The sequence below is a fragment of the Brachypodium distachyon genome, chromosome 1 (assembly GCF_000005505.3).
Source record: "Brachypodium distachyon strain Bd21 chromosome 1, Brachypodium_distachyon_v3.0, whole genome shotgun sequence".
Lineage (NCBI taxonomy): Eukaryota > Viridiplantae > Streptophyta > Magnoliopsida > Poales > Poaceae > Brachypodium > Brachypodium distachyon.
This window is the reverse complement of record NC_016131.3, coordinates 49,946,193-49,998,365: the sequence shown is the minus strand read 5'-3', so window position 1 is coordinate 49,998,365 and position 52,173 is coordinate 49,946,193. Positions and strand designations below refer to the sequence as shown.

The 52,173-nt window shown below is 51.0% G+C and overlaps 5 protein-coding genes across 5 annotated transcripts; 4 read left to right on the top strand and 1 right to left on the bottom strand.

Moving 5' to 3' along the window:
* Positions 1-25,304: 25,304 nt before the first annotated feature.
* LOC100831881 (pentatricopeptide repeat-containing protein At1g63330) lies at positions 25,305-28,816 on the top strand. The gene has a single exon (XM_003557175.4). It carries the CDS (start codon positions 25,448-25,450, stop codon positions 28,139-28,141), a length of 2,694 nt encoding a protein of 897 aa, XP_003557223.1. The 5' UTR covers positions 25,305-25,447; the 3' UTR covers positions 28,142-28,816.
* A 742-nt stretch (positions 28,817-29,558) lies between these two features.
* LOC100826097 (probable CCR4-associated factor 1 homolog 11) lies at positions 29,559-30,600 on the top strand. Its single transcript, XM_003561153.2, has one exon. The coding sequence runs from the start codon at positions 29,602-29,604 to the stop codon at positions 30,511-30,513; it is 912 nt and encodes a 303-aa protein (XP_003561201.1). The 5' UTR covers positions 29,559-29,601; the 3' UTR covers positions 30,514-30,600.
* A 1,285-nt stretch (positions 30,601-31,885) lies between these two features.
* LOC100832177 (40S ribosomal protein S8) lies at positions 31,886-34,669 on the top strand. Its single transcript, XM_003557176.4, has 5 exons — positions 31,886-32,016; positions 32,106-32,178; positions 32,788-33,124; positions 33,699-33,886; positions 34,370-34,669. Exons 1-5 carry the CDS (start codon positions 32,013-32,015, stop codon positions 34,446-34,448), a joined length of 681 nt encoding a protein of 226 aa, XP_003557224.1. The 5' UTR covers positions 31,886-32,012; the 3' UTR covers positions 34,449-34,669.
* A 967-nt stretch (positions 34,670-35,636) lies between these two features.
* LOC100825782 lies at positions 35,637-37,624 on the bottom strand. Its single transcript, XM_003561152.4, has one exon. The coding sequence runs from the start codon at positions 37,415-37,417 to the stop codon at positions 36,260-36,262; it is 1,158 nt and encodes a 385-aa protein (XP_003561200.1). The 5' UTR covers positions 37,418-37,624; the 3' UTR covers positions 35,637-36,259.
* Positions 37,625-48,860: 11,236 nt separating this feature from the next.
* Positions 48,861-51,361, top strand: LOC100831160 (coiled-coil domain-containing protein 97). Its single transcript, XM_003557173.4, has 2 exons — positions 48,861-49,630; positions 50,728-51,361. Exons 1-2 carry the CDS (start codon positions 48,929-48,931, stop codon positions 50,986-50,988), a joined length of 963 nt encoding a protein of 320 aa, XP_003557221.1. The 5' UTR covers positions 48,861-48,928; the 3' UTR covers positions 50,989-51,361.
* Positions 51,362-52,173: the final 812 nt, after the last annotated feature.

The following is a 52,173-nucleotide window of genomic DNA, read 5'->3' as shown; positions in this document are numbered from 1 at the left end:
CCAAATCCAAATCGCGTGGGCGGTGGACTGGTAGTAGCTGGGAATCCGGGATCACGATCCTTGGTTTCGTTGACCGGAACCGATCGTTTCGGCTCGTGAGATGGATTAATTAGTTGAACTAACGGTTAATCTATTTTGTCTAAACACAGCACACGTACGTACACTCACTACCATGAACACATGTGCACCATCCCACTATGACTAACTTCGAGATACTGGGCAGGTAGTCAGAGAGAAGGTAGGCAAGGACTGGGCGATGGTCATATCATAAGGGCGGGCTATGGACTGAAAAATGATTATTGGACATAAGAAAATATAGATGAAGTTAAACTTGTTAACGAGTTCAAATATCCAAGCTCGGCTCAATTTGTTATGCTTCCAATTCGAACTAAGTCGACTTTAGATTCAAATTTCAAAATAATTTATCTCTCTAATCATTAATCGATTAAAGATATGTTTTCACGATTGAGTTAAAGCAAGACCCAATATTCATTATTCATTATGTTTTCACTAGGTTACGCTATCATGGTTATCATTAATAATCGATCCATTAATAACATACGGCTACTAAGTAAAAGGTTTAGTCACCATAGGTTCAGTGTACCCGGTCTTACAGATTTTGGGTTTGTGTACTCGATGATCCGTTTATACGTATCTATTGAGTTTTTGTCAATGTGTCATAGTGTTTTTCTTGGTTTAATCTTTTGTATTTTTGGAATTCTTCTCTAGTGTTCTGGCGAAGATCTTGCGGTTCGACGACCTGTACTTTTACGGGATCATCCCCGGCCCAAGTATGTTCAACGTTCACGGCTTCTCATCTTTTTGGATGAGCGACTCAAAGGATTTTCTGAAACCTTTGAAGGCGGTCAAGTTCGTGCAGGGATACGAGTGGCTACGTTGCCGCTCCAGTCTGATTGCGGTCTCCATGTTGAAGCCTTAGCAGTATTTCATGTTGATAAGAATAATACCACGGAGGAGATGTTTTTAAGAGATTTCATTTGTAATTCTTAATTATATATAGAAATTACAATCCAGGATCAAATACGTCATACCTGTAATGATTCTCGAGTTTTAATAAAGTTACGGGTCATTATAGAAAAGAAGACTAAGTAAAAAGTGTGTAGCAGAATCCGTAGTTAGGAAAGGCATCCAAACGGTTGGAGCTCGCCCGTGCCCTCCGCTTGGGGTTTGGACCTTGGAGGCAGCGAGGCCCTTGACCTTTGTTTTTTAGGGAAGATGCCCTTGACCTTTAGGTGGGTAGAAAAGTAGAAATACACACCCGTAACCTTCATATATGGATGTAGAACATTCAAATACCCGGCCGGTGGGTCAACGTATTTCTCATGTACGCACCAGAGGACGTAAAACAGTTGCCATTGATCGTCGATCGAGAATCTCTCCGACGTGTTGGGATCGATCGAGAATTTTTCCACATTTGTGACATGGACAACGCATCATCAAAAGTCTTTTTCGTTCCATATCACCTTTCGCGACTCCAAAAAAAGACCGTCCATTCAATTATCCATCGAGCATTGATTCTTTCCTTGGCGTACATCTAAGAACGGTTTTTCGATCTACAACACAATACACAAGAAAACGAGCAAAGCAAAATAGTTAGCCTAATCATTGACAAAGAAATTAAGGTGTTAATTAACCGGAGCTAACTAAAAATTTGAAATTAGAGACATTCGGGGAGAAATTGGAGGCCGGCGAGAAAGATCAGGAGGGAGAGAGAGCTCGCAAGCGAGAGGGAAGCTCCGGGCGACGACGAGAAAACCGCATTTTGGCCGGCGGCCGCGGAGCTCAAAAATTTGAAATTGAGAAACGTCGGAGAGAAATTGGAGGCCGTCGAGAGAGATCGGGAGGGAGAGGGAAGATTCGGGATCGAGAATCGGAGCTCGCCGGCCGCCGGAGCTCCAAAAATGGAGCTCGGCGGCCATGGCCGCTCGCCGGCCGCCGGAGCTCCAAAAATGGAGCTCGGCGGCCATGGCCGCTTGCCGGCCATGGAGACGGCGCCGCCGGCGCGGGGGGAGAGAGGAGGAAGAGGGAGGGAGGAGGGGCTACTTGGGGGGCTTGCCGGTGGCCATGGCGCCGTCGGGCAGCGCCTCGCCGTCGCCGGAAGTGAAGGACCCGCAGCTGGTCCGTTAAGACGCACAACGCGATGAGCTGCGGCTCTGCCCAGCGAATTTAAACCGCGACGATCATCAGTGGCGGTCGGGGATTGGGCGACCGTTACTGATAATCGTGGGCACATCAGTAACGGTCGCCACTGATGATCGTCGCGGTTTAAATTCGCTGGGTGAGTCTCCACAAGTTTCCTCCTTTTCAAGGCAGAGCCACACGCTTTTAAAACTCATTTTGTGTTGCTTTCACACCTAACTAAGAGGAATGTTCCTAGTATAAGTATTCCACACCCTTCTCTTTGAAAGGGGGTTCAGATTTTCAGGGTTGTAGTCACCCATGTGTGGTTGTGTATGTGCTGAGAGCACTCGTGTTTGTTAAGCGTCAGCTTTCGTGTGTGGATTGAAGGTCATGTCCTTTGATCTAGATAGGATCCCGATGATTCTCCCTTGTGATTCTCAATAGGTTCACAAATACTATAGTTTGGGTTGCGTCGTTGTAAACCGAACTAGTTATCCACCATCGAATATTGAGTGTTGTTTCGGCTGTTCTTGAGTTGTTCTTGTTGTTTCCTTGATATCGTGAAAGATCGCCATAACTGCGTCCGCATCATCGCCATTCCTCTCCCTCACCTTCTCTCCTCCTCCCCTCCTCCTCTACCTCGACCTCCTCGACATGGTCGGCCACTGGGACGAGCGTCGCTGGCTCCGCCTCGACGAGGCCAAGGCGATTCGGCGGGCTGGCTACCTCTCGTCGCTGGACTGCCACCTCCCCCACGGCTGGTAGCTCAGCTAGGGCGGCAGGCCCGTCCCGTTGGTGCCGATGGGTGTGTGCCTGTGGGAGCGTATCTGGTACCATTTCGTCCATGCCTTGACGCTGGCGCAGCAGGCGTCGGCGGAGTGGCATCGCGAGTACCGCCTGGGTCGGTCTCTTCGCTGCCAAGCACCAGCACGCCGTCCGTGATGTGCCGCACCCGATGGTGTGAAACAACATCGACGGCCGGCATGCCTTCTGGCGGGGGCGCTCCATCGATGGCGTCCTCACGCACATCGCCGCCGCAACCAGCCACGGCTCGACCGAGGTGTGGCCCTCCCTCACCACCGCCAGACGCCGGTGGCTCGACTCCTCATCGTTCTCCTCGGCGGCATGCATGCCCTGGCTCATCAAAGATGAGCGGGGTTCCTCCTCGGCCCGAGCACGGCAGGCCGCGTCGCCGCCGGGCGGCCTCCTCCGTCTCGTCCAGTGAAGCTAGAGCCGGAGGAGTGGGCGAGTACGAGTCCGCCGCCATCGAGCACTGCGGCGACTCCGATCCGAAGGAGTACCCGGGTAGGTGTGCCGCCAAGCGCGCCAGCTAGGAGGAGGCAGATCGGCAAGCGGCGGAGCGTCGCCGCCTCTGAGGCTGAGGTCGAGGCCTGGCTCGCTGACGAGACGGCGAAGGAGGCGGCGAAGAAGGTGAGGAAGCCGGCACTGGCGCCGGTGAAGCAGGAGCCGGGAGTCATCGTCCTCGACTCTGGCTTCAACTTCGACAGCGATGGCGACGACGACTGGATTAACCACCTAGACGACTAGTATTTTTTAAAATTATGTAAATTATCGCAAATTTAATGAATTGTCGCCGAACTTTATAAAATGTCGCTTAGTTTATTTTCAAATTTACTATCGGGGCCCGGCTGGGACGCGGCAGTCCCCCAAATTTTCCTTTGCGCCGACGCACCCCATATGGCCCAAAAATATCGCAGACTGGATGCCATATGGGGGGGTCCGAGTGGAGATGTTCTTAGCGCTTCACATCTTCCTTCTTCTTTATCGTCTCTCTCCTATGTTCCTCTTCTTTGCTCTTCCGCTTCTTTCCCAACTAGCTAACTTGTGATAGTAAACAGGAGTAAATCATTCCACTATTGGATGACACCACGGATGACAAAAAAAAGTAAAAAAAACTTTTAAAAAGAAAATAGAAATAAAAACTATTGGATGACACCAGCAAATTAAATCATTCAACTCGCAGACTTGTGCAATGTGCTATGGAATAGAGAGTACTGTGTTTGAGCATATGCTTGTTCTATCAATTTGGCTAACCAAATAATTGATCATGGTTTTGCTTGTGCATGAGTTGCCCAACTTTTAACAAAATTTGAATTAGAGTTGGCTAAGAGAGAATGGTATGTCAAATACTCCCCCCTCCTAAATTCTTGTCGTTGTTACAATACAAACTTTGGTCACGACAAAATAATTGGCATGATCTATTTTAATACCAATCCAAACATACGCTACATTTCCATTGGTGCGCCTAACTGAAAAATCCTTCAGCAAAAGGCTGGCCCCATTAGCCGCTTATGGGCATGTTACATTTTCTTCACTTTCTTTTCCGCTGAAGGCTTTTGAGCAAGAAGGCCCTCACCTGGGTGCTCCCCCTCCTCCTGTGTTCCCCACTAATCCCATGCTCTCGCCGGGCCGCTTCCGCCGCAGTGCCTCCTCCTCCCAATCCCGCCGCCTCCCGCCCCCTACACCTGTCGTACCAGTGGCCCATGGGGTTCCACTGATACGGGACGCGTGGATCGCCAGTGTCGAAGCCCCGTCAGGAAGGCCTACCGAGAAGCGATGAGTCCGGGAAGACTGCCTCAAGTAGACGGTCCTTGGTGAAGGCAAAGCTACGGGCCAGAATAGAAGAAGCTCCCGGGAACCCCGGTCCCGAGAAGTGGAAGAAACGCCTCCCCGGCAGCTGGCCGGGCGCGCTAGCCGGACAAGGGCACCCAAGCAACCCACGCTCGGGCATGCAGGCGGGCCCGTAGAACAGTGAAGACAGGACAGGACGGCGGGCGCAGTGCATTTAATGCACCGACAAGAGTCTTATCAGCAGGCCTAGCTTGGTTAGCAAGGCTAGGGCGTCTACTCTACGAACCATTTTTTCTACCTTGTACAGTGGACCGGGCGCTGCATGTCGTCCAGCATGGATCAGCGGGAATGTCTTTCATGTGGGTGTGACACGCATCTAGGAGACATGTCACACTGCATGCATTGGCACCTGTGGTATCTCTTTGTCTATAAAAAGAGGACCGATGCCACCGGTCAAGGGGTTCCGATCAGTCTTAGTTTGAGCCCAAGTTAGAGTCATCGCCAAGTAGCTCTCCGGGAACTCCCGGGACACTTCCTAAGCCACATATGTAATCTCGAATATAACAAAAAGCAGGACGTAGGGTATTACGCCTCCGGGTGGCCCGAACCTGGGTAAATTCGCGTGTCAACACTTCGTGTCTATCGTCACGCCGGCGATCGCTGGAGCGATCGTCTCGCCCTCCACCGAACAAAAAAGGGGGTGCTCGGCATCCCCGATGCCGGAGATCCGTGCTCCGACTTCTAGCGCGCCAGGTAGGGGGGCGTGCAGAGAGCTTCGGGTGACCGCCGGAGTCATCGTCTTCAACACCATCTTCTTCATCTACGACATCCTCAACGACTAGCTCGCCATGCCACCCAAGAAGGCAGACGAGCCCCGGGTCGACCTGTGCGACACCCTCGCCATGCGCACTCGATCCCACGACGCCGCACGCGCGTCGCAAGTACAAGGGTACCAGGGGTCCCCTCCACGACAGCAGCAGCAGTCGCAGCTGCCACCTCCACCTCCTCGGCCGTCGGCAGACAACCGGCTGAGGGGGCCTGCAGCGCCTAGCGCCAGAGCCAGCCGCGCGAGCAACCACAACGTCGCGCAGCAACCACAACGTCCACTCGTGGGATGAGGACGCGCAGCGACAGCTGCACCACGACCACAACGCGTCACGTGCGACGCCAACAGAGTCTCGCCCCACACATCCGAGGGCACGGGTGACTGGGCGGAGGGCAGTCGGTCGGAGAACCGGCAACCTCCCGCCCAAACCCCGGCGGAAGCTATCATTGCCGTGCGTGTCATGGTGCACTACGAGCCACCACAAAGCATGCCGGCGCATGACGTGTGGAGGGCGGAGCGGGAAGCGCTCCTCGCGCTCGATGCCCAACAGCCACAAGGCGAGGGCGGCCCGGCCAGTTCGGGCCGGGGACAGAACCCGGGAAGCGGAGACGCGCCCTGCGTCTCGGGGCATGGAGAGCACCCTCCTCCATCGGGAGGGCAAGGAGGCGAGGATCCCGAGGGATACTCGGACTCGTCACCGACCGTCACGCAAGGTGACGCGTGAGGCGTCCTGAACGCCCGCCAGCAGGAAGACCTCCGCTAGCGCTTGCAGCGCCGGCGCCGGCGCGAGGCAGGGCGCCCGCGTCCAGAGGAACAGGAAGATGCTCCCATGGGTGCTGATGATGGCTACGCCGCGTTCACTCGCGAGCTGTGCCGGGTGACATGGCCCCGCAAGTTCCGAGTGCCGACACTCGGGACGTACGACGGGACTGTGAACTCCAAGGACTTTCTCGTGACCTACACGTTGGGCATGCACGCTATCGGTGCCGACGACAAAGTTAGGGCCAACTGGTTGATGGTCCTCAAAGGAGCAGCGAGGACTTGGTTGCTCAACCTGCCCGTCGGGTCCATAGCCTCTTGGGCTGACCTGCACGAGCAGTTTGTGAACGCGTTCCAGGGCGGCTACAAGCGCCCGGGAACCATGGCAGAACTGCACATAGTAGTGCTGAAACTGGGGGAGACGTTGCCGGACTTCACCAACAGGTTCTCCAACCTCTCCTACTCCATCCCTGAGGCGGAAGCGGCTGCCATCATCAACACGTACGCCATCAACATCCGCGACCCGAAGATGCGTGAGAAGCTGAACATGCACCGGATCCGGACTACAAGGGATCTCTATTCTCTCGTGCACAAGTGCGCGATGGCCGAGGAAGGGCGCTTGGTGCCCGAGCTTCCTGCCAAAGCAGCGGCAAACCCACCCGAGGGCTCCGGGAGGAAGGGCTCCCGGAAACGCGGCGGGAAGCAAGTGCTTGCCTCGGAGCCGGGGGCTCCCCAGAGGCCCACCAAGAAGGCGGCGGCAGCGGGAGCCTCAGGTAGCAAGCCGGCGGTGGCCGCACGCTGCCCCATCCACACCAACGCCACCCACGACGCACATGACTGCCGTACTCTCCAGACCATCAAGGAGAAGCGCGAGCAGCGCCACGAGGAGCGCTGCGCTGCCGGGGCTTGCTTCAACTGCGGGGACATCGGGCACCTCTCCCAGGACTGCCCGAACAACCCCCGCAGCGGAGCAGGCTGGGCGCAGCCGGCAGCGACAAAGGAGAACCCGCAGGGGGTCGCGGTCAAGCCCGCGGCGGCAAGGACCAGCCTCCCCAGGGACGCGACAAGCCTCGCGCCGAACAGCACGAGGATGACTGCATCGACGCCGCCGCCGAGCCTGGCTTCCAGGAGCCTCGCGACGTCGCCTACATCCACGGGGGAGCGTACGCTCTCACGCCTCACACTGCCGTGAAGCGGCTTATGTGTGAGGTCTGCGCCCTCCTCCCTAGCGTGGAGGCGCAACAGCCGTTGAGGTGGTCGCATGTGCGGATCACCTTCGACTCGGACGATCACCCGGCCCATCCCTTGGGGTCAGGGGTACTCCCCCTCATGGTGTCGCCGATCATAAACAATGTGACGGTGACCAAGGTACTGGTGGACAGCGGGGCAAGCCTCAACCTGCTGTCCGCCAAGCTGGTGGAGAAGCTTCAGCTGCCCATGGAGCAGATGAAGCCCACCGACCCGTTCCGGGGGATCAACCCCGGAGTGGTGCAGGCCATGGGGCGAATCACGCTCCCGGTGACCTTCGGTTCCCGGGAAGCGTTCCGGATTGAGCACATCGTTTTTGATGTAGCTCACACCCCGTTGCCGTACAACAGGATCATTGGTCAGCCAGCGCTGATCAAGTTCATGGAGGCAACCCATTGCGCCTATGGTGTGATGAAGATGCCGTCAACATACGGCGTACTCTCCATCAAGTGCGACCTGAAGGACGCTGCTTGGTGCGTGGGCGAGGTCGTGAAGACATCTGCAGTGGTGGATCCCGACGACTATGACGTTGCCGGGAACGAGAATCCACTTGCGGGTGAACAACCCGCACATAAGAAGGCACAAGCCGCTCCCGGACTGGACGCCGGGGGCAGATCCAGCTCCAGCCTGCGCGTCAGAAGGGCGCGAAGCTGAAGGAGGAGGGCACCAAGGTCAAGAAGGTGCCCCTGCATGCCGGCAACGAGGCACGCACCGTCTCCATCGGTGCGAGCCTCGGCGACAAATAAGAAAGCGCCCTCGTTGCCTTCCTCCAGGAGAACTCTGACGTGTTTGCTTGGGAGTCGTCAGATCTTCCCGGAGTCCCAGGGGAGGTGATCGAGCATCCGCTGGCGGTGCGGCTAGACGCGTGGCCCATCAAGCAGAAGGTTCGCCGGCAAGCACAGGAACGCAAAGACTTCATGCAGCAGGAAGTGGAGAAGCTCAAGAACGCCGGGGCGATCAGGGAAGTGTTGTACCCCACTTGGTTAGCAAACCCTGTTGTAGTCCCTAAGGCTGGAAATAAATTGCGCATGTGCGTAGATTTTACTGATCTTAATCGTGCATGTCCTAAGGACCCCTTCTCTGTACCCCGAATTGATCAAATAGTAGATTCTCAGATTAAGATGGCCGTCGAAGAGGAGTAGAAAACAACGTTTATCACCCTGGTTAGCTGCTACTGTTACACGTGCATGCCTTTCGGGCTGAAGAACGCGGGCTCGACATTTCAGCGCTCCCTGCGCGAGTGTCTGGGCCCCCACCTAGGCCGGAATATCGAGGCCTACATGGACGATATCGTCGTCAAGTCGCAGCGTAGGGACTCGCTTGTCGGCGACCTGCAAGAGACGTTCAACAACCTCCGCAGGATCAAGCTCAAGCTTAACCCCGAGAAGTGCATGTTTGGTGTGGACTCGGGGCACTTGCTGGGCTTCCTGGTCTCTCACAGGGGAATCGAAGCCAACCCACAGAAGATCGAGGCGATCGAGAAGATGGAGGCACCCCGCTAGGTTAGAGATGTCCAACACCTCAACGGGTGTGTTGCGACGCTTGGGCATTTCATCTCAAGGCTGGGCAAGTGAGCCCTGCCTTTCTTCAAGGTAATGAAGAAGAAGGGTCCAATCAATTAGACTCCCGAGGCGGAAGCAGCTTTCCAGGACTTGAAGCAGTACCTGAAGTCGCCGCCGGTCCTCGTCGCCCCCAAGCGGGGCGAGCCGTTGCTGCTATACCTGGCAGCGACGGACCAGGTAGTGAGCTCCGTGCTCGTTGCCGAGAGGGAAGAGCAAGTCCCGGGGGCTGAGACGGAAGGGTTGGGGGCTCCCGACGAGCTGAAGGAACCTCCTGCTACCACCTCTGCCCCTGAACCCGAGGGACATCCCATGCAGGCTGCCCCCCGCAAGCGGCTAGTGCAACATCCCGTGTACTGTGTTAGCACGGTGCTGCGCGATGCCCGGGTACGGTACCCGCAGGTCCAGAAGCTTCTGCTTGGGATCCTGCTCGCTTCAAGGAAATTGCGCCATTACTTTCAGGCGCACAGCATCACAGTGGTGTCGAGGTTCTGCCTAGAGCAGGCCCTCACCAACCGTGAAGCCATCGGGAGGGTGGTCGAGTGGAGGATGGAGCTGGCAGAGTTCGGGCTGCGTTTCGCAAACACCAAGAGCATCAAGAGCACCGCTCTCGCTGACTTTGTCGTGGAGTGGACATCGACGGGCATAGAGGAAGAAGAGCCGGAAGCGAGCCTTCCCGGAATATTGGATGAAGGGTACTGGGTCATGTACTTCGACGACGCCTTCTGCTTGCAGGGCACTGGTGCCGGAATGGTGATCGAGTCGCCCACTGGAGATCAGCTCAAGTTCGTAATACAGCTCAACTTCGCCAACTCCACCAACAACACAGTAGAGTACGAGGGGCTGCTTGCCAGGCTGCGCGCGGCGATCGCCCTCAACATCAAGCGCTTGGTTGTTCATAGGGACTCCCAACTCGTGATCAACTAGGTAAATAAGGACTACGACTACCCCCAGATGGCAGCTTACGTAGAGGAAGTGCAAAAATTGGAGTCCAGGTTCAGGGGACTTCGGTTTGAGCACGTGAAGCACAAAGACAACTTTGTTGTGGATGAACGGTCCAAATGGGCAGCGGAACACAGCAAGGTGCCTCCTGGGGTGTTCGTGCAGAGGCAGTCAAAGCCCTCTGTCGACCCCAAGGCGGTTGCTGGGGAAGCCCCTCCGGCGACTCAAGGAGACCCCGCAGCTGCGGGGGACCATGCCACCAAGCTTGTGGCATGCACTAGCCGGGAACGACCGCCCTGGGGGACGGATATTATTCGTTACCTCAGGGACGGGACCCTCCCGGAGAAAGACGTTGCCGTGGAGTGAGTAGCCCAGCAAGCCAAAATGGTGGATGGGGAACTCTACCGGAGGCATCTTAACGGAGTCATGCTCCTCTGCGTGCCCTAGGAAGAAGGACGCACGTTGCTGGAGGATATACATCGAGGCACATGCTCGCACCATCGTTGCTGGGAAAGCATTCCGGCATGGCTTTTACTGGCCGACAGCACTAGCCAACGCCGAGCAATTAGGACAAGACCTGTGAGTCTGGTCCTGCAGCTCCTTCTCCCGGCGCGCCAAGGCTTCGGCTGCTATTGCAGCCGCCGTCTCCAGCTCTCCGACCTCGCGGCAAAGGCGCTGGATCTCTAGAGAGTAGTTGGACAGTAAGTCCGTCTTCTTCCGTAGACGCCCCTGGAACGAGTCAAGAGCCGCCTGGTGCTCCTCCTCGCTCTTGGCGTGCGTGGCCTTCACCAGCTCAAGCTCCCGCTGGTGCTCTTGCTGGAGATCCCACAACTGCTAGAGGACTTCAGCCTCCGGCACCCCTTGCACAGCAGGCGTCGCCCCGGCTTGCCGCGCCTGCTGGTGCTCCCACCGGAGCCGCTGTAGCTCGGTGTGCTGCTCCTCCGCCTCCCGTCGCGCTGTGCCCAGTTCCGCTACCACGCGGGTGTGGTGCTGCTGCGTGTCGTTGAAGAAATCAACGAACATCCGCTGCTACTGCTGGATGTTGTCGAACACGCTGGGGTCGAAAGTAATCCGACCCCATGACCGCCCGGCGAGCTCCCCTGCTCCCGGGCTGAAGGCAGCTCCGGCGGAGGAGGAGTACCCCGCCGCAACCGTCTGTGATCCCGAGGGCGCGTCAGGATTTGACGATGCACCCCCGGCCTGGCCAAGCCCTGCTGCTCCTTGCCCATCCAAAGGGGCGGGCTGGGGTCTCGGGGGCTTCTCCAGAGCACCGCCGCCTGCTCCGGCTGGCGGAGGCTGCTCCGTGTCACCTGTCACAGATGGCGCCCCCTGCGTGGCGTCGCCTGCGGCAAGTGCCGTGGCCAATTCCTGAAGGGCTCCGACGGAGGCAACCTCCGCCGGAGCATCGTCGTCGACCTCGCTGGTGAGGTCGATTGCCCGCACCTCGGTGAGCACGGGCGCAGCCGAAGCATCCTCGGCAACTGCACGAAGAGCACCTGCGTCAAGTATGGGAGATGGCGCAGATGGGTAAAAGAAATGTTGGAACTTGCACGTACTTGCCGCTAGGCCGGTGCCCTGCGAGCTCGAATCGAGGACCCTCGAGTCCCCAGCGGCAGCTGCCGCCGTCACAACAGCCGCGTCAGCGGCATCTCGGTCGCCACCGCCCGATGCCGGGTGGGGCTTCTTGGTCGGGGCTGCCGGTGACGTGCTGGTCTGCCCCCTCTTCCTCGAAGAACTGGAAAAAACGCAAAAGCAAGTTAGTCAGGCATGTAAAAAAATTCACGAAATCTAAAGTGTTCTGGACAACGTTTAGCTCACCCCGCCGGTTTGAGCTTGAGCACCCTGTCCGCCAGGATGCTCCTCGCCAGGGAGCCGCTCCGCGCGGGTGGGACTGGCGGGGCCGCCGGGGTAGTCGGAGCGGCTGTTGTAGCCGCATCGCTGCCGCCGGAGGCCTCAGCCCCCACGTCGTCGTGAGGCTCCTGAGGCTGCGGGCTGGCCTCCTGCCTGCTCGCCCGCTCCACCGAAGACCGGCTCACCAGGGGGACGTCGTCTTCCTCCACCAGCACGACCCCGCTGGCTGCCGGGGAGTGTCGTCGTCGTCATCGTCGCTGAGGTCTCCTCCGACGCCCAGCGAGGAGTAGTCGGAGTCTGAGTCCTCTGGCCTAGCGGAGGCTTGGCCTTGGCCCCCCTTCCCCGAGTCGGCAGCCGGCTCCTTGCCCCTGCGGGGGGCGAGGGTTGCGCCGAGGGGTCCTCCACGATCCCCCACTCGTCGCAGAGTGGGAGATCCCGGGCTCCCGGGTTCGAGATCTCGGCGTGGAGTGGGTGCGCTCCAAGCGGCGGCAGCCGGTAAGCTTCGTCCTCGCAGGTGATGCCCTTCACCCAGAATTGCACTTCTTCCGGCAGGAGGTCAGTGTGTTGCAGCCGAGTCCGGTCACCGGGCCCGGTGTACATCCATGCTGGATGTGAGCGCTGCTGCAGGGGAGCCACGCAGTACCCGATAAAGTGGCGCGCCACATCCGTGTCCATGAGTCCGGCCTCGCGGAGCGCCTTGATCTTGGCACAGATTGGGGCCAGCTCCTCGTCCTTCTGGTCACGGAGCGTCCAGTCATCAGAGCCCTTCGGGGGCCCGAGGGGCTCCTCGTGAAACTCCTGGAGCTCATCGGTGCGCACCCAGCACCAGTCGCGGCACCACTCGTGCTCGATCTTCTTCTTCCCAAGCTGGATGAACTCCGACTTGATCCTGTCGCGGAACCGGAACACCACTCCCAAGGACAGGGGAGCCTTCGCCTCCACCCTCGGGTAGTAGTAGTGTCGAAATAGAACCACCGATGGCATCACCCCCACGAACGCTTCACAAAGGTGTTGGAAGACAGCCAATGTGAAGAACGATGTGGGGTGAAGTTTTGCCATGATGAGCCCGTAGGCCTCCATGATGGCGAAAAGGAAAAAAGAGTGCGGCGGCACGAACCCAGCTAGGATGAATCTCCCGAAGATCCGGATGTACCGTAGGTCGCGCTCCGCGCCGACGAGGAGAATCCACGTCGGCCCGTACTCGTTGTGCTTGGTGGCGAGCGCCAAGACCAGCTTGTCTACCCCCTCGCCGTTGTACCCGGGAGGAAGAAGGCGAACTTAGACCGCATTTCCTCATCCTTTCGGGCTCGGTCCGACAGCTCCTTCTTGCTCACCTTCTCGCGCTTTTCCCCTTTGCTGGTGCTCCACTTGGGATGGTTCTGGCCCTTGGAAGACATCGGCGGAGGTGGGGAGGCGATTTGGTTGGAGTTGGGGCGCGGAGAGCTTGGGAGGAGGCAATGGTAGGAGCAAGAGGCAATGGCGAGTGCCCGCCGCCAGCCTCGGGTATTTATCGGGGCTGGCGGGCTGCAACGGACACCCCCACGATCAGCAGCAAAGTGCCCTAAAGAATCGGGGATTAAGAGGGGGGTGTGCGACGTGGCCTTAACTCTCTGGTGATTAAGGGGGATAAGGCACGAAAACGTGCGCCCGACCGTTTCGCTCGGAGGAGGGGAATTGTAAATGCGGCCCACAAGGCCGGGTGCCAGGGGGACTCCCCTTGGGACCCACTCGTCGGATAGGGTGTAGCTCGGCAGCCGACCGAGGATAGCATTTGTCGGGAGCTTCAAGGCTGCCGGCCCACGCCCGGGGGCTACTGTCGTACCAGTGGCCCACGGGGTCCCACTGATACGGGACGCGTGGATTGCCAGTGACGAAGCCCCGTCAGGAAGGCCTCCCGGGAAGCGATGAGTCCGGAAAGCCTGCCTCAAGGAGACGGTCCTTGGTGAAGGCAAAGCTAAGGGCCGGAATAGAAGAAGCTCCTGAGAACCCCGATCCCGGGAAGTGGAAGAAACGCCTCCCGGGCAGCTGGCCGGGCGCGCTAGCCGGGCAGGGGTAGCCAGCAACCCACGCTCGGGCATGCAGGCGGGGCCCTCAGAACAGTGAAAACAGGACAAGACGGCGGGCGCAGTGCATTTAATGCACCGAAAAGAGTCTTATCAGCAGGCGTAGCTTGCTTAGCAAGGCTAGGGCGTCTACTATACGAACCATTTTTTCTACCTTGTACACTGGACTGGGCGCGGCATGGCGTCCAGCATGGATCAGCGGGAATGTGTTTCATGTGGATGTGACACGCGTCTAGGAGACGTGTCAAGCTGCATGCGTTGGCACCTGTGGAATAACCTTGTCTATAAAAAGAGGACCGATGCCACGGGTCAAGGGGTTCCGATCAGTCTTAGTTTGAGCCCTAGTTAGAGTCATCGCCAATTAGCTCCCAGGGAACTCCGGGACACTTTGTAAGCCACATACGTAATCTTCAATATAACAAAAAGCAGGACATAGGGCGTTACACCTTCGGGTGGCCCGAACCTGGGTAAATTCGCGTGTCAACACTTCGTGTTTATCGTCACGCCGGCGATCGCCGGAGCGATCGTCTCGCCCTCCACCGAACCAAAAAGGGGGTGCTCGGCATCCCCGGTGCCGGATACCCGTGTTCCGACAACACCACAACGCTAATAATGCTTCTTCTTCATCCTCGACCCTGGAGGACCCCGACGCCGTGGCCGCAGAGGTGGCCACCCTCCTCTCCCGCTGCACCGACGACTGGAAGCTCGCTATTGCCGCCTCCGACATACCTTCCCGCCTCTCCCCCAACGTCGTATCGCCCCTCATCTGCCGCCGCAGCCACAGCCTCCAGTCCGAGCTCCTACTCGACTTCTTCTACTGGTCCCGGCCGCGCATCGCGCCGCCCTCCGCCGATGCCTTCACCCGCCTCGCGGCATCCCTCTGCACCGCCTCCCACTTTCCGCAGGCCAATGGCCTACTCCACCAGATGATTCTCGCCCACCCTCACCCTCCCCTCGTCCTCCCCTCCATCCAACGCGTGATCCAGGATTCTGATCACCGCTCGCCGGCCATGCAAGACGCTTTTTGGGTATAGATACATCCATATTTGGATAAATTTGAGTCACTTCACATGGGACGGAGATATTTCTAAATCGACTGAGAAATAGACACTCCCATATTCATAAATAATAAAGAGGTAAATACACTCGTTGTCCAACTACTTGAGAGGTGAGAGCAAATTAGTCCAACTTCTTGTAAAATGGGGTAGAGTGGTAGACTAGTCCTTATAGTTGAGAGGTATGAGCAAAAAGTTCCAATCTAGTCCGAATTGAGACGTGGCACAATCTGGGACGTTCGTCGGGCCCGTGGCAATTTAGCAAGAAGATCCCGACTCTAGAATAATTAGCGCAAAAAAAACGATTCCTTCGTCTTCCCTCGACTGTGTATTGGCGCCCAGAGCACTCCGCGGACGGTCGGTGAACCTCGTCGGAGGTGATTTGCGACGATGTCGCCGGACCCGCACCTCCGTAGATGGGATGAGGGATCACCGCAATACGGTAAGCGTGTTGGCTTCGATTTTGGTGTTTATCCCTCGTCCCATCTAGAGATGCGAGTCTGGCGGCATCGTGGCGGATTGCCTCCGACGAGGTTCACCGATTGCCTATGGACTGCTCTAAGCGTCAGGACATGGTCGGTGGAGTCGGGGGAGATGAACCGTTTCGGGAAGACAAAGAAATCAAAGGCTTTTTGAAAGGGCATTTCTCTCCTAAATGGTTTTGGTGGTGATGACAACATGGTTTGTTATCTAATCTTGTGCTAAGCATTTCGGGGTTTATAAAGAACTCAGCACAAGATGAATTGTGGACCCTCAAAAAGGAAAGAAGCGTAGTGGTGTTAGCGGCTTTTTCGGTTGATTTGAGTCGTAGGACATCCGTACTATTAAGAGGGGATCCACAAGCGAAGGTAACAAGTGAATCAATTTCACGTACACATCTACACCAAATTGCACCCACTAAAAAGCCTACCCAATAAGGTGTGAGAAGAAAACATTTTTCAGTGTGTTGTTCTGGCATTTCTGGTTCACAGGCGGCGGAAGTTCCGGGTGCTCTCTGTTATTCCCGAGGGAATATGCGGAACTTCCGGTGAATATTCGGAACTTCCGGTCAGCCGGAAGTTCCGACTATCCAGCGGAAGATCCGGCCTATCCTGACCAGTGCCTAACAGCTCGATTTTTGAGAACCCACTTATATATCCCTTCGTCCCCAACGAGCCAACTGAGCAAGCAAGCAGCCAAGAACACAACTCTCACCCCAAGAACACCTCAAGCTTAAATCTCAAAAATCTCCCTCCCTAGCCACTCATAACTCTTGATTCTTTGAGGATTGGAGGAGAAGATTTTGATTTAGGGTTTCACCAAGTCAAAAAGTTGATTCCCCTTGTTTTCTTTGTGGATTTCGTATCTCTTGGGTTGTTGGGAATCCTAGATGGAAGCGGTCACCTCGAGCTATTTCTTGGTGATTGAGGAGCTCGGGGCTTGAATTGAGAGCCTCCGATTGAGTTGTGGAGTTTGCCCCGGTCAACTTTGTAAGGGTTCGGCGTTCGCCCTCAAGGAAGCCATTAGTGGAACTCACCTCACCTTTGTGGTGTTGTGAGAGCTCATCCCACCTTTTTGGTGTGGTGAGTTGGAGAATAGAGTGAGCTTTCGTGGCGTCTCTACCTTTGTGGTAGAGCACTCGTCCAAACGGAGACGTACACCGATCCCAATAGGTGGAACTCCGGTGAAATCTTCGTCTCCACATGTGGTATATTTTCCCCTTTACATTCTTGCTATCTATTGTTGCTTCAGCTATTGCATTTCATTCTAGAGTTGCATTCACTTTAGAGAATCTAGTAAACCCTAGGATTAAGTGTTTGTATCTTTAAAGAAAAGAAAAAGAAAAAGAAAAATTTGTTAGTCTCCTATTCACCCCACCCCACTTAGTCGACCATACCGATCTTTCACTTTTGACGCTAATTGTTCCATAGTCGGAGGAGGGGGTGGGGGTCTTTTGCTAAATTTACCACGGGCCTGACGGACATCCGAGATGGTGCCACGTCTCAATTCGAACAGATTGAACATTTTTGCTCACACCTCTCAACTATTAAGACTAGCCCACCACAATTTATAATAAGTTGGACTAATAGTTGGATTAGGGGTGTAATTGCCTGGCACCACTCCACTTGAGTTTACAAAAAGAATGGAGGAAGCAAAAGAAGTACTGTAATCCGAATCAAGGGGTAGTAGCTACTAGCTAAGCACCCAGGTATCAGGATGTGCAAGCTGTTGCCAAAAAGAAGAAGCAAGATCAGTGGTCTGGTAGCACGTCTCGTCATGTCCAAAATCCGAATCCCCCGGGTGCTGGCGGTAGCTTGGAATCCGGGATCATGATCCTGATGGTTTTAATTGAACCGATTGATCCGGCTCGTGGGGAAGCGTGGGATTATTGATTAATCAATTTTTTTTTTGCGGGAGGAGATTAATCAGTTGATCTGCAGAGAATCTCTGCGGCGTGGTGGGATGGATTAGGGGATGTACAATGGTTGGTAAGGCTGTGTTATCTTAGTCATTCCAAGTCAATTAGAAAAGACAACAAACATGTTGTACAATGGGTTATCTCTTAGTGTTTCTGTCTTCGTTTTAATGTTTAGATAAATAAAATTCTAAATAAATGCTAAGAAAAGGTGAAATCTAGTACAATGATAAATTTGTCTTATTTTTGTCTTTATCATTCTTGTGAAGAGATCATCTCTTAGGACGTGTACAATGGGGTGACGTCAGACTTTTCTTAGCGATGCCACATAGGATAAAATCTGACGTGTAAGAGAGAGAAGTGAAGAAAAGACACAAGCCTTCTCTTAATTAAGAGATGATCTCTTCACAAGAATGATAAGGCAAAGATAAGGCAAATTTCCCATTGTACTAGATTTTGACTTTTCTTAGCATTTATTTAGTTAATTTTATCCGTCTAAGAATTAATTTTAAGATATAATAATAAGAGATAACCCATTGTACAACATGTTTTGTTGTCTTTTCTAATTGACGTGTCACACCTAAGATAAGTCAATCTTATCAACCATTGTACATGCCCTTAATTAAGAAAAGGCTTGTGAATATTTTTCGTTTCTCTCTCTTGCACATCAGATTTTATTCTATATGACATCTCTAAGAAAAGGTTGACATCACCCCATTGTACACGCCCTTAGGGTGGGATGCGCCTCGCGGGAAGCGTGGACCGGGGATCCCAATCAATCTTACACATGCATGATCCATGTATTCGTTGATACGACGGCCAGCTACAATAGTAACTCTCTAATTTTTATAACGCGCACATATTTTGAGATTTTACTTTGACCAATAGTTAGATTAATGATATGAGTTTTATGTGTGCTATAAAATTTATATCATTAGACTCGTATTTAAAAAACATTTCTAACAGTATAAAATTCACATAACATAATAATGTACTGGTACATATCAGTGGTCCAATTACTTGTTGATCAAAGTTTGACATCGGAACAAAAGTGTGGGTCATTTTTTATGAAAAAGACCATTGCCTCTGATTCTAAATTCTTGAGTCAAATTTGTCCAAATATAGATGTATCTATTCTTAAAAAGCGTATAAATATATGTAATATTTCGACAACAATTTAGAATCGGAGGGAGTAATTAATTACTTGGGCGGATGTCCATGTCCATGGCCCTGTAAAAAGGGCAGAGCGAGAGCAAGAGCATCACACATACAAACTGATCCAGCAGCACCTGATAGTTGAGTGATCGTGCGCATACGTCTTGCATTGATCGATCGAGATCAGCTAGCCAATTGAGCTAGTACGGGTTGCTCGATCCATCGATGGCCCGTGCAGGTGCAGCGACGAAGCCGGCGACGATGATGATGGGTGCAGTGCTGGTGATGCTGCTGGTGGCGGCCTCCTGGTCGGTGGTCGACTCCGCCGGCGCCCTTGTCAACGCCGACGTTGTAGACACCTCAGTCAAAGCCCCTATCGACGTCGATGTGGACGTCGCTGATAACCACATCGCCGACGATGCCCTGAAGAACCTTTTGGGGAAGAAGAAGTAGGGGCATGCAGATACAGGCAGATCTAACCGATCCTCTTTCCCTGCAGCTAAATTTCCTCCTTTGATTATTTCCCCATACACTAGATTGAGTGGTTTGTGAGAGTTGGAAACAAATTTAAGACGATCGATGCCATCGCCGATCACTCCCGTCGTAGGTGCGCATCATCGGTCCGTCCGTCCGTCCGTCGGCTCTTTGTTTCTTGTATCGTTTCCCTTTGTTACTGCCTACGCTTTAAATTGCACTATGTGTGTCACTGTACTGTGTGAGTGGTCGTTGTTGTATCCCTGTACACAATCTTCCTAATGAATTTGTGAAAATGTCATGTTTCTTCAATGGTATTCTTTTCCTGGCCACAATACTTACTTTGTGTCGTACTTTTACACGGAACGAATGCGGTTGTGCACACCTCGGAACGTCCATGCCCTTGGTTATGTGGCACTGCCTCTTATCTTAAATTTTTTGACTCAAATTTGTCCAAATATGAATATATCTATTCTTAAAAAACGTCTAGATACATATAATATTTCGATAACAATTTAGGATCAGAGGGAGTGTTCTTTTTTCTGGTTGCAAATCTCAGTCAACATGAAAAGAAAATTGATCGTCGTATAAAACAACAAAGCAGAAATGTCTCTAATGAAAAAATAATAAAAACTTCAAGAAGAAAATATAAATCACTGACATCATCTATAGGTTTTTTTTAGGTCATGACATCATCTATTGGAATGTCGTGGAGTAGTACATTCCTATTGGGTTGGCCTAACTGAAAAGTCCTTCAGCGGAAGGCGGGCTAAAGAAGACCCGTTAGCTCGTGGGCTTGTTCGACTAAAGTCTGTCAGCGACCTTCATCCTTCCGGCTGGGCTGCACAGTGGGCCATATCGTTCATGGTCTAGGGCCTGGTATCAAAGCACGAGCCACAATACAAATACAGGGATCTCGGCAACAAGGAGGTTGGCTAGGAACGGACTCGAGGCTTCGGCCGAGGCGTGGCTTAGGGCGTGTGTTGCTTCTTCTTCCTCCTCGTGTTCCTCATCTTCTCCATGAATCCTTGAGTTGTAACCAAACTAGATGATGATTCAGTAATACAAGTACTAGGTTCCTTACATCTGGTATCAGATCCAACCATCACCCTTCCCAGTCGATCCCCACCAAAAATCCACAAATTCTCTTTCCATTTTTCTCCCCATCCACCATCTGTTCGTGAGAATGTCCAGCCAGCCAGCGCTTCTAGATCATGGTGTCGCGCTTGTTGTTGACTATGCTATTTACATAATCAGTGAAGAATTGTTCCATGACATCTTCGATCCATATGGTGTGGAGCAGATGGGTGTTTATCCGCCCCTCACATCCAAGGGAGTCACCTCGGTGGCTGCCCAAATCCTCTTCCGTTCCCGACAAGCAGCGGCACAAGCACGAAAGGAGTGGAATGGCCAGTGCATCTACGAAGGTTGCTGCTCCTTGAGAATCTGGCGAGCTTTGTGGGACGTGGAGCCATCGGCCACATCGGCAACTAAAGCCATTGCAGCGTCTCCTACGGCAACGCCGGCTTCCTCCAAGCCCTCTCTAGAGGCGTCCGCCACCGTCCCGGTTGTGCTCGTGGTCAGCGAGGGTGACGATGATCTCACATCGGCAGCCATGCTCACGGACATCTCCACGCCGGACAAGACTTCTGCTACATCCACATCGGGCAATGACCTCATTGTCATGTCGCCCACCATCTGCTCGACGATATGCCCTGGAGGCACGGCATCTTCCCCCAACAACTTCACTGACTCTCGTCCTTGTAGCTGTGGCGGACTCAGCGGCGATGGTGACTACTCCAACAGCGGCCACCACGACGGCCCGTGAGGACGATGTCCACTTCGCGGCCTCCAACTCCTTGGTCCGCGCACCACCGTACAACGCAACGTCGATGGCTGCCGATCTCACAGTGGCCGTGATGCACGAGGTCGACGAAGATGACCCCAGCTCTGTCACCTCTGTGGCGCCCTCCACTGTACTCGATGCCAGCCACAACATAGGCACCACCAACTTCAATCTCATAACACCGGCTCACTCACTACAACAAAACAGTGTATATGTGACGAGTCATCAGTGACGGACCTTTTGCGTCCGTCACTGATGACTATCATCAGTAACGGCCATACCACACCCGTCATTAATGAGTGGTCATCAGTGACGGTCGCGTGCTCACCCGTCACTGATGACCCCTTATCAGTGACGGGTGTGGTATGCCCGTCATTGATGACCACTCATCAGTAACGGGCCCGCAGAGCCCGTCACTCATGACCACTCATCAGTAACGGGTGCGGGAGGCCCGTGACTAATGGTTCGATGTGAAAAATAACAAAATTCACAAAAACACACATCAGTGGCGGGCCTGAAATCTAGGCTCGCCACTGATGAGCCCTGGAAACATTTGAAGATTGAAAAAATCAGAAAAATGTGATTCTTTTTTCTGAAGTCTTATTTTTTATTGATTAACATAATGGAAAAATAACAACAGATGGTAACATTTGAAAAATGACCTATGTAGTATGATCTTGTTATTTCCCATAGTTGAACTTTAGGTTTTTAAGCCAAATGATCAAAGTTTTGTCCATTTCTATGCCATAGTTCATGATAATGTACCCGGCTTTTGCACAAATGTGATTCTTTTCACGACAAACAATATTTCCAAAGAGGTTTACAATTTTTTGGTTATAAAAAATGATTTTTCATTTTCCAAATGCAAAAAATGGGATATTTTGTGAAGCAAGTATACTTAATATGGCTCCAAATGATACCTATCCAATTTCCAAACAAAGTTGAACAATATTGTGAAAGATGTTTACAAATGTTTGGCTTTATTTTATTTTATTTTTCAAAATGCAAAAAAATCATATTTAGTCCATCAGTGGCGGTTCTTTTGGCCAGGCCCGCCACTGATGCTGCTCTGGGCCAATCCATATTCAGGCCCAACTGCCCAAGTGCCCAACTCACCACATTGCTATAAAAAGCAACTAACCCTAACCCCCACCTTATTTCTCCACCTCCCAGCCGCCACCCTCTCCCTTTCTCTCTTCCTGCCCTTCTCCCTCCACCGAGCCCTCTTTTCTCCTCTCCCTCTCTTCTGCTCTTCCACCGAGCGCCTCCCCTCCCCGAGGCCCGAGCGCCTCCCCCACTCGATCTCCACCTCCCCGTCGTGGATCTGGCCTCTCCTCTCCTCCCGCGCGCGTCCCCCACCGTCAAGCTCCTGCAGCAACGGCCCCGAAGGACCATGGAACGGTGGTGCTTGGAGGCCTTCACCGGCGCCGTCGGATCCATGCCCCGCCTCCAACCGCCAGCGCCCAGCGGTCGGATCCGGCGTCCCTCGGCCCAGCACCGGCCGGATCCGGCCTTAACCGCCGATGGCCGCCTGTTGCATGCGCCCCGTCGAGCCGCCCGAACCCTCCCTTCTCACATCACGGTTCGTCTTTCCCTCTATCTCTTCTCTCGGATCTCTCTCTCTCATAAGGCCCCTTTCTCTCCCTCTATCTCATCTCGGATCTCTCTCTCTCGCTCATAAGGTCCCTTTCTCTCACTCTACTGCAGGCCCTTTCCCTCGTCGGCACCGGCTCCGGCGCCGTCGTTCACCCCCGCATGTGGAGGAGCAGCAGCACGGACGGCCTGGAGCACCGGCGGCGACGCATGGAAGAGCACCGGTGGCGATTAGTTCGATTTGTTGTAACATTTGATTAATTTGTTTGATTTGTGATTTGAGGAATGAGGCATGTGGCCTATTTTTTTAATTGAATGGAATGGTATTCGGCCGCCGGCGTGAGGATTAGGGATTCGATATATGATTTGCGATCATGGAACGTGAGGGCCGGGAGGGCCATTTCTATATTTTTTTTATTTTCCCAAAAACAACATCAATGTCGGTCATGTTTTGCCCGCCACTAATGTGTTATACATCGCTAACGGGCAGGCCGCCCGTCACTAATGCTAAACACATCAGTGACAGGAAGTTAGTGACGGGCGGCCTGCCAGTTACTGATATGCTTTTTTGACCGTTACTGATAACCGTTTTTGTAGTAGTGACTGCTTGGCTGTATGTGTGGTGCATAAGGGAGGCTCCCCTGTCGCCGCATCCTATATCAGGGCTTCGGACAAGGACAACTTGGTCTCGCAGTTGATCCTATTTTCACCAACCGCCAGAACAAACTGCATAGCGACCATGGCAACTCCAGTGGTGGACTTGTCGATCTCTCGAGTACTCTCCATGTGTGTGGCACCAGACTCTGAAATTAATGATGGCTTGCAGCTGAAGCCTCCAGGGCCGTCACTTGGTTGCTTCTTTGGCAATGTGTATCAAGTACAACCGTGGCGACCACTTCAAAGTCCGCAGCAACAAGCTGTTGCAAGTTCATCACTGGATGGTATGATATTTGATTCTAATCAGTCCTTGTTTCCTTGGAATCTGGGTGGTTGCCTGCATGGAAATAGAACTCGATTGTTTGCTATAATTGGCACTGTTAGCAGAGAGTCATCATCATTATTATTTTGTGATGAATGCTTGGGATCATCATGGGACCCGGGATAGCTAGCACTTGTTGAGCATAAGTACAAAATTCACTATTCCAATTGTTCTGTGTTCCTGACGGTTAACACGTTGCAGAATTCAGTGACTGCTATATTCAAACAAAAGCCGTGCTCTGCTTGGGAGTTATATTTCTGTGACCAACAATTGCAATGTTTTGTTCAGTTGGATTCAATTAGGTGGGTTCGGCTCAAGCACATACCTGAGCAATATCTTGGATTAGTTGCCTGTGAAGATTTTTAGTGGGCAATCGCATGGTTCTTTTCATTGGAGTATTCAGCTGTCTGCAGCAATTGTCATGGCTTTGCCTCAACCAAGACAAGGGTACTCACTAATATGCATTACATTCAGTTATGTGAAGCAAGGAACATACTGGAGCAGTGGCCCTTTGAGATGTGCTCATTGATTTACATGATGCCAATTGAACAGGAAGCCATCATAACTTCGTATCTGAGGACATCACATCAGAAGTGTGTGTTGTTTATTTCCACAACCCCATGGACTCTCTGGGCTACTGACAACAGGTGCTGCACATTTTGGTTTTCTATATGTTTCGTGGGAAATTGCATGGTTGGTAGTGGCACTGTCTTGTGCATATTCAGATTTGGGAAGTGGTGAGAGTCTCATCAGCAGGTATAAGCTACTTGACTCAAGGGAGGAATTGACTTCAGCTCTGTTTTTCCTAGTCCTTGTTTGCTGCGTATCAGTACAGTCAGCATCAAATGGCCTGAAATTTCAGTTTGCTACTATTCTATACTTGTCCATACAACCAACCCAACTACATGAAAATTTCACTTGTGGCATCCTCAAGGCTCATCATATCATGCTGGGTGTTTTGCTTATTGGAATGCTGATAGTATGGTCACATTTCACAAAGGTTCAGATTATTGAAAATTCCACAGAAATGAGCTCATGGATTGGTGCAATATCCAGTGTGGACCAAGCTATTCAAAGTGGTTCTGAACTTGGTTATAGTTGGCACTCTTTTGAGATGGAGCTAGAACTTGACGGTTTCTTGCACACCTTTGTTAGCTGCAACCTCGCTGGTCACATTATTTGATATGGTTCATAACTTATGCAATGGGAGATTGCATGGTTATTTCTTCTTCCACTACTTTTTCTGCCGAGCAGTAGAACTGAAGCCTATTCCTATGTGCAATCGAAGCTCGGGCCTTCGTGAGAGTTGTTTCCATATGATGTAACTTTGGTGAGAGCTACTGGTGACACACCGATGATGCTTGGGCCCGATGAACAAAAGCTGCTGACACAAGCACCTGTTATTAAGTGTGACTTTGAGATTATCCAGTGGAAGATTGCATAGTCCCTCAACTTGTGTTCTGGTGACAGCAAGTCTAGGCAGCCACTCTCTACAATACTGGAAGATGAAACTCGTCAAGAACAGCATCTGCAATTCCTTACTTCGCTGCAATACAAAGGCCTTAGACCCGGGGCGGCTTGACAGGACGTCGCCTTGAGAACAAACCGAATTTCAAGGGGGTAGGATTGTCAGCGACCTTCATCCTTCCGGCTGGACTGCACAGTGGGCTATATCATTTATGGGATATGACCTGGTATGAAAGCACGAGCCGCAATATAAATGTAGAGATCTCGGCAACAAGGAGGTTGGCTAGGAACGGACTTGAGGGCGGCTTCGGCCGAGGCGTGGCTTATAGCGTGTGTTGGTTCTTCCTCCTCCTCGTTGCTCGTCTTGTCCATGAATCCTTAAGTTGTTGTAACCAAACTAGACGATATGATTCAGTAATACAAGTATTCTTTACGAAGTCTGAAGCTCTCGAGGCTTTTGACCAACGAAGCCCTCCCCCTCTCTGATCCCCACTAAATCCTATGCTCTCCGCCGCGCACGCTCGCCGCCGGGCCGCTTCCGCCGCAGCGCGCCTCCTCCTCCCAATCCCGCCGCCTCCCGCCCCCTTCACAACCAGCGCAAGTAATGCTTCTTCTTCCTCCTCCTCCACCCCGGAGGACCCCGACGCTGTGGCCGCAGAGGTGGCCACCCTCCTCTCGCGCTGCGCCGGCGACTGGAAGCTCGCCATCGCCGCCTCCGACATACCTTCCCGCCTCTCCCCCGACGCCGTGTCGTGCCTCATCTGCCGCCGCAGCCACAGCCTCCACCCCAAGCTCCTCCTCGACTTCTTCTACTGGTCCCGCCCGCGCATCGCGCCGCCCTCCGCCGATGCCTTCGCCCGCCTCGCGGCATCCCTCTGCGCCGCCTCCCACTTTCCGCAGGCCAATGGACTACTCCACCAGATGATTCTCGCCCACCCTCACCCTCCCCTCGTCCTCGCCTCCATCCAACGCGCGATCCAGGATTCTGATGCCCGCTCGCCGTCGCCCTCGCCCTCGCACTCGACGGCCGTGCTCGACGTGCTCGTGGACACTTACAAGAAGAACGGGAGCGTCCGTACTGCAGCCCAGGTCGTCCTGATGATGGGAGATCTCGGCTTGGCCCCTACGCGGCGCTGCTGCAACGGCCTCTTGAAGGACCTTCTGCGAGCGGACGCCATGGAGCTGGTCTGGAAGCTGAAAGGATTCATGGAGGGCGCGGGGATCCCGCCGGACGTGTATACGTACTCGACTTTCCTCGAGGCGCACTGCAAAGCGCGGGATTTTGATGCTGCCAAGAAGGTGTTTGAGGAAATGCGTCGGAGGGACTGTGCCATGAATGAAGTGACATACAATGTGATGATTAGCGGGTTGTGCAGGTCTGGTGCTGTTGAAGAGGCGTTTGGGTTCAAGGAGGAGATGGTGGACTACGGTCTGTCTCCGGATGCTTTTACTTACGGCGCGCTCATGAACGGTCTGTGCAAAGGGGGTAGGTTGAAAGAGGCTAAGGCGCTATTGGACGAGATGTCTTGTTCCGGGTTGAAGCCTAATGTTGTTGTTTATGCGACTCTGGTTGATGGGTTTATGAAGGAGGGCAAGGCAGCCGAGGCGTTTGACATTTTAAATGAGATGATATCTGCTGGCGTGCAGCCCAACAAGATCATGTATGACAATCTCATCCGTGGCCTTTGTAAGATCGGGCAGCTGGGCAGGGCTTCTAAGCTACTGAACGAGATGATCAAAGTTGGTCATAGGCCTGATACTTTTACTTACCATCCTCTCATGCAGGGGCATTTTCAACATTATGACAAGGACGGTGCTTTTGAGCTTCTTAATGAAATGAGGAATAGTGGCATTTTGCCTAATGCATATACTTACGGCATAATGATTAATGGGTTATGCCAAAACGGTGAATCAAAGGAAGCAGGCAACCTCCTCGAGGAAATGATTTCAGAAGGTCTCAAGCCAAATGCTTTTATGTATGCACCTCTGATCATAGGGCACTCCAAAGAAGGTCATATCTCATTGGCATGTGAATCTCTTGAAAACATGACCAAGGCGAATGTACTCCCTGATTTGTTTTGCTACAATTCTCTTATAAAGGGACTATCTACTGTGGGAAGGATAGAGGAAGCTGAAGAGTACTATGCGCAAGTGCAGAAGAGAGGATTAGTGCCAGATGAATTTACATACAGCGGTCTCATTCATGGCTATTGTAAGACCAGAAATCTGGAAAAAGCTGATCAGTTGCTACAGCAGATGCTTAACAGTGGACTAAAACCAAATGCTGACACCTACACCGACCTCCTAGAAGGGTACTTCAAGTCAAATGACCATGAAAAGGTGTCCTCTATTCTTCAGTCTATGTTGGGCAGTGGAGATAAGCCAGATAACCACATCTATGGAATTGTGATTCGCAATTTGTCCAGGTCTGAAAACATGGAAGTGGCTTTTATGGTTCTAACGGAGGTTGAGAAGAACGGATTGGTTCCTGATTTGCATATATATAGTTCATTGATATCTGGTCTTTGCAAGATGGCTGACATGGAGAAAGCTGTTGGTCTTCTTGATGAGATGGCTAAAGAAGGACTAGAGCCTGGGATTGTATGCTACAATGCCCTAATCGATGGATTTTGCAGGTCTGGTGATATTTCCCGTGCTCGTAATGTCTTTGATAGCATATTAGCCAAGGGATTACTCCCAAATTGTGTGACGTACACAGCTTTGATAGATGGAAACTGCAAAAACGGCGATATCACTGATGCTTTTGATCTGTATAAAGATATGCTTGATAGAGGAATTGCTCCAGATGCGTTTGTCTATAATGTACTTGCTACGGGTTGCTCAGATGCTGCAGACCTAGAACAGGCTCTGTTCCTAACAGAGGAAATGTTCAATCGGGGATATGCACATGTTTCTTTGTTCAGCACGTTGGTTCGTGGCTTCTGCAAACGTGGAAGGCTGCAGGAAACTGAGAAGTTGCTCCATGTGATGATGGACAGAGAAATAGTGCCTAATGCGCAGACTGTTGAAAATGTCATAACTGAATTTGGTAAGGCTGGAAAACTCTGTGAAGCACACAGAGTTTTTGCTGAGTTACAACAGAAGAAAGCTTCCCAAAGTTCTACCGATCGCTTTTCATTATTGTTTACAGACATGATAAATAAAGGACTAATTCCACCCAAGTGTGATGCATAACATGAGTCGAGCAAGCCGCAGGACCAAGCAAGCTGGAGATGGGATCAGATCTGAACCCGTGACAGCACAAGGCACTCGCTCAGTCCAATCTGAGAAGCAACTTCCACCTCGGTGCAACTCCAGCAATTGTTGCAGTCTTCCCACTGACGAGCAGCTGGGAGTGCTGATGCTGCCACCTAAAATCCCTTTCAGCCTGTTGCAAGATGTTCATGAAGATGTTGCCCAAGACAAGCTTGTCAACCCTGACGATGGATCCAATGACGCTGCAACTGAAGAGCAGTAACTGGAACTAGGCTCTCCTTCTCTTTCTTTATCTCTTGTTCTGGACATCGCCTTGTCCGTCCTGCGTAGGTTCTGGTTGTATTTCTTGTGGCTACTCTGATACCTGTTTTTCTCAAATTCAACAGTCATATCAATTTACCGTCGTCAATTGATAACGCAAGCGACTGATGTCTGGTGAGGATACATTTATTAGTAGTTTGGCAACTGTATACAAGTTATATTTTTTGGCGAGATACCGCAGCTGTTATATTCTTTGTTTTCCTTGTGTGATCTAGGCCGGCTATTAGCTGCATTGTGCACTGCGTCAGAAGGAATTTGAGAAGATTTGTCATTTATGAACTTGCTGTAACTTCTGGGGCGGTTCTATATATATAACCGAGTTCATTAGTAGTACATGTTTAGTGACATTTTCTTCCCTAGTTAGTCACGCCCTAACTTACATATGCTTGAATTGCTATGTCTGGTGAAGAAAACATTCAGAAAGTATCATGGAGATTTTATATGCATGCATTTGCATTGGATTAGCCTTTAAGATGGTTTATGTTATTATCTACAGATGAGAGCTTGATTTTGTATGGTCTATTTAGTTACAAAGCCATAAATTTCCTACAGTAATTAATCAGCGAGGCTTAATTTTCAGTAAGCTTCTGATGCATATCTTCCTATCCTATTATTACTGCCGTTTCGATCATGTGAATCACATGGCCGCTTTCTACTCCTATTGGAAAAGAAAAGGAAAGAAACGCGAATAAGTTTTGCAGGCCCTATCCAAAGGCCAGCAGAACCTTGGACGATCGACGTACGTACGCGGCGGTTCGAATCCGACTCCGACTCGAGCGCGCAGCAGCACCCACCGACCGACCGACCGAGTCATGTTCGTGTCCTGATCCAAATCCGACTCGAACCGCCCCAAACCCGGCCGCCCTCTCTCGTCTATAAATGCCGCACGCCTCGAGCACTTCTCCCCACCGACGTTCGCGAGAGAGACCAGAAAACAAACACCGCCGAGCGACAAGATATAGCAGAAATCGCGTTTAATTTCCGCCGCCATGCCTTCCTTCTCCGGCGACGGCGGCCCTCTCCTCCTCCGCCGCCCGTCCACGCACCACCAGAACTCCCCCCGCTTCGACTCCGATCTCCACCAACGCCGCCGCGCCCCAATCCGCCTCCCCGTCCACATGCACCCGCCGCCGGCCGCCTACCACCAGCCGCTCCCTCTCCCCGCGTCAGCAAAGCACCAGCACCATCAGCAGAAGCTCACCGCCGCGATCCAGCTCCAGGCGGCGGCGTCATTATCTTCCCCGACGATCGAGATCCGGGAGGTCTGGAAGCACAACCTCCGGGAATCCCTGGCCCAAATCGCCGCCCTGCTGCCCAACTACCCGGTGATCTGTCTCGACACGGAGTTCCCGGGCACGATCCACGACGACCCAGCCACGCCGCGCCACCTGCGGTCCGCCCACGAGAGCTACGCGCTCGTCCGCCGCAACGCCGACGAGCTCCGCCACCTGCTGCAGCTGGGCCTGGCCCTCGTGGGCGCCGGGGGACGGGCCCTCCCCGTCGTCTGGCAGTTCAACTTCCGCGGCTTCGACCCGGCCCGCGGCGACCCGCACTCGCCGGCCTCCATCGCCATGCTCGAGGCCCACGGGCTGGACTTCGGCCGGCTCAAGGCCCACGGGATCGACCCGCGGGCCTTCGCTGACGAGTTCAACCGATCGGGCTTCGCTCGCATGCCGGGGCTGTCGTGGGTGGCCTTCTCGGGGGCGTACGACTTCGCGTACCTGGCCAAGGTGCTCCGCCGCGGGCGCCGGCTGCCGGAGACGCTCGACGGGTTCAAGGGGCTCGTGGGCCGGCTGTTTGGGCCGTGGGTGCTCGACGTCAAGTACATTGCCAGGACATGTGGGATAAGGGGCGGGCTCGAGCAGGTGGCCGGGGCGCTCGGCGTGGAGAGGGCCGCGGGCCGCGCCCACAATGCCGGGTCCGATAGCCTGCTCACCGCCGACGTGCTCCTGGCCTTGATCGCGCGCTTCTTCACCTACGTTGATGTTCGCTCGGTCTATGCCGGAGCCATCGACGGCCTCGTAGTCTAGTCTCTAGTGTTCTTGAGGGTTTAATGTAGTCAAGGAAGGATCTTGGTTCTAAGTTATTCTAAAAATAAAAGTTAAGCGAGTTGGTAATTGACTTTGTTTGGTTGGTATTCTGTGTTTGAATATGGCTCTTTCATGTTCTATGTGGGCTCCTCTTGACCAAAATGATCCATGAAGATTATACTAGTACTCAAAGATAGACAGGTTTTTTAATGACAAAACTAACATAATACTTTTTTTAATGAAAAATCTAACGTAATACTGTTTTTTTTTACTTGAGCAGTGACAATAATCTTTTATAAATCAGTAGTCAAAGATGGACAAGTTTTAGTGCATAGAAATAATTTAAATTAACATATTTAGAATAAATAACAATTGCTGCAAAGCACTCTGAAGAAATTTCACTGCTTGCAGAAACAAAGAAGACCATTGCAGTAATCGATCTGTACATCTACAAAAAAAGAACTCTGTATGTACTCGATCAGGTATCCACTGGTCGGGTTAAAATTCGAAAACATACATGACAGTAAACACGGTGGCAGTAGTGCTATCTAGGGAAAAACATGGATTATTCAATATTCCTTCTATGACAAAATCACCAAGATAGGTCTGTGGAAGCTGCTGATGCTGTCATCCTGCCCTTCATTTTTTTTAGGTAGACAGTTTGCATCATCGCATGTACAGGAAAACACATAAATCATAATATTATGCTGCTCCTGCTATATAGTCCGTACTCAGTAATTGGCGCACATGTATTCTCAAAATAAAAATTTGGCACATCTGGTTTCTGGATAGTTTAAAGTTCCAAAATAATTTTGTACATAACCCGCCGTTCAGAAGTTCATACTTGCTTCTTGCCGTTTCTCCTTAGGTAGTCCCAAACCTCACGCTTATTATGGATCGGATATAGTAACTTTGTACTCTCTCTGATCCATAGTACTAACTTTGTACTAAATCACCGACACTTATTATGTATCGGATGTAGTAATTTGTTTGAATAAAATTAAGAAATCTCTAAGAGGGGACACAGCTGAAAGATTATTTGCGTATTGCTATTGAAAATGAAACATACGTTGAAGCTGGTGAATAATAAGGGAGCAAGGGTGGCATTGGCAATAGCTGCTTTTTTTTTTTTTAAGAACAGGGTGGCAATAGCAGTTCTGACTACTGAGCAACATCCCAAACCATATTTGTGCCTCATCCGGTCATCCCACGGCCACAAGCTGGGCTCAAATTGGTTCAAGGCCTCAAGGGTGGCAATCGCAGTCCTAGTGGGCCGAGTGAAGCACATAACAGCCCTTCCCTCCGATTCGTCTCCTCACGAACGGCCCGTTTACACCCTGATGCATCACGTGGGCTCTAAAGTCTAAACCCTAAGCCCGTGGAGGCACCTATAAAATCACAACCGCTTAGCGAGGCAGCACCTTTTGCGAGGCAGAGCAACCGGCGGCGCAGCCACAAAGCAGGGACAGGAGAGGAGGGAACCCTAAGCCGCCGCCACCATGGGTAAGCTCCCTGTTACCTCGCATGATTATTATCCTCCTCCCCCTCTTCGTGCTCCCCCGCTAATGGCGATTGCTGGTTCGATGCCGCAGGTATCTCGCGTGACTCGATGCACAAGCGCCGCGCCACTGGCGGCAAGCAGAAGGCCTGGAGGAAGAAGCGAAAGTGAGTGACCAACCAACCTCCAGATCTTTTCCACTGGATGCTTGTTTTCTTTCTATATATGTTACCAACACCAAGATTGATCAAGATGTCTATATATGTTGTAGTAGGTCTATGTATGAAACACGAGATTTGGATCTCGCTAGTGTGTAAAATTTAAGTGAGTCGTGATTCACCCATCAGTAAGCTTAGGCTAGGACGCGAAGCCATAGCCTCTTGCATAATCGGTCTTCCGTTGCAAGAAGTGAATCTAGTATGGTTACAGATTTCTGTACCGTTGTTTAGCTGCGGATGTTGTTTGAGATGACCATTCTGTTTGATGATAGCGTAATACACAAGTTTTATATGAAGGATGAGCTGCGTTTCGGTGTGTAGGGCACATGACTTTGCTTTTTCTCGCCAAGCTAACTGCGGTAGGTGTTGTAGATTTTGGTCCTTATGGTCCTTGCACCTTGCTGTAAGCAATGCGTGTTATAAGGGAAATTGAAATATGTTACATCCTTATATACACGTATGTGGAGACATCTGTAGAACCACAGCCTATTGCTGCCATAATTGTGTTATTTCTTTCGTTCTGTAGGTGTTAGTTTAACACTGTCTTTTGCCCTGAAGGTATGAGCTCGGTCGCCAGCCTGCTAACACCAAGCTGTCAAGCAACAAGACAGTGAGGAGGGTGCGTGTCCGTGGAGGCAATGTCAAGTGGAGGGCTCTCCGTTTGGATACTGGCAACTACTCCTGGGGAAGTGAGGCTGTGACCCGCAAGACTCGTCTCCTCGATGTGGTTTACAACTCTTCCAACAATGAGCTTGTCAGGACCCAGACACTTGTGAAAAATGCCATTGTGCAAGTTGATGCTGCCCCCTTCAAGCAGTGGTACCTCACTCACTATGGAGTGGATATTGGTAGGAAGAAGAAGACTCCTGCTGCTACCAAGAAGGATGCTACTGAGGTAGATTCCTTTCTGTTTATTGTGTTGCTCCTATTATCATTGTAATATGTTTGTTATTTGCATCATATCTTAGCTGAGGAACATCATACTATTTTCTTGTTTATCTACCACTACCACAATCTTGTGTTTTTAAATGTGTATTGCTCAACTTAAATGTCTCTGAAAACAACCACTATCCCATTTTGCTTATGGACTTTATGTAGTTTTAAATGGATGGTAATAATTACTTGGTTGTGAACTTGTTAGCATCTATTTTAATGTCTGATTTAACCTTGGGGTTGCGGATCCATTTGATTAAAGTGTTCATTGGGTGTTTTTCCTATTCTTTGTGAATTACTATATATTTGATTTATGGTGGGCGTAAAAAAATGTTACTGATATGTTTTCCATGTTAAAGTGTCTTCTGTTTGCTGTATATATGCATGTGTTAACTGCACATAGTGTTACTTGCTATCTAGTTTGTTGATTCATGTTATTGGAATTTCATAAACTGACTGCCTTGAAGTATGTTTTCTTATGCTTTGACTGTCGGATATAACAGTTGATCCTTCACTCTTGTTATACACATTGGCAGGATGGTGATGCTGCTGCTCCTGCTGCTGCGGCTGCAGAGGAAGCCAAGAAAAGCAACAATGTCCAGAGGAAGCTGGAGAAACGCCAACAGGGTCGCACACTAGACCCCCACATTGAAGAACAATTTAGCAGCGGAAGGTTGTTGGCTTGCATTTCGTCCCGCCCTGGGCAGTGTGGACGGGCTGACGGGTAAGAATATTGGACGCCTTATATTCTATTCTATATATTGATAATGTTTTAGATTGGACTGTGAAAAAGATGTTTACATTTGTCTTCAAGAGATGCTTATCTTGATGATGTAAATAAGTCCTAGCATGCATTCAAACTTTAATATATATAGAAAAATAGTTTATGCCATGAAAAATAGTTTTGTAGTTAATTTTATGATTTATAAGTTCTTGCAACGAGTAACTGAAACTGCTGTATAAAAATGGACGGAAAGTAAAATTGGCTAGTAATTTATTATGTTTTATGATGTAATGTGATTTAATATTTTAGTTTGCTGATATTTTGTTCATGGTTGGCCTCTGTATTTTGTTGTCCTCCTGCACTAACTGGTTTAAGTATTGTTTTTGCCTGTTTTTTGTGTTATACCTTTATTTTAATTCAATGTGCTAGTTATGTATCATTTTGGGCTGCTACAAAGTTTTAACTTGTGATACCTGATTACAGCTACATCCTTGAGGGTAAGGAGCTGGAGTTTTACATGAAGAAGCTTCAGAAGAAGAAGGGCAAGGGTGCCGCTGCTTAGAGCAAATCTACCTTAAGAACTTTTTTTGTTCTCTTGATACTGTTAGCTGTTTGGAGTTTATATCTTATGCTTGCGGACAAAATGGATGGTTGTTTCCCCCCTCGAAATGGTCCTGTCTAGCATGAAGAGCTGAGAATTGTTTATGTACTCTCGTTTCATTAGTTTCAATGTGTACTCTTTTGCTCGTCGTTTATAATTTTGAGCTTAGCTGTTTTGCATGACTGATTTTCTTTACACCGCAGCTTAAGTGTTTGTACACCCAAAAAAGCAAGTGTTTGCAAACAGTGTCTTGACTTAGTCAGATCAGGCAATCGAGTAAGAGTTGATCTTTCTACAACGTCGTAATTAATGCTGATAAATCATGTAGAGTTAGTTTATAGATGACACCTGTTATATGTCTACGACCCGACAAATTCCTGTTATATGTCTATGACCTGACAAATTATGGAGTTAGTTTAATTTCATAATTCTTGTCTCAAATTTGCCAAAAATGGATGTAATTATGGATAAAAGGTATATGTAAGATTTCGACAAGAATTATGAAACGGTGAAAGTATCTATTACTCTAAATTACAGTGTTGGAGTATTATTGAAGTCCTTAGTCATTAGAGTGAGGGAGTGTAATCTTTCAAAAATATGGCTGGCGATGTTTCCTCTTAACTGTTTGTAAATAGAGTAAGAAAGTGAATCTTGTCCGCACACTATGTTTACTCTAATCTTTCTGTCTTGAATTGTCCGACTGCGTTTATTCGCACACTATGTTTCCCTTTCAAGGGATATAGTACACTCTTATCGTTTCTGAAAACATGTCTGTATTAACTGGTAAGATTAAAGAAATCGTTTCGTATCTGTCTGTAAAATAGTAGTGTAAGAAAGTAAATCTTGTTTGACGCGCGGTGGTTTGGAGCTCCGGCTCTTGGAGCCCAAAAATTTTAAAAACGAAAATAATATTTAGAAGCACTCAAGAAAAGTAGAAAGTATAGACCAGATTGTCAAAGGGGGGAAACACAAGAAGTTTTTTTTTCTGTGTGACACATAAGTATGCTGGAACATTTTTTGCTTTATAAATTTGTTAATAATCAAGCCTCATCCATAAGATGTCTGTAATTTTGGCAGAAATCAGAGGAACAACTGTTGGAGTGTTTTTCTTATACAGTTTTTTCTATGCTAGATGAAGATGGAGATTAATTGATCAAAAGGAGGTCCTCACATCAATGTAGGCAGCTAGAAGAGCGTCATTTAATTTTCCATTCCACCCAAAACGAAAGATCACATCATTTGGCAGCCTATCAATCGAACAGACCACTGAAAGGAGCTCCACAACAGACTGGTACCAATGGTAGGATTCAGACAGAGGGACCATTTGATCAACAAGTAGCTCCAAGAGCATCATCTGACTTCCTTTTCATCCAGTATTCTAGGAAAAAAAAACTTCCTTTTCATCCTGAATTAGCAAGATCACAACATTTGCCAGCCTCCTTGCAACTGCACAGAAGAGCACCAAATCCTACAGCATCTTTTCCCATCTATGGCAGCCTAGTAGTACAAAATAGAAGTAGAAAAGGAGGTTGTACATTTTTGCTTGCAGTTACTATCTCTGAACAACCAACGGAATCAAGCTAATCCGTAGCACCTGTTTCTTTCTTCCATTGTCTAAAAATAATCGGTGGCAGCTAAAATGCACTACATTCCTCTCATCAAAATTCTTTGAACTACAAACAATTGGAAGGTACATTCGTTCGTACCTTCGATGATCAAGGGAGCCAGGAGCAAGCAAATCAATCCTTCCATACAGTTCCAGGCTCTCATCATCAGACCCTCGCCGGCTTCCGCAACACGGCGGAGAGGTAGACGGACGCCTTTGCGCCACCGCCGCCGCTGGGCTTCTCTCCGACAACCCACTTGAGCTTCTTGTACCCAAACCTGTCAATGAGCTTGATGACAACCCGCCTCCTTTCGTCGCTCTGGCACGGGTAGCTGTCTATCCAGAGCAGCCCGCCGACGCGCAGCACGCGGTCAACGTCGAACAAGAAGAACTCGAGCGCCTCGGGCGTCCCCGCCAGCCCCATCGCGGGCGCGCCGGCGCCGTCCAGGGCCGCGGCGCCGGCGGCGTGCACGAGGTCGAACACCCCGTCGTAGAAGGGCAGCCGGTGCGCCGGGGACAGCAGCAGCGGGAACAGGCCCCTGGCCGCCACGAGCTCGCTCGTCGCCGGCTCGAGCACGGAGGTGACGACGGTGGCCCCGTTGCGCTCCTTCATCCGGGACGCGAAGTCGGCGGCGCCGCCGGAGACGGAGACGTCGAGGCCGATCCGGATCTTGGTTAGTTTGATGACGTCGTCGATGAGGAACTCGTGGGGGTTGCTGTTGCTCCGCGAGGGGGTGACCCAGCGGCGGGGGTCGAGGCCGGAGGTGGAGGAGGAGGAGGAGGGGGCGCGGCGGCGGGTGAGGCAGCGGCGGCGGGGGAGCGGCTCGCAGCCCTTGGAGACGAGACGGCGGGGGAGGGTGGCGGCGGTGGCGTTGAGGGGGCAGGCGGCATGGGGCGCGTAGGACATGAATTGGGAGAGGAGGGAGAGAGCGGAAGGGGATCTGAGGCAGACGGAGCCGACGGAGGCCGGCATGTGGGTGAGCCCCGAGCGCGCGTCGCGGCCGAGCGGGAGCGCGTGTGGGGTGAGGAAGAGGAGAAGCTCCGGGGGCAGGTCGGCCGGGAGGGGGGTGCTGGAGGAGGAGGAGGCGCCGGTGCCGATCTCGCGCGCGATGGCGGCGACGTGGGCGGAGAGGTCGGAGGAGGATGGGGTTTGGGTGGTGGGGGGGACGCCGGGGGTGGAGAAGAAGGCGAGGAGGGCGAGGAGGTTGGTGGAGACGAGGGAGAGGAGCATGAGGAGGTTGAGCGGCGCCGGGGAACAGAGGCAGGCGAGCACGCGCCCGTGACGGCGCCGGGTCGCCGGCAGCTTCAGCGACACCGACCCCATGGCGGCCGGCGCCGACCCCGTCCGTACGCGGCCTCTAGTCTCTGATCCCCCGCGCGCGAGTGAGTGGAGGAAGACAGCGGCGGGGAGGGATCTCGGGCGTGCCGGCGGCGTTGGCGTCGCTTTGCTTGGTTGCTCAGCGGAGTAAAGAGCGATGAGTGAGGGAGCTGGGAGTGGGGAGGTTGTCGATTTCAGACAGAGTGTACACTGTACAGAATAATGTCAATATCCGGTCTTGCTGTTAGCTTTGTTTAATCGGTGATTCCGTTCTACTGGCACGTGCTCCCTTCTATGACGATTCTTGTCGAAATATTACATGTATCGCATTTTTTACATATAGATACATTTATTTTTGAACAAATTTGAGACGAGAATTATGAAACGGAGGTAGTACCTGTGTTAAATCCGAGGGATTGTTCTGCCGATTTGCTGACAGCAAGGTGTTTGACACGAAAAATAGTTAAGAAGAAAAAGTATTTCTCATGCGCGGGTGGAAAAATTAAACGAGGGCGTGACAATGTACCTAAATACACAAATAAAATATAGAAAAATATGTATTTTATTAATCTTAGAGAAACAAATTATAATTTTCCTTGAGGGAGTGCGATCCGTGGCCTGCCAGCACGGCCAATATGACTTGGGCGATTGTGGTGTCTTAGTTCACGGGACCTCGTAAAGTTCCCGCTCAATTACTCCCGCAGTTCGAGCCGCAAGACACCTCTGATTAAGCTGCTGCAATGGTTGCCGTCTTCAATTCTTGTCTTCCCCATGTGCTTGACGTAGATAGTGGTGTTGTGGAGGTGAAGTGGAGAGGTGGAGCGGTACGCCATTGCACCGGCGATGCTTAGCGGTAGACCTCCGGCTTTGTCGTTGTCCGATGATGATGGTGTCTAAGCCCCGTTGGCTTAGACAGGATGGGTGGCCTTGCCTTGTCGGTGGCAAGCCTAGGAATGTCCGTCTTACCGGTGTCGGACGGGATGACTTGCTAGCACCTCGTTAGTGCAAGCAAGTAACGGGTTACCTCATCGGAGAAGGACTAGTCGGTGGAGTAAAGCCTCGCCTCGTCGGCGCCTGGACGATGCTGGGGAACAATGTTGGTGTAGATGTTGGAGTAGACAGTGACGTGTCGATGATGTAGTCAGAGTTGGATGAATACGCATGGTAGGGCTTGGCTTTGATGTCGAGACGACTCAGTAGCATCATCGAGATGATGGAGGGGCACCCCCGTCGAGCATCCACCGAAGTCCTACCGGCAGGAGTTGTTTGATAGCAAGACAGGGTGATGCACAGCAGTAAGGATTTACCAAGTCCCGTAGGTGTGCTGAAGAACATGCCGGAAGACTGTCTATTAGTAGCCTCGGCGTCGGCGTCGGCGTCGCAGCTCGTGGGGTCGAAGGGCCACCTGAGGAGGCGACCTCGCAGCCAAGCGAAGCGGTCAGGCATCGGTGATGTCACGGCCCATTAGGGCCACAAAGCAGCAACGGCACCTCTGCATGCCGTCACAGCGAGCGTTAGACGCGCGTCGTCGTCATCTTCAGCCGTAGGTGTTGGCGATCTCCCAACGTCAAAGCCAGCGGGCTGCACGTTGGCAGTCCCATCGGCCCAACGGCCACCATCTGGACGAGGATCCAGAAGCAGGCCGACAAAAAGCACGGTGGCAGCCTCGGCAAGCTGGCCGTGACCAGGTGACCAGCCGCATGCGAAGATGCACGGTATAGAGAAAAAGAGAGAGAAGAAGAGAGATCAACCATGGTCCTCACCGTTGGAAAAAGACGCCATCCACGCTTGCTGTGCTTGATCCAGCGCCTCTCCAGCTGCTACTTGCTCTTGTACGTGGATGTTCTTTGGTGCTTGTATTTTGAACCTGAGAGTATACGTGTTCTTTTTACCTCTGGCCGATGCCCCAGGCAGCTTGAGCGCTTCTTCTTTTTTCTACGCATGTCGGAGGACCATGGCCGCCGCTCACCTTGGCGTGGCCGCTCTTGCCACCGCCTGGGGCGCCTCCTCCTCGCTGCCCGGGGCCTGGCGGCCTGGCCGGCTGCAGGTGCCCCTCCCCGATTTATCTTTCGTGGCCAGCTTATATAGGCCAGCGGTCAGGCTACACGGATGGAAAACTTTCCAAGATATCTGCGCACCGCCATTCCGTTTTGGAAACCAGCGATCTCCCGATCCACACGATCCTTTCTTTCCTGTTTCATGGCCGGAATGCATGCATATAACCAGGCATATACGATATTGGCTTCCATATCCTAGCTGATGCGCATGTTGAGAGATGCATGCGGCATCTGTACATGGAACGGGGTCCAAGGCTCCAAATCCATGTGCTAACGTAATTGACGTGAGCTTGGGCTAATTAATTGTCTGGCCATTAGCCCATTAGCGTGTCATTTTAAATCAGGATTCCAAGAGCATTGACGTGCATACAGAAATGATTATCAGTAACGGTCGAAAAACACCGTCAGTAACGGTCGGGACCGTCGTTACTAACTTCGTGTTACTGATGATATCCATCATCAGTAACGGTCGCAACGACCGTTACTGATGTACATATACATCAGTGGCGGTCGTTCCTACCCGACCGTTACTGATGCATATATCATCAGTAACGGTCGCGTTTCCACATCAATGTTGATCGAGCGACCGACACTGATACATTTTCGGTATTTTAAAAAATAATTAAAACCACAGAAAATATACAGAAAATACACAGAATAATATATACAGCACAGAAAAATGTATCTCATCACAGAAAAAAACATATAAACCCGCATCACATCACAGCACATTACATCACATCATTTAAAACATACAAATGTATATAAGCCGCATCATTTAAAGCATATAAAGAATACAAATGTATCTCATTTCAAGCTTGAATCTATTGTCGTGGGTGAACCCTAAACATGACTTGTTCCACGCGTTCGAAGAAGTCCCCACTAGGCTTGATGACCTCATTTTTTATGAGATGAGCGAACTACGTTTGAATGTTATAGATGACCCATTTAGGTCGGTGTCCCATTGTCATTCGGGGCAGCCAGTAATCTTCCATCGCCGCGACTGACCCCTTCCACTCAGGTTTGAACATGCTGGCATTCTCCATAAGAATGTGACAGCAGTAGTAGCCACAGAACACACTGTCGGACGGCTGTTACTGGCAAGGGAACCTGTGGTTGTGGTGAGGCTCGTCTTTATAGCCTTTACCAGCTAGTTTTCCCTTGGTCGCCACTTTCCAGGCAATGTTAATGAGTGATTTGATGGGTTTTCAGAACCTACCTCGAACACACTTCTTCGCAAGTAGTGAATCGAAGTAGTACACTGCGGACCAAGGCAAACAAATGAGTAGTGTTACGCAATGGTCTCTGTTTTCAAAAGAAACAAACTTTAGTATCTAAGGGTGTATAAGAAAGACTGAATTAGAAAAAACAAACGGTTCCATATATAAAATTGAACTTACTCCAAATTAAGGAAGAAGAGGATGAAGTCGTGGTCCGCGTATTTCTCGAGACATGCCACCAAGTATTTAGATGTCATGGTTCTTGAGGCATCTTTTTCTGGCTCAAGACCGATGTCACCGTAGTTGAACATCGCGGGGTCTAGAATGGCTACTTTTTTTTACCTCCAATCGCCGCAGTTCTCTTATTTGGTAGACAGACCACAGCCTTAAGAGGTTGATATCAAGCTTTTGGCGGTTGAAGAGGTGGAACAGTTCGTTGAACTCCACACCAAAGGTGATAGGACGTTCCTGAATCTTCCCGATTTCTTGGTCAAAGAATCCATAGTCTTTTGGGATTCTAACATTGATCTGTTGGGCATGCTGTTGAGAACCAGCTGATGCTTGCATGTAGAACTGATGAAGCTCTTGCATCTCTCTGGACACGACACGCAGGGAATCTTCGGTGACCATCGGTCTTCAAGGATAGTAAAGAAGCACCCGGTCGAACTCCCTAGCCACGAAATAGAATCCGTCTTCGAATCTCTGGTCTTGATATGGGTTCTTGATGAGAATGTCAGGCCTATTGTCATCCCAGACTCCAGTTATGTCAGGCACATGGTGCATCTCATCTTGAGTGACATTGGAGCACTCCTTGATGGTCTTGCCGCCGCGCCCCCTCTTTTTATGCTTCCTCTTACTGTCCCATGCCTTCTGCTCCTCTGCCTTGTACTTGTCATCGATCTTGCGGCCACCCATGGACTCAGCGGTACCCAAGAGAGAGAAGGTGGGAGGGACGCTTCTAGCCTGTGCCGACCCTGTGGTCTGACTATCTTTGAGCTGTGCAGGCATCGACATTGCCCTCTCTTCATCTCCGCCGACATCGACAGGAGGAAGTATCCTAGGGGAAAAGCCGAGCGGCGAATGAGAAGTACCTTTGTGGGCGGAGAGAGATAGAGTCATAGAGGGCCGGCGCTGGTTGTAGAAAGATACCAAGCTCCTCGGCCACATAATGCAGTAGTTTGGACAACCGCCTAGGATATCCACGCCTTCCTCCGGAGGTAGCGGGATAGCATAATCCCGATGCTCCTCGACGACGGAGTCCACCATCACACTCACTTGTGCGTCGTTCATGAGAATGCCGTGCACCAGTGGCGGTGATTGTCTGGGCATCAGGCGGCCAATGGCACCTACAGGCTTCCCAGGCTTGTCAACGTGGATACGACACTTCACTGGTGCCTGCGCGTAACAAGAAGAAGGCATATGTGTGTAAGATCTTTATTCATGAAGGTAAGGAGTGAAAAAGAGTTTGAAAAGATTGCTTACAAAGATGTTGTCGCTCGGACCCGGATCGTTATCCCGGATGCCCTCGCTTGGGGAAGGTTGGCTAGGGAGGGGGTTGTTCATGCTAGGAGCCGGGCTGTAACCTGGGGTGTAGGTGTCTTCGTCCTCCATACGTGTGTCGGAGGCGGCGCTGCTCTTCAGCGGGGTGCTCTTCCCCGGGGAAGAGGAGGAAGGAGGTTCCTCAAACCTTACACTCCTCCCCTGAGTATGGCGTCAAGGGCGGGGTGGTCTTTGGCCAGTGCCGACACCAATTGATGGACGGCTTGCACTGCATATTCTCGCGACATCTCTTGAGACACGATAGATGCCTGCTCTCGCCTCTTAGCCGACCGCCACTGATGTAACTCGCGAGCTATAATGGTTCATCAGTGGCGGTCGCCTCGCGCGACCGCCACTGATGTATGGCTGGGCGGGGACGGGCAGAGCCCGTTGTGTTCATCAGTAACGGTCGCGGCCGCGACCGACACTGATGTTGTTCATCAGTAACGGTCGCGCCGGACCCGTTACTGATGTGCCGTTGCATATAAACCGTTTCGTAGCAGTGATGGTTCTGACTTGGTTCATCTAGCTCCAACTGGCCTAGGGAGATCTCGGCGACTTCTAACCTAGGCAACTAGGGTTTCCTACTTCGCCGGCGGCTTCACCTCCGGTGTCGATTCAGCTTCTACTTTCTTCTCCAATTCTCTTGGGGATTGCTTGCAGTTGTTCTTGGGCTGATAAAGGGGACGACTTGTTCGTCTGCCCGGCCTTGGAATCGACTAGCAGGTGGAACTAGAATTTCGGGTGGATCGATACTATTCGGTGAACTTTTTTTCGATGGCTTCTTCTGCTTCCTCGTCAGGGAAAGACAAGGATGGGGCGGCTCTGGCAAGCGCCATGAACAACCTGGTTCTAAGGGATGCTGAGCTTGACGAAGTGCAGATCGGCGTGGAGGTGATTGAGAAGTTAGAGAAAGAGCCCCAATGGCTAGTTCTGGCGAGGGTGAACACCATGAGACCTTTCACTGCGACTGCGTTTTACGATACCATGAGATTCATCTGGGGACTTGCTATGGATTTCGAGCCTCAGGAGGTTAATGATAATCTCTTCTTGTTCAAGCTCTTCTGCCTTGGGGATTGGAAGAAAGTGACACAGCAGGGCCCGTGGCTCTTCCGCAGGATGGTGGTGGTGCTAGAAGATTACGACGGCAACGCAGATTTGTCTTCGATTCCCTTGAATCGAACCGCGGTTTGGGTGCAGATCCACAAGATCCCGGAACTCTACCGCATCCTAGCGTTGGTGGACCAACTTGCCCGCAGGATCGGGCGCATGCAAAGCGTCGAGCTGAACCCAATAAAGGCATATGAAGGAGATTATGTGCGTGTTCGTGCAAGCATTGATGTTGGCAATCCGCTGATCCGGGTGGTGCCGCTGGCAATTGGTAAAGAGCGGATGCTACTTGACATCAAGTATGAAAAGATGGGCATGTTCTGTGAAATATGTGGTCTTCTTGGCCACACCCGGGATGAGTGTGGCACTGGGATAAATGACGAGAGCGCGGTGCAATATGGCAAGTGGATGCTGGCCAAGCGACGGGCTGCACCCACGAGCTTGTCTTTTTTGGCCAGAGCGCCTTTCTTCGGCCGGCGGGGTGGTGGCCGCAGCCAGGGAGGCAGAGGCAGAGGCATGGGTGCTAAGAAAAGGTCGTTAGATGATGCTGATCTTGACAAGGAGGAAGACTTGACGGACACTGCGTCGAGCCCCGCCAAGACTGACATGCCAGTTGAGCCAGTTGGTTCTGAGTCCGCACGTAAGAAGCTTGATATGGGAGTGGATGCCGACGAGACGAGAAACCCAGATAATACCATGTCTGTGGAGATACCAGCTTCGTCTGAAACTAAGGGGGTTCAGGATGTGCCACCTCCACCGCCACATTATGTGAAGCCTAAAGCAAACAAGAAGATACGACAGGGATCGCCTCCCTCAAAGGCGCAATCTAGTATTGATGGATCGGCAGCCTCTGTGGAGGGGGACCGTCGGGAGCAATGAGTATTTTGAGTTGGAACTGTCGTGGGATTGGCAACAACGCGACAGTTCGCGAGCTACGCACTTTGGTGCGTTGTTTTGCCCCTTCGGTGCTCTGTCTGCAGGAAACACAAGTGACAAGCGCGAGGGCTAATAATCTTGCTTTTACTTTGGGTTTTAGTAGTAGTCTTGCTGTTAGTAGTAATGGTCAGAGTGGAGGTCTAGCTTTGTATTGGAACAATGATTTTTCAATGGAGTTAATTCACCATTCGCAGTATCATATTGATGTTATTGTTCGCAGAGGGGATGACGAGCCATGGCGTCTCACTTGCATTTATGGGAAAGCTTCTGTCCGTGAGAGACACAAGACTTGGGACTTGCTTCGTTTCCTTAGGAGTGAGTCCAGTCTGCCATGGGTATGCATTGGTGATTTCAATGAAGTTTTACATCAAGATGAACACTTTGGTGTTGGTGAACGTAGCTCTGAACAGATTAGAGGCTTTCGTGATGCTGTGGATCTGTGTGGCCTGTGTGATCTTGGTTTTAATGGCAATGCATGGACTTTTGAGAAGAGGGTTCGTGGAGGTTCTTTTACAAGGGTTCAGCTGGATCGGGCGCTAGCTTCCACAGAATGGTGGTCCAGGTTCCCTTTTGCCACTCTTTTCCATCTCACTGCCGCTAAGTCAGATCATTGCCCGATTCTTCTCAAGACGACTGAACCTTCGCAGGGAAGTCGTGAGAGAAGGGCTCGGGGATTCCGGTACGAGAAGATGTGGGAGACACATGAAAGTTTCGCTTCCTTTGTCTCCAGTAAGTGGAAGGAATCAGGTTAGAGCCGCATTATGGGAGAATTAAATGGTAAATTAAAATTTTTTGGTGATCTTTTGCTTGCTTGGAATGATGAGATCTTCGGCAGTGTCCGTAAAAAGACGAGGGAGCTTCTGGCCGAACTGGAGAGACTCCATGCCCTTCCAGGCCATACTGGACCTTCTAGCGGGGAGATTGCAATTGTTGACAAGCTCACGGGGTGGAACCAGCGGGAGGAGATTATGTGGCGCCAAAGATCTCGAGTTCAATGGTTAGCGGAGGGAGATAGTGATACCCGTTTTTTCCATCAAAAGGCAAGTGGTCGTAGGAAGAAAAATCATATTGAGCGTTTATGTCTCCTGGACGGGGTGTTTATCGAGGATTTTCAAGAGATGGCGGAGCATACGGAGAATTTTTATAATAATATTTATACTTCGGAAGGGGTTGCTGGCATGGAGCGTGTGCTGAATTGTGTACCCAGGAAGGTTACTGCTACTATGGCCGAGCGCCTAGATCGCCCGTATCAGGCGGACGAGGTCAAAACGGCGCTGTTCCAAATGTACCCGACGAAGGCGCCGGGCTCTGACGGCTTCCCGGCACATTTTTTCAGCGACATTGGGATTTGTGTGGGGAAGAGGTGACGGAGGCGGTACTGAATATTTTGAATGGTGTTGAAGAGCCGCATGATATGAATCACACCCTTATTGTTTTAATTCTGGAGGTCCCAGGTGCATCATCTCTATCTCAATTTCGTCCGATTAGCTTATGTAATGTGGTTTTGGAACTTGTGTCCAAGGTACAAGCGAATCGTTTGAAGGAGATTTTACCAGAAATTATTTTTGAGGAGCAATCGGCTTTTGTTCCGGGGCGCCTTATCACAGATAATATTATAACAGCGTACGAGTGCCTACATTTTATGAAGAAGGAAAGGGCCCGAGGATCTCAATATTGTGCTCTGAAGCTCGACATGATGAAGGCCTATGACCGAGTTGAATGGGAATATTTATGGGCTATCATGGCCAAGCTTGGTTTTTCTGATCGCTGGTATCTTCGATTATGAGGGTGGTGACCTCTGTATCTTTCTCGGTGTTGTTTAATGGTGAACGAACAAGTGTGTTTCGCCCGACCAGGGGGATCCGTCAGGGTGACCCAATCTCACCATATTTGTTTTTGTTAGCAGCTGAAGGTTTGTCTTGCTTGTTAAGGAGCAGGGGGAATTCGGAAAATTTGTCGGGCATTGTTGTGGCGCCCACAGCTCCCCCGGTCAATCATCTCTTATTTGCAGACGACAGCTTGCTATTTGCTAAAGCGAATGTGGCAGGGGCAGAGGCTATCACAGAGGTTCTGGATATTTATTGTAATGCATCGGGGCAGCGTATCAACCGGCAGAAGAGCTCAATCCATTTTAGTAAGGGTTGCCCAGCAGATACGAGGCATGCGATGATGGAGTTGCTACAAGTGCCTAATGAATCTCTAAATGCTAAATATCTTGGTATGCCAACTGATGTAGGGAACTCTAAAAATGGGGCTTTCAAATATTTGAAGGATCGGGTTTGGGGTAAAGTAAAGGGATGGATGGAGCAAGTGCTCGCTGCCGGGGGGGAAGGAAGTCTTGATTAAATCTGTTGCACAGGCGGTTCCTACTTATTCAATGGCTTGCTTTAAGCTCCCGAGAGGTTTATGTCTCAAGATTAATTTCATGATCCGAAGTTTCTGGTGGGGAAGTAAGCAGGGCAAGCGCAAGCCTCATTGGGTGTCATGGGACACCATGACCATGCCAAAGTATATGGGGGGACTTGGCTTTCGCGATATCGAGTTGTTTAACCTCTCTTTGCTTGCGCGACAAGCTTGGCGGGTGCTGGCTCAACCGTCCACTTTGAGCGCAAGAATTCTTCGAGCTGTCTACTTTCCTCGGGGCTCTCTGATTTCGGCTAGCTTGGGACAACGGCCATCTTAGATCTGGCGGGCTGTAATCGAGGGATGGGATGTTTTGAAGCTGGGCATTGTCAGGCGTATTGGAGATGGTAAAACGACTTCAATTTGGTATGATGGTTGGATACCACGTGATGAGAGGCGTCTTCCCTATACGGCTGCAAGGTCTGACTCGCCGGTGAAGGTATCGGAGTTGATTAATCCTACTGTGCATGAATGGGACATCAATTTAGTGCGGAGGCTATTTCTGCCGATGGATGCGCAGGCTATTCTCGCGATTCCACTGAGCACGATGAATTATGGTGATTTTTGGGCATGGCATTTCGAGAAATCTAGGATATTTAGTGTCTGTTCTTGTTATCGTTTGCTAGTATCGACGAAGAAAGTCCGTGAGGACTGGCTTGAGAAGCGGCCATCGTCGAGTTCTCTGAAATCTGAGAGATCTTGGACCCAGTTGTGGAAGATCAAAGTGCCTTCTAAAGTGCGTGTATTTGCTTGGAGATTAGCACAGAGTTTGATTCCCACGGGTGATGTCCTTAAGCAGCACCATATGGAGGACACGGCAGTGTGTGCAATCTGCCGGGCGACTAATGATTCCTGGAGGCATTCTTTACTGGACGGTACAATGGCGAAGTGCGTTTGGGCCTTGGCGGATGATCAGCTAGTTGAGTATATGTGTGTTTCCTCTTGCCTTGACGCCCGGGAGTGGTTGTTTCATCTTATTGACACGACGTCTCATGCGGAATTCACGCAAATCCTATTGACCCTTTGGGCGATCTGGTCGGCGAGAAGGAAGGCAATTCACGAGTCTATTTTTCAGAGTCCCATGATCACTCAGTCTAGTACACCAGCTCAGGCTAGGGCTGGACCGCCCCCTACGGCACCCCGCTGGCTCTCCCCGCCGGCGGGTATGTACAAGATCAACGTTGATGGAGGTGTTGCCAAGAATCAGAACAAAGGGGTGGTGGCGGCGGTTTGCCGTGACAAGTTGGGCCGCTACCAGGGGTTGTCAGCTCGTGTCTACCCCGGGATAACTGATCTGCCAACGTTGGAAGCACTTGCATGCTGCGAAGCCCTGGCCTTGGCCAAGGATTTAAATATCCAACGGGTTCGGGTTGCTTCTGATGCCCAAGCCGTCATAAAGGGTCTCCTCGAAAGTAATCGGTGCAGCTATAGTACTATTTTACGGGAGGTTGCTGTCCGAAGTAGAGAATTTTTAGATGTCACCTTTGTTCATGAGGGTAGATCTTCGAACTTGGATGCTCATAGTCTTGTTAAGAGCTTCTTGTCTTTGTCGCACGGCTGTTTCACCTGGCTCACTCAGGCTCACTCAGCCATGGAACGATGCTTGTATTTCTTTGTTGATTGATTAATAAAGGCCGTATGTTTTCGCTAAAAAAAAACAAGAGCATTGACATATACACGTACATGTATGGTGCATAGCAACCTGAACAGGGCCACGCCTTGTTGACTCCATGCTTGATTTTTTTCAATCCACTAGAAGCGATTAGTGTACAAAATCTCATCGAACACAAGGCGACTATTGTTCTGCGGTTTCGTACGTCGATGTGAAGATCTAATGGGCTCAAATTATGATTCTTGGCAAATTTAAAAGTAACTTAACACTAATTAGACACTCCTCTTTTCACATTGTAGGCTTCTCCTCAAGAGCAAGACCTATTACTAACGGGAAAAACGGCACAGGATAAACCAAATCATTGAATTGAATTGCAGAATGTACACTGTACAGGATTACGGAGTAACGTTGATTCTCTTTTTTTTTTCTACCGCACGTTGACTCTCTCTCTTTCTTTCACCAGCTTGGGCCTCCTTGCTGGATATCTTTCATCCAAAGCACCGCGTGCGGCCCACGGCCCACGAGAAAAACGAACCGACCAAAGCCACAGCCCCGCTAAAAGCTCCAGAGCCCAACAAACAACCCCCCCGAACCGCCTAGGCCAAACCCCCTCCGGCGCCGACCGACCGACTGCCCCACCATGGAGCCCGCGGCGATGGACCGCATCGCCGCCCGGCTCGCCGCCGTCGACGGGCTCTACTTCCCCACCGCCTTCCTCTCCTCCTCCCCCTCCCCGCCGCGCCGCAAGGAGGCGCTCCTCTCCCTCCTCTCCCGCGACGCGCCGCTCTTCCTCGAGCGCTACGGCGCCGCGCTCTCCGCCGACGAGCTCGCCTCCTTCGACGCGCTCCAGGGCGGCCATGGCGCCGAAGACGACGGCTACGAGGTCGCCTGGCACCTCCGCCGCCTCCGCTCCGGGGGGGCCACGCTGTCCCCCGCGCGGGTGCGCAACCGGCGCCGGGCGTACCTCGACCGGCTGGTGCGCGAGGGGGAGTACTTCTCCGAGGAGGCCATGCGGGAGCGGGAGCCCTACCTGCACCACGAGTACCTGGGCAGGTTCCAGGACCCCGTCGGCCGGGCCATGGCGCGGCCCGGGGAGAGGTGGTCCGAGACGCTGATGCGGAGGGCCGAGGAGGCCGTCATCGTGGAGAAGATTCGTGGGGAGCAGATTAGGAGAGGGGTTGACCCCAGCGAGTGGGTGGGTGGTGCTTCTGTTGCGCAGGCTATGCAGGAGCAGGAAGAAGAGGAGGAAGAAGAAGAAGAGGAGGAGGAGGAGGAGGAAGAAGAGGAGGATGTCGGCGCGGAGGAGAATAGACGAGAGACCATGAATCCTAGTTCGACTGAGGTTTGCTTGCTGCTGATTAGTCTTACTGTTTACATGTTCTGACTCTTAACTCTGCTTGATTTCTGTGTTACATTGCTTGCAGTTATATTGAATTGTATAATTTCGTTTGATATGCAAATCTTGACTTGTGATGACATACATCCTATGTTGTGAACCTAATCAGCTGATTCATAAATGAGTAGTCTTGATCTGTAGTTGGCGCTGCCTATAGTACATTGATATGGACAATTGGTTTGCCCTTCCAATCAACACTCTGAACTCTATGGATGTAGAAAAAATAGTTGTTTTACGTATATGATTGTATCATGTCAAATTTAGTAAATGGTCTGGCGAAAGATTCGTTTCTTTTCGCATAGCGGCTCTACCACGCCCTTAGTTTCTAGGATTCTTGATATCCCTCAATAGCATCTTGTTGGTAGGTTATGTTTGTGCCAGAATTTACATTGTTCATGCCTGTAGGTGAACTTCAGTAGTTTTAAACTGCGAAAGGCACATTGAAGTACTAGTTACATAGTTCCAAATTTATATATCACATCTGTTCTAAGAAACTAGGAATACCTTCTGGAAGATTTGTTTTAGCCTCAATGGTTGTACCTGTGGTCAGACTTGCAAATCCTGTCACCCTTCACTCTTCTATATTTTTCTTCTCTGCCATAGCCATCGCTCGATCTGAAATGGTTGTATTTCATAAAACTAGTAGATGCTTGAATAGCAAGCTATTTTGCACCTCATTTTTGGCTCGTACATTCAAGTGGTGATTGGTGTGGAACAAACAAGATGGAGGTGGAATCTGATCATTGGACAAGAGGCTTGGAGAAAGCCATACCGGTCCAACTGTGTATGTATATATGGTCTTTAGAAATGTCAATCTAGTTCAGTTGGGCCCAGTATGCAAAACTTTGTCACTCTAAAGCTTAACGCTTTGCTATTGTCTCTTCTGGCTTGCACTTATGATTTTTGTCTTGTCTTATTTGACTGGAAAGGGAACTGGGATACCTTTCCATCGATTTTTCATCAAAATGATATTCTATTTTCAATCTTCGATGGTAAGCTTTATCATAGCAGATACTCACTTTCTTGTTTACTCCTGGTTGCAGCTAGTTGTGCATGAAGATACTGACCAAAGCCCCAACGGTACTGGAGGTCCCCTTGCAGGGACTTTCAAGCAAACACTATCTCCTGAGGAGATGCAAGATCAGCTGGAGCAGTTAACACATGTGATGCAGCAGAAGTTCCTCTCAGGTGAAGACTCAGAGCATATGGACTATCCTCGGATCGACAATGACGAGATGCTGGACGACCACTGGTCCAAAGAAGCCAACTACGATGCCGAGGATAAGTATTTTGAAGATGATTAGAACAGTTCAAAAAAGTCTGCTATCCCTTATGAAATACAGGAACACCTTTGCCCGTTCAATGTTCTCGAAAAGAAGAGCTTCATACCAGTTAAGTTAAGTAGCGGGGTCAGGTCACCTGCGCTGGTCATGGTTAGACCTCCTGGCAGACCTCAGCAGCATGTAAATATATGCATCGTGTATGACATGAGGAGCTCTAGAGTAATAAGTCAGTAGTAGGCTAATCGTCGATGTTAAACCCGTCGCATGGCATCTGTGTACTGAAATTGCAGTGTGCGTCGAGGCGTTTTTCTCTGAATTTACTATCATGCATTGCATATTTGCATGGGGGTGGGTGATTGAGAGGATATTCCGCGTCAAGATTCAGTGATTCTCATATTAGTGGTGCCCATGGATGAAGTGCTCTGGTGCCATATATGGGCCTGTTTGGTTGGTGACCTGAGAGATATGTCTGCGAAAATTATGTGCCTGAGTCGAATCCGTAAATTTTAAAGTTCCTGCCGGTCAGGCATGCTGTGATTTTCTTGTTTGGTTGGAGCGTGAGCGTTAGCACGCATAACAAAGCAATAAACGTGACTAGCATACAGCAAATTTTTTAATTGATCATCACGCTTTTGGTGGCTGCCTGAATCAGGCGTCCGTTTTTGCAGGCCTGAGCTCCGGCTAATTAGAAGAATAAAGTCTCAGGCCAGGCAATCAAGATGATTTCCCAGGCAGCAACCAAACATGCTCGTTCTCAGGTCAGGCACTGCTCCGGCCTTCCACAATGTGATCGAAGCATACTTCACCTTTCCCTCTGACACGTACCAGCCGGAAACACCGATCCATAACTTGATTTTTGCTCAGCGTACATGAACCGGTCCATGCTTTGGAATGGGACCCCCGTCTGATTAAACAACTCCATCTAAAGTATAGTGCTACAGCTCTCGTTGGACCTAAGCACATGCACGTGGGACCCTTTATCTATATGAATGGTTTTTTATTGAGCTGCTGGTTGTTTGCATCGGTTTGTAAATGGATCGATCCATTCTTTTGGACTGCATGCACCGACCGCTCCAATGGCATGAATCGGTCCATACTCTCAAAAGATGAAGTTTGGTCCGGCTAAAGCAGTACATTGGAGAAGGCCTAAGATCCTATTGTTTCGCCTTCAGCAATAAGAAAACAGCTGCTACGCCGGAAGTAATC

Excerpts from the sequence above, each read along its gene's own strand:
- LOC100831881 (XM_003557175.4), top strand. The coding sequence starts at position 25,448 with ATGCTCTCCGCCGCGCACGCTCGCCGCCGGGCCGCTTCCGCCGCAGCG.
- LOC100825782 (XM_003561152.4), bottom strand. The coding sequence starts at position 37,417 with ATGGGGTCGGTGTCGCTGAAGCTGCCGGCGACCCGGCGCCGTCACGGG.
- LOC100826097 (XM_003561153.2), top strand. The coding sequence starts at position 29,602 with ATGCACCCGCCGCCGGCCGCCTACCACCAGCCGCTCCCTCTCCCCGCG.
- LOC100831160 (XM_003557173.4), top strand. The coding sequence starts at position 48,929 with ATGGAGCCCGCGGCGATGGACCGCATCGCCGCCCGGCTCGCCGCCGTC. Across the intron at positions 49,631-50,727 it reads TGAATCCTAGTTCGACTGAG|CTAGTTGTGCATGAAGATAC; the intron begins GTTTGCTTGCTG and ends TCCTGGTTGCAG.
- LOC100832177 (XM_003557176.4), top strand. Across the intron at positions 33,125-33,698 it reads CCAAGAAGGATGCTACTGAG|GATGGTGATGCTGCTGCTCC; the intron begins GTAGATTCCTTT and ends ACACATTGGCAG. Across the intron at positions 33,887-34,369 it reads CAGTGTGGACGGGCTGACGG|CTACATCCTTGAGGGTAAGG; the intron begins GTAAGAATATTG and ends ACCTGATTACAG.